This window comes from Pantherophis guttatus, chromosome 6, assembly GCF_059756535.1.
Source record: "Pantherophis guttatus breed Tessera chromosome 6, ASM5975653v1, whole genome shotgun sequence".
In the NCBI taxonomy this organism is placed as follows: Eukaryota; Metazoa; Chordata; class Lepidosauria; order Squamata; family Colubridae; genus Pantherophis; species Pantherophis guttatus.
The window spans coordinates 56,672,222-56,733,169 of record NC_142068.1 but is presented as its reverse complement, the minus strand read 5'-3'; the positions used below and the strand labels follow the sequence as shown (position 1 = coordinate 56,733,169).

The window sequence follows — 60,948 nt, the reverse complement described above, 5'->3', positions numbered from 1 at the left end:
AATCCCAAGCAGAGTGCCTTACAATAGTCTACACAGGTAGTAATAAGGGCATGTTACTGTTGTCACAACCTCCTGCTCAGGAAATGCTGCAACAGGCAGAAACTGGAGTTGGGCAAAAGCCCCTCTGGCCATGGCTTTCACCTGGTGAAATCATGGGTCCAGGCATTTTACAGGATTGGGAATAAATATAGCTCACGTTTGGGAGGGGGTATTTTTCCACCCCAAATGACCAAATAACTCCTCCTAGCATCTTCATTTCAATGTTGAGAAGCAGAGGAGACAAGACCAACCCCTATTGCACCCCACAAGTCAGGGACAACCAAGCCAGCTTTTCTTCTAAACATAAATTGGAACCACCCACTAAGAAATATAATAGAATTTCTTTATTGGCCAAGTGTGATTGGACACACAAGGAATTTGTCTTGGTGCATATGCTCTCAGTGTACATAAAAGAAAAGATACATTCGTCAAGAATCATAAGGTACAACGCTTAGTGATAGTCAAGTATTGTTTTGATCGCAAAACAATACTTTGAACCCCCAACCCTCCAGTCTAAAGATACTATGGTTGATTGTATCAAAAGCCATCAAGAAATTTAGAAATTTTTGTCATAGTGGCCTGGTTCTCCAAATATACTAGACAATCACTCATATTTTGTAAACAATAATTATGTTTGCATACAGCACCTGTGGCTAAACAAGGATCAATGTAATGTCCAGCCTTTGTGACTTTCATAGACGAGTATAGCTTTCAATTTGGGTTTTCCTAGTTCTGAGTCAGCATTTCATGGTCTAGTAGTTAGTAAGACTAGTCTATTGAATAGGAACCACAGCCCTCTTCCCTGACCATGCTGGTAAATGGTAGGATAGACACTAGCCTAGGCAGGTTAAGTCGTCTGTCCTTAACACGAAACAACTTTTAGGAAGAAGCTGGTCCCAAGGCATGCGTAGACGCATTTCTGAATAATCATTCTGAAGCCAAGTTCACTAAGTAGAAAGTAACAAGCAAACACCCTCTCAAAATGAAGATAAAATTCAGAGCTGCACCATTCCTTTCTTCTTCTTCATTCTTCGCCTTGTGAGTTAGCCTTCGCTCCCGCCGACAGCCTGAACTTTCCGCACATGCGCACACTTAACTCGGGGGTGGGGATCACAGAGGCGCCGTCTAATCGGTTCTCTTCCGGGTACTTTCCTGCGTGAGCGTCACGTGACGCCTTCCCTTTCCGGCCTCGCTTGCTGTCTGACTGGGCGCTCCTTAGGGCTCGTTGCCGCGTGAGGAGAAGCCGTCGCCATCATGCCGGTCTACTTCCAGCGGCCCGAGAACGCCCTGAAGCGGGCGAACGGTGAGTGCGAAGCTCTGAAGGATCGCTTCTATGAAGGCAGAGGCCTCCTCCGTTTCTTTTTCGTCTTCGCCTCGCCTCCGGCCGGGCTTAATGACGGGGATTGAGGCCTAAACTGCCACCAGACCCATGGCCACTCCCCCGCTTCCTTGCTTGGGGAGCGCGAAATGCCAGCCATCAGTAGAAGCGAACGAAGCCATCTATCCCACGAATCATTTTAACATAAATTAAGCCTTTTTGTCCTTCAGGCGTCGTTGCCACATGCCCTTTTAGCCGAAATTTGCATTGGGAGCGTGGCCATGAGGACAAGAGAACATTTTTCTTCTTCTACATAAGTCGCCATAAAAGCCAAGCATGAACTACGGCTGTCTCTGAGGACCGCCGCGTTGTGCTGGTCACATTTTACTCTGGTCGATTCCCCCCCCCCCCTTTCTTCGTCATGGACTGCAAGTTTCAACGGACGACCTATGTGCTTTCCCCCGGATATATTCACAGATCACTGTGTAGCCCCTAAAACTTGTTCCTATTTTCTAGAAACCGATTTATATTAGAGAACACATTGAACACTTTTTTCCAGGTTTAGTCTTTCCGTGATTAAAGGTAAAAAGTTATAAACACAGAAGGTGCAAGTCGTCTTGTCTTCTCCTTATCTCTCATATCTCAAGTCCAAAAAAATAATAACTGCTTAATATATGTAATTAAAATAAAACTCGTTAAGAGTTGCTATAAGGAAATGCTGACACATTGGGACTTAAGAACAATTCTTGGTTTCCAGTAGAAAAGCCAGTAGGGTGACCACCTGGAAATCACAAGGCTAGTTCAAAGGGACAATTACTTAATATATTCTTATTTATTTATTTATTTATTGCACTGTTGCAAAACGTTCATATATTTTACTGTCTTTAAAATAGAATTCATGTACATCATATTTCCCCAAACCTCTTCTGAGTCTTTTGTATGGCAACCTGAAAATTCCAGTAAACATATGGTGTTAATATATAGGGATATAAAAACTCCTTTTAATGTATATTTTTAATTGGGATATAAGCACTTTTACAAATTAAAGAACTATTTGTAAAAATTGTTTATCAAAATAAGTATCCATTGTAATTTGATGGAATTATAGTCATTGGCCAAAATCTATTTGTACATCTGTTACAAACCAAAATTCAGTTAGATTTTGAATTTCAGTTGAAACAATTGGTAAAAAATAATGCAATAAATATATTTGAGTGGTTCTATTTCATATTGCTCAGTCCTGTTACCTACATTTTTCATTTTATTCATTTGTAAAAGATACATAATTTAGATATAACATGTTGCAGCAGTTTAGTATTAAAAAGTTCTTGACCATATTTCCTGTTTATCTTCAACACACCATACCGTACAATGTGAAATATGTTGATGACAAGCCATAGTTGAAAAATGGTGAATAGGATTTTACACATATATGCATACAGTGTATAGGTATGGATAAATTTTGGCATTTGGATCTAAATCAAGGGCAGCTTATTTTTATTTTTATTCTGCCATTATTCTTTTTATCAATAACCCAAGGCAGCAAATCTGTCTAATTCTCCTTCCTCCTATATTCTCCACAACAACAACCCTGTGAGGTGAGTTGGACCGAGAGTAACTGGCCAAAAATCATATGCAAACTAACTAGAACAACCAATAAGTTGTTTGCCAAATATTTAATCATAGTCTGGAATTTCTGAACAGCTGTTGAAAAATTTATAGGCTTGGAAAAATTGGAACTATGTATTGTTCATTTCTATCAATATACTAATGGTATAATAGCATATAAACAGTCTAACAACATGTAAATTACACTATTTTGCACAAAAGAGTTAAAGAACAATATTTGTTTAAATATTACTTTAGGTCATTTTTATAAAGAATTCAGTGTGCCTTATTCATGAGGAAATTCACCCTGTTTAATACAATTTAATCATAGTACAAGTGCAAAAGGGTAAATCAATTCTACAATTCTTGATTCATTACACATTGTTCTTACTGAACATAACACTGCAACTTTATACAGATTACGCTCAGTACTAGAGGGTGAAGCCTAATTAATATAACATTCTAAATTATAACCATTTGTTTGGATTCTACTCTGAATTAATTCCTGTAATAGAAACATAAAAACAGAGGGAGGATTTGGACTGGGCATTGTGAATTATCTGTATCCAGCCATTCTGTAAACCTTAGTTTTTACATATTTAGTACACTGTGGAATTTACCCAATTTAGTGTGGTCTGATCAAAATATGGTTTAATAGACATGATTTAGTATGCTATGAAAACTCTTCCAAAAAGTCAGGCTTATGAATTGCAAATAATAAAATCTTAGAAATAGGAAGAAGGGTAACACAATCTTTGTACTTAACTAATGTAATTAGACAGTACTGAAATTCTAAAGATTAGGAAATATACCTGGACATTAAGTTTAACTATAACAGTAGTCTATATGGCCTATACATAATCTTTATTTTCTGAGGATTATTTTATAGGATTGTTCCATTATTCCTGTTAAATTTTATGAAACGAAGAAAAACTGCCTGTGTATGCATCTAAGCTAGTTTTCCCAATTAATATGCTGTGTGTATGGAACTTCAGGGGTCATCTGCAGCCAACATGGCAAACATGTTTGAATGGAGCTGAATTGGAAATTATTTTTATACATTAATCAATTTCTGATGCAACACTTAAAATACCATTGAAAATTCTGATGTAACAAATCAACATTCTAGGTATTCTGCTTAAGGAAAATACAAATTCATAGCAAATTTTGCTTCCCTGTTTTTCATTCTACGTATGCAAACATAGGAAACATGTTTGCCTATACTTACTGCTATTTATCTAGTCTATAAAAAAAGCTAACGGGTAACTTTTAATTTTAATTTTCAATTCTTGTATGAAATAAAATAACTTAAGTGCATTTTCATAAACTGTAGAAGCCCATAAAAATAAGATATAATTTTATCTACTTTAAAACAATATATCAATAATAATGACAGCAAAGTATATATTCTGACATTGACTAAAAGTTTTTTTTGTTTTCTAATTTATAAACACAGTACCTATTTCTACATTTGGTAGTCTGCCAACAGCAGTCAATTTCAAATTCAAAAATGCTTTTCTTTTAATTAACACAGTACAAAAAACACAAAAAGAGTACCCAAAATTATAAAATTGGAGGAAGCTAAAGGAACATGCAAGACATATATGAAGAATAGCACACACCGGAAGAGTCTGGGACTCACTTCCTCCCGCATGCCAACTCTTCCATTCGGTCGGGGGTGGGGGGAAGGAAGTACTATAATATGCACCCCCACTCCCAAACCTCGCAGAGCATATCAGAAGGATATAATGGTCTATCCCAGGGTTCTTTAAAAATATTGCTTTCAGGATCTCTCCCACTTATAAAATTTATGGAGGACCCAAAAGAGCTTTTATTTGTATGTATTATATTTATCATTATTTACCATATTACAATTAAAATTGATGGATTCATAGTATATTTATTGAATTATTTAAAACAATATTAAGCTCATTTGATAATATCAAAATATTTTTATTAAAAATCTTATTTTTTATTAAAAAGTAATAAAAGTAACTTTTAAATTTTTGAAAGTGTCTTTAATATCTGGCAAATAATTCTGATTTTGCAGACTATTGAGAGAGTCTTGGGAACCCTCCTGTGTCCTCAGACCATTAGGAAATGCTGGACTTTAGTAAGAAACATCACTGAGACCTCTAATAGGAACTATAGAGGTAGATTTCCCCTCATCTCAATCCCCAAAAGTAATCACCCAGAGTGATTAGAAGGGATTACTGTGTGACAGAAATGAAAGGAAATAAGGAATAATGTTTAGCAACATATTCTTTTGTTTCTTCCTCAAATTATATTGATTGATTTTCAAACCAAAAAAACAAGAAGGGCTGTTTAAAATTGATCATAGTGGGAATGAAAATTCAGGCATCATTGTGTAGCAGAGATTCAGCTTGCTTGCATTCAGATTCTATCCTTCAAAATAGGACCTGCACTAAAGGTTAATGTAACCAAAGCACACTCAGAATCAGCTTCTTGAAATCTCTTTGAAACTTGGAATTTGTAGTTAATCTCCAACCTGTTTATCCAGTCATGAACATTATTTCACCTGTCAACCTACGGATATCTATAAATAGTTTGGAGCGTCTAAATTTTTCTGAAAATGTTAGAATAATTTATATCTTGAATTTTGAAAGTTGTTTATTCTGCCTTCCTTCCTTCCTCCCTCCCTCCCTTCCTTCCTTCCTAATTAAAATTATATACAATTAATTAACAATATTTAATTAACACAATAAAGCAGTATTTAAACTTAAAGAAAAAATAGAAATCAGAAGTATAGAAAAAATATGGAAAAATCCCAAACAAAGAGAAAAAAAAGGAAAATATATTTTACATATATTATTTTAATAACCAGGATAATTATATAATTATGCTGGTTACTTACAACTGATTCTTATTTTTTATAAACATTAACAGCTTGGTGCTGTTTATAAAGCTTAATTTAATCATATATAACAGTTCATTCCTTTATAGCTTAAATTTTTAAAAATAGACAAGTAGTCTTCAATGGAATTGAGCATTAACCATTGTTTATTTTTCTAGAATTTCTTGAGGTTGGGAAGAAACAACCTGCTCTTGATGTTCTGTATGATGTTATGAAAAGTAAAAAACACCGAACATGGCAAAAGATCCACGAACCAATTATGCTAAAATACTTAGAATTGTGTGTGGACCTCCGGAAGAGCCACCTGGCAAAGGAAGGATTATATCAATACAAGAATATATGTCAGCAGGTAAAACTTCTAAAGTTTAATTATACTAATAATTGGAAAGTAAATATCAGCATTTTAATAACAAATAAATGTAGAGGTTCTGGAACATACATATTTAGTATCTTATTACATGATCCAATCATTTGAAGAATAACTTGTTAGGATTCATCTAGGTAGATATATTTCATATTATAATTGATTTCTGTTATTAAGAAGCTTCTTTGGAACCTGAACAACAGAATAAGGCTTTCATTGTCTTATTACTATATGAAGTTAATATATTTTATTGAAATTTGAATTTCCTACATAGATTTTATCCCTGATTAAGAAAAGCTACTTTAGCTCTTCTGATTTTGATACAGGTAAATATTAAGTCCTTGGAGGATGTAGTACGAGCTTATTTAAAACTAGCAGAAGAAAAAACTGAAGCTGCTAAAGAAGAATCTCAACAGATGGTCCTAGATATAGAAGATCTTGATAATATTCAGACTCCAGAAAGGTAAAAGTGATGCTTACTTTTGATTACATTAATTTGGTTCATATTAAATATATTTATTTTTAAATAATCCTACTTACTTGTTATCTGGTTCCCCTCACATGAATGCCTTTACCAAACTGAATCTTTTCTGGATTAATCTGTGTGTCAGATTATATTTTAGCATTTTAGTTTGGAGTCATGGCAATTTTACATCTGTCCTCCCCAAAATTTGCTTTATAAGTCCTTCATAGATGTGTTTCTGCACTGTAATTTTTCTTGATTATCACCTGATCTGTTGTAACAAGCAAGAATAATGTGATAAAATATCCAATTATACAATATAAAATACTCTTTGTTTCTTAGTGTTCTCTTAAGTGCTGTAAGTGGGGAAGATACCCAAGATCGTACTGATCGGTTACTTTTGACTCCGTGGGTTAAGTTTCTGTGGGAATCATACAGGCAGTGTTTGGATCTTCTCAGAAATAATTCCAGGGTGGAGAGACTGTATCATGATATTGCCCAACAAGGTAACATTTAAACTCTGCAGTATCTTTGTATAATATATATGTGATTATTTGTCAACTTCTGATAGAATGACTTTTTCTTTTAAACAATGAATTATAATCTTTTCCTGAAAAATATTTTAACAGTGCAATTTAAAAGAAAAATCTAGCTTTTCATGAAGAGAATAAGTGGAAGAAATAACTCTCCAGTTTATTGCTGCCAGTAATATTTTTATCATGTTCATAAGTGTTAAAATATCAATTTGGAATAATTTAATCTTGCAGCTTTCAAGTTCTGTTTGCAATATACTCGTAAGGCTGAATTTCGTAAACTCTGTGACAACTTAAGAATGCATTTGGGTCAAATTCAGCGTCATCACAATCAAAGTACAGCAATCAACCTCAATAATCCAGAAAGTCAGTCAATGCATTTGGAAACTAGACTTGTACAATTGGACAGTGCTATCAGCATGGAGTTGTGGCAGGTACATATTTAATACAATATCAAAGCATTGTCATATTTCTTCATTTTCTGTCTTCATTTAATTTTAAATTACATTTTATGCTTTGAGCCATTTTAGTCAGCTATTGAAATTGCTTTACTATCCATGCCTATTCTACTTAATGATTAGAATTGATCTGAGACAAATTCAGCTGCCCAACTAATATATATATATTCAGAATTAGCATGTGCATCTTCTCCAAAAGTAGATCCTGGAAATAGATTTGAGCCATTTTCAATACAAGGGTTGTTCAAATTGTCCAGGACGTAAATCAAGAAGACATGGCTTCTAAGGCAAAGGAAAAAGGCTGTGAAAGGAATGGAAGGAGAAAGGACAGTGGAGAAATTATAGAGAAAAGGGAAGGAGGACTCAGAAGATGACTGGGGAAGAGATCACAGTGATGGGAACTATAATACTAAGAAAACAGTAGGCAGGTTCCCAAGTTACTGAAACAGAATCATTGTAGAAGTTAGGAGCTGCCCAGAAAACTTCAACCTAGTGATAGAGTAACTTCTGTAAGGGATAAAAAGGACCCTATACAATAGGCAAGAGAAGATTGTTGTAAATTATTTGGAGGGTTGAGAGACAGAGTTTAGAAGCATTAGGATTTTTAAAACCAATTTTTATCCTCTCAAAACCAAGAGCAATTGGTGCCTCAGGATATAGCTTTTACAAATAACTCAAGGTGGCAGACATCCAACACATCCTCCTCCTATTTTTCCAAAAACAACAACCCTGTGAGGTGAATTGGGTTGAGAGAGAGTGATTGGCCCAAGATCAGCCAACTGACCTTTTGTGGCTGAGATGGAAGTAGAACTCATGGTCTCCCTGTTTTCAGCCTGGTACTTAACTGCTAGACCAGATTGGCTCTATTAAATTGAATACTGTGTGAGAGTGTGCAATATATTTCTCAATTTGAGGTTGATGAATCACTGGTTAAGGCAATGATAGGGGATGAATTAGGTGCAAATTTGAGTGCTAAAAATAAGTGGATGTACAATTTATTTATAATGGAGATTTTCCAAATAAATGTGCTTAGATTCAAGTACTAGTAATAAACACATGTATATTAAATCAGTCGATTAGATTTCAGTGTGTGATATTCCTTAAATTTTTTCCTTGTGGTAATTTGACATATAGTTCTTCTTCTTCTTTTTTTAGGAAGCTTTTAAAGCTGTGGAAGATATACATGGGCTATTTTCCTTATCCAAAAAGCCACCAAAGCCCCAGCTGATGGCAAATTATTACCACAAAGTTTCTACCGTATTTTGGAAATCAGGAAATGCACTCTTTCATGCATCTACACTTCATCGTCTTTATCATCTTTCAAGAGAAATGCGAAAAAATCTCACACAAGAGGAGATGCAGAGGTGGGAAAAATCCATGGCTTGGAGCAATTTTGTTTTTGGAATCATTAATAGCAGTTTTGAACTTCCATTTAGCTATATCCAATATTATTTCAGTGGACTTTATAAAACAACAATGGAATTTTTCCTGCTGTGTTCCTTGCATATACCTAACGTTGCTCAGGAAGGTGTGAAAAGATAAAAGGGTGTATGGCTGGAGGAGAGAATAAATAGATTGTTGACATAATGAGTGCACTGTTTTAGGTAAAGAAATATAGAGGTAGGAGAGTAGAAGACACTTTCTTAACTCTTTAAATGTAAAGAATAGGGATTCTATCCCAAATTATCTTATTTCCTTCTCTTTGTCTGCAGGATGTCAACAAGAGTGCTTTTGGCTACTCTGTCAATTCCAATAACTCCTGAACGAACTGACATAGCTCGGCTTTTGGACATGGATGGCATAATTGTTGAAAAGCAACGCCGATTGGCAACATTGTTAGGACTTCAGTCTCCACCTACTCGAATTTCTCTTATTAATGATATGGTAAGTACGTTCCTTAAACACATTTATGTTGCTAGTTTATGTTATTCAGGCTTTATTTGCAGTAAGTGACATTTTAGCCCTTTACTTATAAATTAGAATATGCTTAATATCGATACCGGTGTATTGTAATCTTTAGTATTAAAATGTGCCTATATGTGTATGAAACCGGATCTGAGAATAGTCATTGGTGTTAACAATTGTTTCTAATTCATGTTTCATAGGTGAGATTTAATGTAGTTCAGTATGTTGTCCCAGAGATAAAAGAGCTTTATAACTGGCTTGAGGTAGATTTTCATCCACTGAAGTTATGTGGCCGCGTATGCAAGGTAAGATTTTGAGACAGGTGCTAATGCAAATGGTTTATAGTAAATGATTTTTTTTTATTAAGTTGAACTGTGCAAAAAAAAGTGCTAGATCTTGATTATTGTGTGATTTTTTTTCTTATTGTTTATCTTATACAGCTTCCCATCTCACAACAGTGAACCTGGGCTAAGTCCTATATTGATCTGCTTGATAGGAGATTTTCTTTTAAAAAGCCTGTAAATGAAACAGTCTTTATTGTTGCCAATTCTTCAATATGTTTTCATTCTAAGAAACTACCTTTTTTAAAATTATACATAGCATTCAGAAGTGTTTATTAATTAACGAAATTTTAGATGAATTTGCATTTACACAATTGGTACTGAATCAAATAGCAAATCTTTAATTCTTCACTATTGATAGAGGTGATACTGGAAAAACTATTGCAAGATTTTATGTTTCATTACTATTCATGGAAATAGCAGTTATTTTTTGTTCAGCAGTATACTACTGAAATCTAGAATTCCTTCACAATTGCAGAATACAGTATATTTTTTTTTCTTAAGATTTATTAAGTAATAGATGATGATATAAGTGATGGTGAACCTTTTCAGGACCAAGTGCCCAAAATGGAACGCGCGTGCACGCCGCAGCCCCGGAAATTCAAAGACCAGCTGGCTGGGGTGCATGCGTGTTCTGGTCACCTGGTCTTCTGGTTTCCAGTGTGCTCATGTGCACCGGCCAGCTGGTCTTCGCGCATGCTGGAGCACCAGAAACCCAAAAACCAGTGACCGGCATACACATGTGCACCGGCCAGCTGGTCTTTGAGTTTCCCAGGCTCCGGCACACATGAAATCAGCTGGCCGGTGTGCATGCACTCGCCGGAAACCAGAAGTGCAGGTGGCGACAGCACAGTGCTCTGCGTGCCACCTCTGGAACTTATTTATTTTATTTTATTTTATTTTATTTTATTTTATTATTTTATTTTATTTTATTTTATTTTATTTTATTTTATTTTATTTTATTTATTTTATTTTATTTTATTTTATTTTATTTTATTATTTTATTTTATTTTATTTTATTATTTTATTTTATTTTATTTTATTTTATTTTATTTTATTTTATTTTATTTTATTTTATTTTATTTTATTTTATTTTATTTTATTTTATTTTATTTTATTTTATTTTATTTTATTTTATTTTATTTTATTTTATTTTATTTTATTTATTTTATTTTATTTTATTTTATTTTATTTTATTTTATTTTATTTCTATACCGCCCTTCTCCCGAAGGACTCAGGGCGGTGTACAGCCTAATTAAAAACACAAAGACAGACAAAATTTAAAAACAATTAAAATTATTAAATAATAGGCCCAATTTATAAAACCCCGAATTTAAAATCCCATTTAAAACCAATTAAAATCTTTACATTGATAGCCCAGCCTGGCGGAACAACATGGTTTTGAGGGCACAGCGAAACACACGGAGATCAGAGATTTTACGAATTTCTGGGGGCAGATCATTCCAAAGGGCAGGGGCTCCCACAGAGAAGGCCCTCCCCCTGGGTGTCTCCAGCTGACATAATTTGGCCGATGGCACCCTGAGGAGACCCTCTCTGTGGGAGCGAACTGGCCGGTGGGAGGCTACTGGTGGCAGAAGACGGTCTCGAAGGTATCCAGGTCCAATGCCATGGAGCGCTTTAAAGGTGGTAACCAACACCTTGAATTGCACCCGGAAGACCACTGGGAGCCAGTGCAGCTCGCGCAGGAGGGGTGTCACGTGGGCACAACGAGTTGCGTCTATAACCACCCGCGCGGCCGCATTCTGGACCAGTTGGAGCCTCCGAGTGCTTTTCAAGGGGAGCCCCATGTAGAGAGCATTGCAGTAGTCCAGTCGGGAGGTGACAAGGGCGTGAGTGACTGCGCAAGGGCACAGTCCAGAAAGGGTCGCAACTGGCGGATCAGGCGAACCTGATAAAAAGCCCCCCTGGCCACGGCCGTCATATGTTGTTCTAAAGACAGCCGTGCGTCCAGGAGGATGCCCAGATTGCGGGCCCTCTCTGTGGGGGGTAAAGACTCACCCCCAATAGTCAGCGATGGCACCAGCTGACTATATCGCGACGCCGGGAACCACAGTCACTCAGTCTTGGAGGGGTTGAGTCTGAGCCTGTTTCTCCCCATCCAGACCCGCACGGCTTCCAGGCAGCGAGACATCACATCAAGGGCATCGTTGGGGTGGTCTGGGGTGGAGATGTACAGCTGAGTATGGTGCCATTGGTTCACCATCACGGATATATATAGTCATTGATAATAATAGTTAAACACATTTAAACTTGATACATATTTGTTGAAATAGTGAAATTACTATTAGCACTGAACTAGTTAATATTTGTGACTTTTAAGTGCTTTTTTTCCTAGCAAATGTTATGCACATTTTTCAGTGATTGTCTCAGTTTGCATTAATTTTCATTTCTAGGCATGTTCCTATGTATTACTGAGACAGCAGTTGTAGCATATCAGGTGAGAAGCAAGTGCATCATATGTGTATCATTTGCCCTCTCCCTTCCTCCCTCTCCCTCCCTCTCCCTCTGTGTGTGTGTGTGTGTGTGAGAGAGAGAGAGAGAGAGGGAATGATACATATATTTGCACGAACGATAACCTGGCCAAGATTTTTCACTTTTGTTGTAATATGAGAGCATTAGTGGAAAGAAATAGTGTGAGCTAGTGAGAAAAACCTAACTATCTAAATCAACCCTACTACCATTTACTGATGCACCGGTTCTGTGCAGGTTTTAAACTGGGTAAGAGATCAATCTGAGAAAGAGCCAGAATTGCAATTATATATTCCTCATCTGCAAAACAACACCATCCTTAGACTACTTCAGCAGGTATGGTTGTAAAACAATACTTTTAAAATATTGAATTGTAATTGTAAATGTTTTTCACTATGCATCTTTAATATATCTATATTATTAATTTATGTATCTGAATGCGTTAAAGGTCTTTTGATTCTAAAGCACATATCATTGACCTGCTTCCTTTGCATTGGTAAGCAGTGTTATTTCTGGTGTGCTAAAGGGAGATTGTGAAGGCTAATTAGCAGCTTTGCTTCATTTAGAATTGCTGCCAGTCTCCTTCGTACATGGTTGCTGCTCAAAATAGTGTATTTTTTAAAAAAATAAATGGCAGTTGTTAATATAAAGTATTATTTATATTTGAATAATTGTTGTTGATCTTGAAGTTCTTAAAGTTGATTGAGTTCTTTAAAAATTTTGAGTGTTAGGAAACTGATATGATTTATTGGAAAGAGATGAATATTTCTGTATTTTTGCAGGTGGCTCAAATTTATCAAAGCATTGAATTTTCTCGCCTGACTACTTTGGTTCCTTTCGTGGATGCTTTCCAACTAGAACGTGCCATTGTTGATGCAGCCAGACACTGTGATTTACAAGTGAGTGATCTGGACAAGAGTCCGATATTTGTACATATTTGTTGTTCTTTAAATCTGAGTTTTTCATTATTAAAAACAGAAAGTAGCAGGTATTACATCTTATTGTCAGCCCTCCCAGGTAAACCAGACAGGAAACATAAGTGGATGAGCTAATTCTATTTTATTGTAAGGATACATTAACAGAATCTTGCAAATCTGTAAATATAGATTTCCTCTCACCACTTTCAGCTACCTGATCAATTAGGGTGGGTATTTCTTAAATTTCTTCCTCTGATCTTAAGCAACTGAGGGCTACCACGTTTACCTGATAATTTCCTAGATAGCATCTCTCCCCCTCATTCATCAAGGTCATTCTCACAAACCTTTATACTTATGAAACCCAAACAAGCAGCTTCGGTATGTTTTGCTTAAATGAAAGACGGTATAAAGTAAAAGCCCATTACTCTGAATTACCTTCTGCATACTAAAGTAGTGAATAATCCAAACGAGTATGTTCCCAAACTACTGATATTTAGAAGTATAAATGAACATAATCGCAATATCTTACTGAATAAGCTTTCTTTTTAACTACTTATTTCTGGCAGCATATTTAGAAAGTGGAGCTTTAATGTTTAAGCTGTAATTCTGTGTTTGTTTATGGTGTACTCATTCAATGGAACTTAGTATATTATTGAATGCACATGCATAGCATCCTGTTAGTTGGCTAAATAGACATTAATCTTGCCAAAAAATGTGTGTGTTGGAGAAGGTAGATTGTTTCATTTTAGCTGTCTGTTGACATGCAGGTATGTATCATTTAAAAGCAGAATACAGTTTTATTTTAAAATTAGGTTTTCCATGTGCAGGCTTGGATGACAAAAAATAGAACAGAACTTAGTGTTTAAATAATATGTCAATGTATTAACTGTTTTTGAAATGAATTCTTAGCATTCTAAGTATTTAAGAGCAGTAGTATAGCAATTGCAATAGCACTTAGACTTATATACAGCTTCACAATGCTTTTACAGCCCCCTCTAAGCAGTTTACAGTTTTTTATTTACTAATTTTTACTGACTTTACTTTTTAAAGGTTCGCATTGATCATACCACCCGAACATTAAGTTTTGGGTCCGATTTAAACTATTGCACCCGAGAAGATGCTCCTCTTGGACCTCAGCTGCAGAGCATGCCTTCTGAGCAGATTAGGAACCAGCTGACGGCCATGTCATCTGCACTTGCAAAGGCTCTAGAATTTATTAAGCCACCTCATCTATTGGTAAATCATAGCTTTTGGTCTGCTTTTTAAAAATATTGTGTACTTTGGGGAAGCTTTGGTGTGCTCAGTTATGATCAGAGTGCTGCTTCTTTTCCTTCTAATTCACATTTCTTGTTTCTCTAGTAAAATGGGGTCCTTCCCATGATTCTAGTCCCAAAGGGGAAAACTCACACATGGGAAATAAAAAGGAGATGAAATGAATTATTTTACAATTTTTAGATGCTAAAATAGCATCTATAGCATCTCAGCTTAATTATGATAAGATAATCTCTATTGTCATTTTTTTTACTGTGGTCACACTGGCACACATTAAAAATGAAATTCTGTTGCCTGCTGTGAAAAAAAATCTCTCTGTGTATAGACACACATACACACATGCACACACACACATGTATAGACACACACACATACACACATATTAATCACTGTCCATTTTGAATACATAGCGGAAAGAGGAAACTTGAGAGTTCACAAGGTTGATACTATATTGAACAAAACTGTGAATCACAGTTCTGCTTCGGATACCACGAAACCTCCTCCCAGAAGCTATCAAGGAAAACAGGTTATGGAGAGGATCTGTAGCATCTCTGACAATACTGTGGACCCTGATCAAGCAGCGCTTATATGCTATGCGCCGGATAGAACGGAGTGAACTGCCAATCTTTTGGTCAATAAAACTGCCAATTGAGTCAATAAAAGTTATATTTCAAAAGAGGGTGGTGGGTGCCTTAGTGAACCTGAGGACAGACTTCATTGTACTTTCAGAATCCAGGACTGTCATAATAGGCCAACATAAAGATCAAAGGGTCAGTGAAAGTTCTTATTCTTGCGCTTTAGGTTATAATTGCAGTAGGGACCTGGATTGCCATTGCTAAGCAATGCGGTTATAATATAATGTCATGTGACTACATCGTGTAGCAACAACAGTCCCAAGCAGACCTGGTTGCCATTGTAACCCCAAAATATGTGTGGGAAAACTGAATTACATCACTTGTAAGTCAGTGATAAAGAGTGACAAAGAGTGAAGCTACTATCTCAGGCATAATACAGGCAAGCTTTTCTATTTGCTATTCTACTTCAGGCAACAAAATACTTGGGGCCTTCTTGAATGGGGAGAGGGTGAGGGAGGAATATAGAAGAGTAATGATCTAGAGCAAGAGTGTCAAACTGGTGGTCCGTGGGCGGGATGCATCGCATGTAGGCCACGCCTACTCCAGCTCCGTGAATGGGGAAAAGGTGGTGAAACATCACGTGATATGAGTTTAACACCTGTGATCTAAAGCAACTACAGATAGTCCTACAGGTAGTCCTTGACTTGCAATCATTTGTTTAGTGACAGTTCAAAGTTAGCACAGCACTGAAAAAGTGACTTAACCATTTTTCAAACTTAAAACCATTGCAACATCCAGAGTTCTTCAAAATTTAATTGGTGGACTTAACTCTAAAAGAATCCAGAAATACACAATTAATTCTTATTGGTATGCTAATCAATGTGTACAGTAAAATATATCATGAGTGACTAATATTTATTTGCATATTTTAATGAATTTCCTAAAAGCTTTCAGTTAGGTTTTTGCTTTGATGGGCATATTTGGAATTGTGAGAAATTTTCTCAGGACTTTTGTAAATGGTTGCAATGGTTGGCCCACAGCTGTTTAGAGTTCCATTTTACTGGAATTCTGTCATCCATCCTCTTTCTACAGGATACTCTTTACCATTTCTGTTTAACTTTGTTGTTTTTCTAATAGTTGGGCATATTTTCAGACAAAGTTGTTTCCTATGACTAAAGCCTTTAATTAGAGAAAATACGGGAGACGGCATTCTAATTGAAATTTCTAGTAAGCAGCAAGATTTTATTAGAGAAAGTGATTTTAAAAATATTTTTATAACATGATATGGATATATTATGGTTTTTCCATTTCCAAATGATTGACAATTTGTGATTTCAGTTATTTATTGGAAATCAGATCCTTGAATGATATTGCTCTAGATATCTCTGTACATTAAGATTAATCAGCAGCTGTAATGACAACATGAAGATGGCACTAGTAATTTTTTTTATTTATTATATCTCTGCCTTTTTACTTACGAAAACCATGACTTATCAGAATGAATAGAAAAATATAAAATATTATTTTTAAATTAATCCAATTAAAATTAGTGAATAGCTAACACTGAGTAAAAGAGATGCATTTTTGCCATTTTATGAAGGTGGGAGTTACACATACCTTCCTAGAGAGAGCATTCCATAGTTTAGCAGCGACATAGGAAACAGCCTTTTCCCATGTGTTAGAAAGCTCAGATTATAGCAATAAAATCTTCAAAATCGCTTTTTCTGCTGATTTAAATAAATAGTATTCTGAATTTTGGTAATGTATATTATCTTTTGTAGCATTTGAATCTCAAAAAATAATCTTGTTACGTTGTTAACCTTTATTCAGCTAGAAAAGGAAGAACAACATCAACAGGCAGTTACAGCTTACTTAAAAAATTCAAAGAAGGAACATCAGCGTATCCTTGCTCGCAGGCAAACTATTGAAGAAAGAAAGGAACGTCTTGAGAGTTTGAACATTCAGCGTGAAAAAGAAGAGCTGGAGCAGCGTGAAGCTGAACTCCAAAAAGTTCGCAAAGCTGAAGAAGAGAGACTGCGCCAGGAGGCAAAAGAGCGTGAAAAAGAGCGTATTCTGCAGGAACATGAGCAAATTAAAAAGAAAACTGTTCGTGAACGTTTGGAGCAGATTAAGAAGACAGAGCTGGGAGCCAAGGCATTCAAAGATATTGATATTGAGGTGAGGGTTATTTCTGTGTGGTAATGAGTTATTTTTTAATTTATGGCCTGGCCTCCTGTTAAAGGCAATTTTTCTGAACAATGCACTGCCATGCTGCCTGAAATCTTTTCAGTTAAGAATAAAAGGATTGTAACTCAAAGCAAGTTTTCTGTTGCCACTATACTAAAATAAAGAAGATGATCTAGCGACTTCAGAGTTTCAGATTTCAGATTTGTGCTATTCTAGCATTTATTCCTGATTCTTCCTAAAGTGGGTATTCCCAGCTAAACATTCACCGGCTTGTCTTCCATCTTGTCTGGATTAGGCTTCTAACTTTAATGTATTTTCCCCAATTTGACTTAAAGTACTACATTCTATGATACTAAAATAATTGATAAGTATACTAAATGTTTAAGGAAAAACAAAGTAAATGTATTATGGGAAATACAGTGTATTTAAACTGAAGAAATGTGTTCATACCCTTTTGAAATCTTTAATATTTTAATATTTATTATTTGTAGGATCTTGAAGAATTGGATCCAGACTTCATTATGGCAAAACAGGTTGAACAGCTTGAAAAAGAAAAGAAGGAATTGCAAGAACGTCTGAAGAATCAGGAGAAAAAGGTAAATGAAAATCCAGTGTGGAGTAGGCAAAAAACAACAGCACTTACAACTGAACCGAAAACATTTTTGTTTTCTCAAGTTTTAAGAGAATTAATCAACTTTTTTAAAAAATCTAGATTGACTATTTTGAAAGAGCAAAACGTTTAGAAGAAATTCCACTGATTAAGACTGCCTATGAAGAACAAAGAATCAGAGATATGGATCTTTGGGAACAGCAAGAAGAAGAAAGGGTAAGATTTTGGAGAGCTTGCTTATTTGAGAAGCAATTCTTGGTAATATTATTTTTCTAGTAAACTTTCAATTCCAATTAATTTGCTTGCCCACTAGCAACATTTCATGTACAAAATCATTATTGTTACTTTTAGTATTGAAAAATTCCAGTCTCTTTTGAATTTTGTCACCACAGAATACATATCTTCCAACAGAATAAATTATGTAAGCTATAAGTAAATTTACTTAATTGCTGTAAAGTTTCTCCAATTGTATAATGGCTAAAATTATGTACTTAATGCAAAACCATAAGTACATATACAGTAGTCCTTGACTTAGGATCTCAATTGGGACTGGAACTTCTGTCCCTAAGTGATGTAGTTACGTTTGCTGATTTTATGACCTTTTTACTGCATTCATTCATTAAATCCAGCTCCCCCCTTTGACTTTGCTTATTAGAAGCCCCCTAGGAAAGTCACAAATTGCAATCATGAGACCCAGGATTCTGCAACCGTTGTAAATACATGCTGGTTGCGAAGCGCCTGTATTTTGATCATGTGATCCTGGAGTGACTGCAATGGTCATAAAGTGGACTGGTTCTAAATCACATTTTTTCAGTGCCATCATAACTTTGAATGATTGTTAAAGAAATAGTCATAAATCAAGGACTACATGTAACAGGCCCCTCAATCTTCAGCGTGAAACTTAAGTCTGCTAAATTTTAGGCATTGGAATGTGAACATCATATACAACAGTATATTGATTTGATTTGATTTGACTTTGAATGTGTTGCAGATCACCACCATGCAACAGGAACGTGAAAAGGCTCTTGAGCATAAGAATAGAATGTCACGGATGATAGAAGACAGTGATTTGTTTATAACTAGGCTCAAGACTGCAAGGAGATCAGTTTATGAGGTACATTTAATTTTTTGCTAAATATAATCCTACATATGGTATCTTTTAATACAGTCATATATTAGAATGGGCAGGCAATATCTTAAAAAATCAGCACCATGTTTGACATTTGTGGCATTAGCCAAAATTGGCTAGGGTTGCCTTCAACATTCCCTGTTTGTATTTTTTATTTGAGTGTTTATCTGTATGTCTGATAAAATTCAGGAGAATGTGCAACTGTTAGAAAAAAATGCCCAGAGTTACCTTGAAGTAAGATAGGTGAGCAATAAATAAATAATAAACAAATAAATGAAACTGAGTTCTAGCATCAGAACAATTCTGTCTTGACTGGATTAAGAATATGTTAAAATGATGGTTTTGACAGACTTTCAAAATTCTCTTATAGTATTACATTCTATGTAGTACTATAATTTCTTTTTCTTGACCTTGTTTGCCTTTAAAGGTTAAAAGAAAGGTTCCTCAATTCGCTTTCCCATCCTGCAGATTTGACTCTGCTCCTTGGAATGGGGCAATGGCTTGGAAAGCTACATTCAGTTCTTGAGTTGTACCACTTATATTTGAAATCTATTTTATATACTATCAAGCAACAAAAAAAGACAGGAATATTATTTATGAAATCAGCATGAGTTTACTTTCTGTGGACAGTTCATAGTATTTACATTTTGTTGTCTGTTACTCTACATCTTCATATTATTACAAGAACGTAAACAGTACTTGTTTTCTTGTATGGCTTTGTATAATTAGCTCTCCAAGTGGATAGAATCCCAGTGTGTTTTTATCAACATCTGCAAAGCTAGAATGTAATTTGGCATATATCCATATTTGATCTTCTGTGTGTCTTGGAACTACTATTTCTGTAGTTCCAGTTTAAGTATTATTGTTTCAGGAAAAACTTAAACAATTTGAAGAAAGATTAGCAGAGGAAAGATGTAATCGTTTAGAGGAACGTAAGAGAGAGCGCAAAGAAGAAAGACGCATTACTTACTATCGTGAGAAAGAGGAGGAAGAACAAAGGTTGCAAGAGGAAAAGATGCTTAAAGGTAAATGCTGAAAGGTTCTTCCTAAAGTAACACTCTTATCTATCCTCATCTTTCTATTTATACCGATCTTATATTTATTAATAGTACCATATTTTTCGAAGTATAAGACACACATTTTTTCCTCCTAAAAGAGGCTGAAAATTTAGGTGCATTTTATACTCCGAATGTAACCGCACCCACCCACGGGCCCCCACCCTTCGGCCTCCGTGCGTCCTCTTCCTGGCTGCAGACAATGCCACCGACAGTGGCTTGTGTTTTTGGGTTCTGCACATTGCGTTTTCAGCCTCCAAACGGTCCGTTTGAGAGCCCTTCAAGGCTGCGGGGATCGCCAAAGCACATCGCTGCCCGAAAACGCGATGCATTTGGAGGCTGAAAACGCGACGTGAGGTGCCCAAAATGGCTACCTGGAACAGCTGCTGCCTTCTCTTATCCCTTCTGTGCTTCCCCTGCTTTTCTAATTGCTATTCCCTCCAACGATCAGCTGTGCTTCAGAAGCTGTTTTTTAGCCCCAACCAGCCCCAACCTCAAAACCAGCAACCGAACTAATGTGCCGAAGCTGACCAGGCTAAGGACTAGCCAGATGAATACCTGGTAGGCAGATCCCCCCCCCCAAATTTTCCTTCCCAAAAACTAAGGTGTGTCTTATACTCTGAAAAATGCAGTAATTTTGCATAATTTTTTGGATAGATGTGTGTCATGGCAGTTACTAAAAGTAGGCATTTGTTCAGTGTATCTGGCAAATCAAAATAGAGGTAGTGTTTGATTCACTATCATTTGTTTAGTGCCTGTTCAAAGTTATAATGGTGCTAAAAAAAGCAACTTACAACCGGTCCTCATACTTATGACCCTTGCAGCGTTCCTGTAGCCACATAATGCGGATCTGGATGGGGAGAAACAAGCTCAGACTCAACCCCTCCAAGACCGAGTGGCTGTGGCTTCCGGCATCCCGGTATAGTCAGCTGGTACCATCATTGACAATAGGGGATGAGATCTTGCTCCCCACAGAGAGGGCCCGCAACTTGGGTGTCCTCCTGGATTCACGGTTATCTTTAGAAGATCATTTGACGGCCGTGGCCAGGGGTGCCTTTTATCAGGTTTGCCTGATCCGCCAGTTGCGTCCCTTTCTGGATCGGGACGCCTTGTGCACAGTCACTCATGCCCTAGTTACCTCCCGTATGGACTACTTAACGCTCTCTACATGGGGCTCCCCTTGAAAAGCACCCGGAGGCTCCAACTGGTCCAGAACGTAGCTGCGCGGGTGATTATGGGCGCAGCTCGTTACGCCCATGTAACACCTCTCCTACGCGAGCTGCACTGGCTCCCGGTGGTCTTCCGGGTGCGATTCAAGGTGTTAGTTATCACCTTTAAAGCGCTCCATGGCTTAGGACCTGGGTACCTACGAGACCGTCTTTTGCCACCAATAGCCTCCCACCGACCAGTTCGTTCTCACAGGGAGGGACTACTCAGGGTACCGTCAGTCAAATTATGTCGACTGGCGACTCCCAGGGGGAGGGCCTTCTCTGTGGGGGCTCCAACCCTTTGGAATGAACTGCCCCCGGAGATACGGAATATCCCTGATCTCCGTGCTTTCCGCCGTACCCTCAAGACCCTGATGTTCCAACAGGCGGGGCTAAACATAAGAACATGTGAATGATTTTTTAAATGTTATCTAATTCTGGGTTTTATTTAATTGACCAAACTAAGTAATAATTTTAATTAGCAATTTTATGATGTTTGTGTGTCTATATTTTTCTTGACTGTACACCGCCTTGGGAGAAAGGCGGTATAGAAATATAATAAATAAATAAATAAATAATAAATAATTGTCATAAGGGTGTTTGGCAACCATTGTAACAATCGTCACTGTGTCTGTGATCATGAGATTGTCATCTGTAAGTCAGATAAGCTTAACTCCATGCCTGCTATTTCTAATCATAGTTAGTCTGTTTGTAAGTGAGTTCCAACCTACATACAAATTTGAGTTAAAGACAGCTAGAAATCGAACTTGTTCTTTATCTGGGGACTATCTCTATTTTGCTCAAATGTACTTACTGAATTGCTTATATTGGGAAATATGTATATAAAATTGCTACAGTAGGAGAGGTTCCATTAAAATATTTATTAGTAAGCCACACATCCTTAACTATTATTTATAAAATTGAATTTATTAAAGCTAACTTTCAAACTGTGTAAGTGTGAAGTAATGTTCAAATCAGTATATTTGAAGATGAAATAGCCATTTTTAATCCAAAATGGGAAGTTGCTTTATTATTTTTTTATGATTGTGTGGACAGAACAAGAAGAGAAAGAACGTGTTGAACGTGAAAAACGTGAACTAGAAATGCGTGAATATCAGGAACGTGTTAAAAAACTAGAAGAGGTGGAAAGAAAGAAACGTCAAAGGGAATTAGAAATTGAAGAGCGGGAGCGTCGTCGTGAAGAGGAGAGGCGGAATCTTGACGATCCACTTTCGCGAAAGGTAAATAATTCTGATGAACTGGATTTTTCTGGAAAGCATATATTTATATACTACATATTTCCAGTTCAAATATTTTGATTAGAAATCATTTTAAGATACAGCTTCTGTGCCATTTAAACCTTAGCTTACTTTACAAATGTATTGATACAATATAAATTTATGCAAGGATTATTCAAGATAATATCCGATATTGTTCTGTTGTTGATTTAAACAAAGATGTTATTTGGTACATTGATACCTTGACTTTGTGTCAAGGTTCCAACGGACAATTCCAGGCAAATCAGAACTCCTAGGCCACTTGTTTCCTCAAAGAACTTTTTTATTGGATACATCATATTGGCAACCAACTCTGAAACTCCCGCAGTTTTAGCATAATTAAACCAGCAATAACCCCTTTCCCAAGTGTCACTGGTCACATTGGCCAATTAGGTTAATTGGCGGATTCCTCAGGCACTCTTCTCCTCCTCCTCCCATCACCAGGGAGATGACCTTGGTTCTCACGAGAAAGATTTATATTGTGTCTAATAAGGCATTCCAACCTCCTTCCTCCCGTAGCAAGGATGAACTAGAAAAATGGCTTCTGCCAGGTTTAGTTTGGCGGTGACACTTTGCTTATCAGAAGTTGGGAAGATTGCAAATGGCAATCGTGACTGAGGTGCTGTGACTGTCATAAATGTGTGATGGTAGCCAAGAGTCGGAGTGGTGATTACACGATCCAAAGGCACTGTGATTGTCATTAGGATCTGTTACAAGTTAATTTTTTTAGTGTGTTGTTAGTTAATTAATTAGTTAACTGTAATAAAATGTTGGCAAGGTAATAAAATCTCCCAGGTGTAAGAATTGGTGGACATTTATATAACATTTTAAACATTATTTATTCTACTGTAACAGAGAGTCGGAAGTCAATTCTTCTTTTTGTCCCCCCCCCATCTTTCCTCACTTCACTTTCCCCTTTCCCCTTCCCCCTTAAGGTTCTTCTACCATGTTTCCCAAAAATAAGACCCTGTCTTATATTTTTTTGAACCCTGAAATAAGTTGACCTTATTGCCATGCGCTCAAAAGCCCGATTGGGCTTATTATCAGGGGATGTCTTATTTTGGGGGAAACAGGGTATTTACTTTTGTATTTTATAATACTCTATAACTTAATAAAAAAAGAAATAAACACATTTTAAAAATTGGAAAAAATAGTTTGGAGAGTCAGATGGGTCTAAGCTAAATAAAAAGAAAAAGATTGCATTGAAAAGTTGGAAAAGATGCATCAATTTTTAAAAAGCAAGTTCTGAGTAAATGGGCTGATTTGGATTTTCAAGAAAATGTCTTCAATAGTATCACATGGAGCCCATTCACAAAATAGCTTCTGCTCTTAAAATTATTTTTAATAATACATCATTTCTTCCTTGTTCTTTTTCATTTTCTAATCTGAATCTTTGTTTCATTTGAAATGCCTTATTACAGAAATGATGGTTTCTCTTATCTACATTTTGTACCATTTCAGAAATGAATTTCAAATATCATACATGTTACTGAGAGATGAATGTACTCTGCCATGGGAAACTACTATTCTCTGTTCCCTCTTTTCATTTCTCTTTTGTTAAGTAGTAAGTAATAATTGAGATTCCACATTAAGTGAACCACTGTTATCGTTCAACATACATGTTCATGTATGTTTATCCAATGGTCTTTCAAAAAAACTGGAACAATTGTAGAACAACTGAATAACCAGTTCAGCTGTCTGGAATGAGTTACAGGTTGCTCTTTGGAGTCTTCTTCATAGGAAAGAAAAAAAAAACTTTTCTAAAAAGAGGGGATGATAGAGAATGCCTCCCTCCACTTTTGTCTTGAAACGCACCCACTCTTTGCTTCCTTATGTGGGCTTCATCCCTCGGGGATGAAGTACTTGATAGAAAATTGATTGTCTACTCTGGCCATAGCATGTTCTTTAAACTTGCAAACTGGTTGGAAGCAGATTGTGTTTCTGAAACCATTCATAGGCTCTGTGCTTTTTTAAAAAATTGTGATAATTGATATTAAAATATGAAGTATTCCTAATCATGTTGATACTATCCTAAGGTTGCTTTTTATTGTGTTTAAATGTAGGAATCACGCTGGGGTGATCGAGAAAGTGATAATACTTGGAGAAGAACTACTGATCAGGAATCAGAATGGAGACGTCCCCCAGAAAGGTAGCTTATAGAATAATACTTAAGCAAGCTATAATAGATTAATATTTCTTTTCTTATTCTGATAACCTGTGCAAGAGTATACATTGTCATCCAAAGAACATTAACTGGATATGGAACAATTTTAGTGGCCATTAATACCATGTTACCAGGATTCATTAGACGTTGCAGAACATTCTTGCAAACCTTAATAATCTTAGTGAAGATTCTCTTTCTGTACAGTTAATAAGACCAGGGAACTATTAATATATTCAATAACCAACTGAGTTGTGTGTATAACTATTTCAAGCAAATTGGCATATCTGACAAAGACTTGTCCTATCCTTCTAGGTTGGAATCATTTTGCTAAATAAATGGCTATATTGGCATCCCTTTCTCCATAGATTCTGTCTGCCCTTTTATATTTATACAGACTTTGCATTATACATATTTCAGAGACAAATACTCAAAATTACAACTTGTTCCAACAAATATCCTTATTTTCTGTTCAGATCTACACTTTTGACACTGTTCTATGTCTTTGCTTTAATATCTGTAGGCCATGGGTGTCAAATTCGGTCACGTAACGTATCGTGACTTTTTTTCCTTTGCGGACCCGGGGCGGACATGGCCTGCATGTGACGCATCCGGCCCGTGGGCCACCAGTTTGACAGGCCCGCTGTAGTCTATTCTTCCAATATTAATGATTTCAATTTTTGTAATTCATTTTTGCATTCATTCATTCGAAATATTTATATAGCCACCCATTAGTGGTTGGTATGAATTCTGTGCTAGCTAAAAGTTTAGGTACTAGAATGTTTGCTTCTAAGTGTTAAATAGTTTCAAACTAGAATAAAACCAATGCAAAATGATAACATTACTTGGAATCTGAGACAAATAAAATTACTAGTACTATAGTTCAGTGGAAATCCAGTAAACATTAGCATATCAATGTGCATAATAGAATATCTGTTTCCATATATGAATATTCTGGAACATTTGATTTAGAATGCTCTGGGTGATTCCTTTTTCTTTTGTTAACTAGTTTATACACACTTTAAAACTGAGTGGCTCACATATGATATTTTGGTAAGTTCACACTACTCATGTAGTGTGTAAGATCATGTTGTATAGATAGTCCTGACAGTTAGAACAATTAATCTGACTTGCTCCAGAAGTTGTGGGTGTTCCAGCACTGAAGGTTTTTAAGAAGAGATTGGACAGCCATTTGTCTGAAATGGTAAGGTTTCTTGCTTGAACAGGGGGTTCGGTCCCTTCCAACTCTGTTATTCTATTATTCCTTTATTTATGACCAAAATTGGGCTCAGAATTTTGCTTGTAAGTTAGGGCTGTTAAGTAGGTCATCTCATTTTACAGCCATTTTTACAATGATTATGAAGTGAGTTACCACAGTTGTTAAGTGAACCATGAGGTTGTTAAGTGAATCTAGCATATCCAATGTGCGGTTTTTGCAGTTTTCTGCCAGAAAATGGCAGAAAAGTAGTAAATCATGGTCATTGACTGGGATGCTGCAACCAGTTGTAAATGCGAGCCAGTTGCCAAGCACCCTAAATGTGGTCACATGACTGCAGGTGGTGATGACGTATTTTACAATGGTCAGAAGTGCTTTATAGGCTGTAAAGGACTGTTTCTGAGATTTTCATAACTTCAATCAATTGTTAAGGTATTGGTTATTAAATTAAATCACCTGTATATTTTTCTTATGCAGAAAGCACTTTTATTTAAGTGCTGAATACGACTCATGGTATCTAATTGAGAAGTTCCTGTAAACTGCAGATAGTAGTTTTGTTAATATTCCATTTCATGATATTGAGATTGAACAAATAACTTCTTTCTATTGGAAAACCAGAAAAACATGTGAGCCATAACTTTTATTGTCTCAGAAGTTTAGTATTATGATTTCTAGAATACATTTTGCTATTTATACTCATCCATGGAAATTTGTGACTTCCTAATGTATGAATGTATGTATTAACATAGAGTTGCTCACAAAATTTTCGAGATGAGAAATCATGTGTAATTTATAGTTGTGTAGCTGTAATTTGCAAGAGTAACCCAATTATTTGGTTTTGTAAATCTGAAAATAAAATTCTGGCTTTGTTTTATTAGAGAGTGGCGGCGTGGGGAAGTACGTGATGATGAAAAATCTATACAAAAAGACGATGTGACTAAGTCTACTACTCCACAAGAAGACGGAGAGACTACCCAGGAAGCACCAGAAGATAAAATACTGAAACAGGATAAAGAGGAAGAAAAGGATCCTAGCAAAGGCCTGGATGATGACCGAACGAGTTGGCGTTCAACTGGCGATGACAGGGCCCCCAGGCATGGCTTGGATGATGACAGGGCCCCCAGGCGTGGTTTAGACGATGACAGGGCCCCCAGGCGTGGCTTGGATGACGACAGGGGTCCCAGGCGTGGCTTGGATGACGACAGGGGCCCTAGGCGTGGCTTGGATGACGACAGGGGCCCTAGGCGTGGCTTGGATGACGACAGGGGCCCTAGGCGTGGCTTGGATGACGACAGGGCCCCCAGGCGTGGCTTGGATGACGACAGGGGCCCCAGGCGTGGCTTGGATGATGACAGGGGACCCAGGCGTGGCTTGGATGATGACAGAGGACCTAGGCGTGGCTTGGAAGACGACAGACCAAGTTGGCGTAACATGGATGATGACAGGGGACCCAGGCGTGGACTGGATGACGACAGAGGACCCAGGCGTGGGCTGGATGATGACCGAGGGCCCAGGCGTGGGCTGGATGATGACCGAGGGCCCAGGCGTGGGCTGGATGATGACCGACCTAGTTGGCGCAGCACAGATGAAGACCGAGGACCCAGGCGCGGGCTGGATGATGACCGAGGGCCCAGGCGCGGGCTGGATGATGACCGAGGGCCCAGGCGCGGGCTGGATGATGATAGAATTTCAAGGAGTGATGAGGATAGACGACCTTGGCGTAACACAGATGATGATCGAGGATCCAGAAGACTGGATGATGACAGAGGTCCCAGACGCGGAGATGATTCCAGGCCTGGACCTTGGAGACCATTTGGTAAACCAGGTAAATGGTCAGCTGGGGGTCACCAGCTGACATTGTCTGGCCAACGGCACCCTGATGAGGCCCTCTCTGTGCGAGTGAACTGGCCGGTGGGAGGCTATTGGCGGCAGAAGGCGGTCTCGTAAATACCCCTGCCCTAAGCCATGGAGCGCTTTAAAGGTGGTCACCAACACCTTCAAGCGCACCCGGAAGACCACAGAAAGCCAGTGCAGCTCGCGCAAGAGAGGTGTCACATGGGAGCGCCCCGTCGCTCCCATAATCCCCCGCGCGGCCGCATTCTGGACCAACTGGAGCCTCCGGGTGCACCCCAAGGGGAGCCCCATGTAGAGAGCATTGCAGTAGTCCAGGCGGGAAGTGCCTGAGTGACCGTGTGTAGGGAGTCCCGATCTAGAAAGGGACGCAACTGGCATATCAGCGGACCTGATAAAAAGCTCCCCTGGCCATGGCCGTCATATGCTCTTCTAAAGACAGCCGTGTATCCAGGAGGACGCCCAAGTTGCGAGCCCTTTCCGTGGGGGCCAATGATTCGCCCCAATAACCAGCGATGGCACCAGCTGGCTATATCGGGACGCCGGAAGCCACAGCCAGTCGGTCTTGGAAGGGTTGAGTCGGAGCTTGTAACTTTTCATTATAAATTAGACAACCCATGACCTGTTGGGTCTTTGTTTTAGAGATATTTCCTTACCAAAAGAGAGAAACAGAATGACCAAGAGCAAAAAAGCTGTGGGAATGGGAGCAACTTCTGATTTTCTGCTGGTTGGGCGGTTAAGGCAGGACTGGTCTACCCATCTCCAGCAGCCAAAGGAAGGGCCAGTCTACTCAGCTTCTGGAGGACTAGGGCAAGACTAGTGAACCTCTGGTCAATGGCACAACAACCCCAAAGCAATCACACATTACCAAATTTCAATCCTACCCGAGTCATGGATCCTGGATTTTGGATGGATTCTGTAAATTGGCCCATTTGAAATACCTTGATTCAGAAATTGTTGCCCTATGATGCACTATTTTGCCAAGTTAAAGGTTATATATAGTGTTAGTAGTGTACAGATGCCTGACGAATATAACATTTTGTTCTAAATGTTTTGTGTCTGATATGGATTAATTCATTGTGGTGGCTTATTTCAAGAAATGTATTAGCAATATAAAATTGAAAGATACAGATACTAAACATTGAAAAGTGAAGTACTTAAATATAAGGTGTGTCCATCTTTTAAAAAAAAAACTCCTTGCATTTTGGCACCTATCTGTAATTTGATTCCTTTTCTAATCAGTAGAAGGTTTACCATAATACACTACTTTTCAGCTGGTGGTATTCCTCTCACAGGAAGACCTAAGTAGTAGTTTAGGTATGGCACAGGGTAAGATGTGAAATCTTTATTTATTTTATTTTATTTTTATTTTATTTTGAATTTGTATACCGCCCTTCTCCCTGAGGACTCAGGGCGGTGAACAGCCAAGTAAAAACATCAAATACAAATATTAAAATACAGTTAAAATATACATATATAAATTTGGCCCCATTAATTAAAAACAATAAACAAAACACTTAAAAACACTTAAAAAATTAGGCCAGCCCGGCTTGCTGGAAAAGGAAGGTTTTAAGGGCACGGCGGAAGGCACCGAGGTCTTGGATTCTCCTTATCTCTGGAGGCTTTGTGCCATTTTATTTTTTGACTAATGAGCATGAATGATTAAATGAATGAATATATGATTAAATGGAGACACTCCAAGTTCTAATATGTAATCTGATTATTTAGCACAAATATGACATTGATAATTAATCAGCACTGACTTAAAAAAATCTTGCTATAGACATCTGCCCCATCAGGTGGCAGCACCTAGTTTATCTTGACTGATTTTTAAAAAGCTTAGTAGGATTGGACCAGATTGGTATGAGGACAAAAAACCAGTAAGAAACTTAAGATCTGTATGCTACACTAAGAAATTGACAGGATCCCAGTGGCAAATCTCTTCTGTATTGTTGTGAAGAAAATTTTAAAAATTAACTTTCCAGTATAATTAGTAGGATTTCAGTTTGACTTAGAAGTCTCTATTATAGGGATCTAAAATCACAAAAAAACTTCAGGGATCTCATCCTGGATTTCATGAAACCTGAATAGGATACTAACATGTCTAATCATTTAAGTACCATATTTATCGGAGTATAAGATGCTCTGGAGTATAAGACGCACATTAGTTTTTGGGGAGGAAAACAAGAAAAAAAAATTCTGCCTCTGCCTACCAGCATCCATGAGTATTCATCTGGCTAGCGTCCTTGCAGAAAACGGCAAACAGCCTGGTCAGCTTCAGCATGTTATCGCAGCCTGATTCAGCACGAGCAGCTGATTGGTGGTTGGATTGGCCTCCTGGAATACCGCCAATCAGCTGTTCCAGGCTGTGGTGATCGCCACAGCCCATCGCTGCCTCCGTGTGTCACGTTTTTGGCCTCCGCACATCGTGTTTTCGGCCTCTGCACACTCCGTTTTAGATATATTCCAGGCTGCGGGGATCGCCACAGCACATCGCTGCCGATTGCCGCCTCCGTGTGTCATATTTTCTGCCTCCACATGCCCCGTTTTTGGCTTCCGCGCATCACATTTTCGGTTGGTTCTAGGTGTTATGACCTATAGGCCTAAGTAGTTATTACCAGACACAATCAGTCCTAAACAAACATATTTTATTAGAACAGCTGAGAATTACTTCATTCTCATCTTAGTCCAAAATAAGTCCAAAACAAATTCTTCATAAACAGTTCTTCGGCCTTATCACCAACCTTGTCTTCTTTGGCACCCTGCCAAAGGCTTTTCTTGGCAAAAGTTCAGAAGCAAGAGACTCCGATACCAAACAGATGTAGCAAGAGACAAATGTAGCAACGTTGCTTTCCTACAAAGATCCCAAGAGCCGTTGCTGCTCTTTTAAGCCTTATTGGAGGGACCAATCATCTCCTGGCCTTACTCCTGAGTTGTCCTTTTTGCTTTAGCTGCTCTTGCCTTCTGGCAGCTCTTCGCATGTGTGCACTAGGAACAGGCTCCTCCTGTTCCTCTGCCTCTGCTATCCACCTCTGGAGGCTCCGGAGTCCGCGCATCACTCCCAGATGGCCCTGGCCCCATCTCTGCTTCCAAACCAGAGCCCTCATCCGGGCCTTCCCCTGACTCAAGGACTGGCCCATTGTCCTTCCCAGCCTCCTCACTGTCCGACTCTACTGCCAGTTCTGCAGGCTGCTGGCGGACCACAACACAAGGCTTTGGGGAGCGGCCGCCTGGAACCGGCTGAAAACACGACGTGCATACGGAGGCCGAAAACGCAACACGCGGAGGCGGTGATTGGGGGCGATGTGCTGTGGTGATCCACACAGCCTGGAACAAGTCTAAAACGGCATGTGGAGGCTGAAAACGTAACACGCGGAAGTGGCGATTAGCAGCAATGTGCTATGGCGATCCCCGCAACCTGGAATGGGTTTAGCCTCTAAAATGGAGCATATGGAAGCTAAGAACATGACACACGGAGGTCGAAAACAGCCGAAGGGTGCGGGAGGGTGGGGCTTCGGCAACATTCACTGTATAAGACACACAGACATTTCCACCCACTTTTGGGGTGGGGAGTGCGTCTTACACTCTGAAAAATACTGTATTTAAATTTTTAAAACTGATTTTGCTTTTCACACCTAAAGAAGCTGCTTTTTATGAAAAGGTCTTATTTGCATCTGTCATCATAATGTTCTGGGCAATTTGTGAATGAGATTTTCTTTTAATAGTTACGATTTAGACCAGATGACAGTGTCTGGCAGCTATTTATTATAGACAGATTTAAATTAAAATGCAAAAATTTTTTTTAAAATTTATTTGAAATGTTTCCTACTTGTTAAACCTGAAAGCCACATTGCTTTCATATATTCATTGCTTTACCTCTGATTGGAAAAAAGCAGCATAGAATACACTCCTAGAAAGAAAGTTTTCCAATTTTTCCATATGACAGATCTGTCAGCTCCCAAATATTAGTCCTACCAGTCAAGTTCTGAACAATTGTGGGATGTGGCAAAAGACATTGCAGGAATGATGGGAATTCGGCTAAAGAATGCAGGAACGGATGTTCCACATGCTATTGAAATTAGCCTCTAAAAGTTGATGTTTTGCTGCTGCCTAGGTGGATGGAGAGAACGTGAAAAGGCTCGAGAAGACAGCTGGGGACCTCCACGGGATTCCAGACCATCAGAAGATCGTGAATGGGACAGAGATAAAGACCGTGATGAAAAGGAAAAGGAACGAGAATTTGACAAAGACCGTGACTTGGATCGGGAAGATCGTTTTAGGCGTCCTAGGTTAGACTTTATTACATTTTAATAGCATGTGGTGATTTTTTTTTCTTTATGAACAGAAGATAGTTTTGATAGACAAGTGAATGTCTGGTATCTATGAGAAGAAATATATGTTAAAATATGTGAGTATATGCATTTATTAATCAACCATAAAGATATGTCTTTAATAATGTATTTTATTATGGCTTAAGTTTTAAACAAAATAGGGAAAGCATGTAGAGGATGATTTCTTAAATTCTTTCCACTCCTTTTATAAGCAGTAGGATATATATACAGTATCTGTATAGCCTACGTAACAGAATAATGTGTTGCTTTGCTGTGTGTGTGTGTGTGCGCACTTACTCTCCAGTTGCTAATTGGGATGCATGCATATATTTTGCCTCCGTGTGTTCTGTGATAATCTAATCAGGGTGATGTGTATGTGTTGCCACTGTATGTTAGTACGTGTACTTCTGCTTTCCTTTTTGCCTATTTTTGTACATTTATTATGTGTATGTGACTGGGAAGCATGAACTAGGTTTCATATCTTTCACTTTGAATTGTGTGACCAAGAGGGAGAGGGGCTTAGAATGGAGTGGTCACCAACACTTCTCCTGCCTCTTTGGATCCATTGGAGGAATTTTCTCCTAAAGTCTGCAGGCCTCATCTGACTAATTTCAAATTCAATCTTTCTTTTGTTCCTTTTCCCACCAAACCACTTTGGTTCCGTTCTGTTCTGTCTTTAGCGACTTGCTTTGCTGATTGACAGACAGATGGACAGCAAGAATGTAAAGACAAAATCTAGAGTCCCTTTAACATATTTTCTCAACATTGCACTGGGTTGGAAACACTTAAAAAAAAAATATTACAGAAACAATTTGCATGCTCACAAAAATTTAGGGACTCTTCCATTTTATAGATAGCCCTTGCTTAACAATGATAATTTCTGTCGCTAAGCGATGTGGTTGTAAAGCACAATGTTGCATGACCACATCATTTAGCAACAGCAATCCTTGCAGTCTCCATTGCTGTCCTTAAGTGAGGAGCACAAGACATTAAGCAAGGACCTCCTTACAGCTTTGTGCCAGCTTTGAACAAGCAAAGTCAATGGGGAAGCTGACAGGAAGTCACAAGTCGGGGGGGGGGAACGGGCTTGCAAGCAGGCTGGCACTGGGTAAGTGCCTACTGTGATTTGAAGGCAAATAGGCAAGGAATAGCTGCTGCCAGGCATGGAACAGCTACCATGTCATTGGGTGGGCATGTGCTACAGAGTGTAGCCTCATTGGGATAAAGAGCGGTGGGAGTAGGAGCAACTTAGCAGTAAACAGTTGTAATCTTCCCTGCCAGTTTCCCCATTGACTTTGCTCGTGTGAAGGTGAGTGGTGATCACATGACAACAGGCTGTTGCAACCATTGTAATTGTGAACTTGTTGTCCAGATCATGATCAGTCACTGCTGGGATGGCTGAGACTTTGAAGACTGCTCATAAGTACACTTCTTCAGTGCTGTTGTACCTTTGGAAGCTTGCTACATAAGTGGTCATTAATCAAGAATTACCTGTATTTAATTTTTTCCAAGAGCATTTTAAATATCCCTTATGTTTTTAAAAACCTTTTTTTGCAATGATAATTGCAATTTATATGAAAATAGTGATAAGTCATTCTCTTGCAGATAACCTGTAGTTGAAGATCCTTTCTTTAGGACTGATATAACTTTTATAATTAAAGGGATGACACTGGCTGGAGAAGAGGACCAGCTGAGGAAGCCTCTAGTTGGAGAGAGTCAGGTCGTCGTGATGAATGGGACAGAGGTGGTCGTGACTCTAGAGACGACCGTGGTGGTCGTGATCTTCGAGGTCGTGTTGAAGAGAGAGAAAGGAGAGGACCTCCACCCAGAACAGATCGGGAAGAAGGTAGACTACTTCTACCCAATTCTGTTATTGTTATATAAATCCTATCAGAGAAACAGGGAATGCATTTCCATTACAAAAATGCAGGTGGTGTATATTTATCTATATATATAAAAGGGAAAACCACTCACACTCTAATCACGAAATCTCCAGAACCGTAAAGTCTACAAACTTGAAATTTGGCACGTATGTTCCTCTTGGCTTCTAGGTGCTCACTAAGAAAGGATTTTTCAAAATGACCATCAGATCATTAGTATTTCTTATATTATTATTAACACATACTGATGCTAATTGTTAGATGTTCTACTTCCCCTTCCAGCTTGAAAATAATTGGAAAGAATGGAATAGCAAGGATAGGCTTCTCTGGGGCAAGGCTGAAGGAGAGAAGGGGATAGGATAGGGGAGAATTCTGTGGGGCAAGGCTGAGGGAGAGAAGGCGAGGACAATCATAACTACTCATTAATTTTCAAGCTTTAAGTGTCAATTTATCAAGTCCCATCACATAGTTTCATAGCGAAGCATGGGTATCCAATTAGTTTTTATATATTTAATAAATGTATATGGACAACCATCTCATGTATTTCTCATATGCATCCTTTTCTAGGAGGTTAATGGTTAAAAACAATTAAATGTAATAAAAACAAGTTTAGAAACATCAGAAATAACATAAAACAGCATAGCAGCTGATTTAACACTACCAAGACCAAGAAATGGGCTCACGTATACTAACAGAGCCCCGGGCTTAATGACAAAGCCAAATTTTCCATGCCTTGCAAAAGTCCAGCAGGCTCAGGATAAATCTAATCTCTGAGGTAATGATCCAGAGAGCAGGTGTCATTACAGAAAAGACTTTCTTCCGAGGCCCTGCCAGATGGCACTCTCTTATAGATAGGATCCGGAGCATGCTTCTCCTGCTGGATCTCACAGTACTGATAGACACCACTGGGAGAGATGGTCCCAGAGGTAGTCCAGCCCCAAGCCATAAAGTGCTTTAAAGGTAACTACCAGCAGCTTGAATTACATCTGGAAGCAAATTGGTAGCCAATGTAGCTTGCGGAACAGACATACCACATGCGCTGACTGACTGGTACGTGCAACTATCCGATCACCACTTTTTGCATCAGCTGACATTTCCAAACACTTTTTGAGAGCAGCCATGTTTGGACATACTGCAGTAAACCAAGCAGGAGGTAACCATGGCATGAGAGACTCTGAAACAGAACATACATCACCTTGAACTAACAAATAATGTCACCAGTGACTTCATGTAGATGTTAAAACAGGAGAGGGGACATCACTGAACCCTGTGGCACTCCACATAATAAGGGCCTTGGGCTGAACATCTCCTTTCCTATCAAACACCAACTGGAACTGGAACTGGTCCTGGAAGAAGGAGGAAAATCCGAATCCCCAAAGCCATTCCAGAATGGTACTATAATCAGTGATACCAAAAACGTCTGAGAAGTCAAGAAGAACAAGGATTGATGCATGATTCCCATCCCATCCTCACCAGAGATCATCCTAAAGTGCATTCAGTGCTGTCTTGGTTCCATACCTTGGCCTGAATCCTGACTGAAGAGACCAGATGATCCTCTTCTTTCAGACTTCTTTGAAGCTGCTGCACAACCACCACCTTCACAACTTCTCTGGAAAGGAAAGATTGGAAACTGGATGAAAATTATTGGATATAGTGATGGCTTCTCAAGAAGGGGGTGAATCATTACCCCCTTAAGAGATTGTGGAATTATCCCCTCTCAAAGAAGAATTAAGTACGATCAAGGCCCAGCCACATGTCACCTCTGAGGAGGCCTTAACCAACAAGGAGGGACATGGATCTAATACAGATGTGGCTGAGTTAACAGCTGACAGAACACTGGCATTTTTCTTAAACCAATAGGATCAAACTCCCAAATAACCAAATCTTGCCTTAGTCATCTTTACAACACCTGCTATAAACAGACTGCAATATAGCATGAATCTGAACAATTTTATCTGTCAGACATCATTGTTGGAAATATTGGCACTGTTAAAGACAATACTTTATGCTTTTTAAAAGTAAAGCAGAAATATTAAGAAATCACTTTATCAGCAATAGCACTTAGACTTATATACCACTTCACAGTGCTTTACAGCACTCTTTGGGCAGTTTACAGAGTCAGCATCTAACTCCCAACAATCTGGGTCCTCATTTTACTGGCCGCTGAAGGATGGAAGGCTGAGTCAACCTTGAGCCGGTGAAGATCGAACCCCTGGCAGTCAGCAGAATTAGCCTGCAGTACTGCATTCTAACCACTATGCCACCATGGCTCTTTCATTATCCCTTTTATTATGGAGTACAAAATCTAGTACTGGCTGTTTTGCAAAAATTGAGTATTCCATATTATATGAGTGGCCAGGAAAATAAAGCAGGAGTTTGCCAGTATAGTTCAAAGAAGGAGATATGGAAGGGGAGATGACAGGAAAGCATTCTGAGGGATTGGGTGCCCAGTTGTTGAGATTTAAAAAGTTATCTGTCCATGTGGTGGTAACATGATGCTCTGAACTGACTTTCTTAACTTCAATGTATGTATTACTTTGTACGGAGAACTGGAAAAAACTCAACTACTCATATGACACAAAAATGGGACAAAATAATGAAAATTTTAGAAAACAAAAAAATTCAAAATGATCTTGATGGGTTACTGAAATAGTCTGAAATGACAAATATAGACATTATCATAAATACTTAAATGTGAATTCATGCACAGAATCTTTATGGTGAATTGAACCATATGATCTCAATTGTCCTTCCCTACTCTACAATGCCATGATTATTTTCTTCAAGTTTGTACTTTCATAATGCCAGCTTTTGTAATACGTATGTATAATTTTGAATTTGCAGTGTATTCTGAAACATTGCTGGTAGTACAGTGTTTATAGTCTTAAATTGTAGAATGTATTAATTCAACATGATTACTTCTTATTCCTTAATTTTGTTCTGTGGTTATGCTTCAGTACTTTTTCTTCCTGTAATAGAAACATTACATTGTAAATTCCTCCAAGATATGTTTTATTTCTAATCAGATTAAACTATTTCTTCTGGATTTTGATTCATTACATAGCCTAGTGAATGAAGTAAAGCTGAAATATTGCTTTTTATTTTACAGTGAGCTCATGGAGGCGTGGTGATGATAGAAAGGAAGAACGTGAAGAACGTGAAACAGTTAGAAAACCACCACCTCCTGCTGCTCCTACTCCTGGTCCTTCTGTTTCCAAAGAACGCGAAAAAGAGGGTGAGAAAGAGAAAGCTTGGAGAACAGAAAAAGAACGAGAAGCCCTTCGTCGCATTAAAAATGAAACTGATGAAGAGGGTTGGACCACTGTACGACGTTAAGTTCAAAACCTGAATTGTTTTAATTGGTGTTTTGCATTGATTTGATAACAGATTATAATATTGGTGCTTTAAGAGTCTGAATTTGAATTCTTTAACAAAGTTTTCTAGAAATGAAAGCATGAAACCCTTACTTGTATGCAAACTGATCATGCACAGAACTTACAACTAATAGTTGGAAATTAAATACTGGTTATCTAAAATTTCAATTGTATGTCACAGATCACTTGGTGGTAAGAATAAAAAAATAAATTCTATAGGTATCTTTGAGTGGCATGTACATCTCAGTCAAAAACAAAACTAATTTTTATGTTAACTAACCTTATACCTTAAAATGGATATGGCCTGCAAAGCATATGTTTAAAGCAATGTTTCTGGTTCCATAAATAAATGACTTTGTAAGGCTGTACAGTCTAAAATTGGTATTTGATGGCAGAGGTTATTGCTGGTAGTATTATTGGATTCAGTATGTTTTAATTTGATTTATATAGAATAAATGTCATGGGTCTTTAGCTATGCTGGGAATTTTTCTTTTGTTTATTTTCAGTAGATTCTACTTGAATGCACAGTTTTATCAAGCCATTTGCAGTCTACTTTTACAATGAGTGCCACAGTAGTATTGAAACAACAGGCTTTTAAAATTGAAAGTATTTGAGTAATCTTTTTGCTGAGCATTTTTGTTCCTTGCTTTGTATAGACACTGCTCTTTCTGGTATTGGTAATCTCTGCCTTTTGAAACATTTATATAGTGTCATTTCATATACATGATCTGTGGAGGAATCAGTCACTCCTCCTTTCCTTCTGAATTTCTTGTCTTCAGGGTAAGTGCTTTACCTTTAAACCAAGTGCTTTGTAGTAAGAGTGGGTTGACTTCAATTTGGGGCTGAAATAGCAATGTTAGTGATTGTTTTTAATTGAAGCCAACACAGAACTTGCTGCTATGTGTTAACTTCAATGATAAATAAACTTAAAAATCTAACCTAGAATTTTGTTGTGACTTTTTAATTGATGTTTCAGATTTTCATAAACCTTTCTTCTAACATATTTGAGAAAATAGCCTGATTGAACTTAACATATCTATTCTTTTTCCAGCAGTCTTTTACCCAGTGAATAAGTATCTTTTTAAATAGTTGTCTGTTGGAAAGAAAGTGCTAATAAATTCAAATACAAATAAAAAAATCAGTAAAAATGAATGGAAATATATTTTTCATATTCTCAATGTTATTTTAATTAAAATAAATGTGGACTTCTTAGTTGTCCTCTTAATTTATATATCAAAGTATTATGGTTTGAGACAGGAATGCCACTTTGCATTGTTAAATATAAATTTAGGGATGTTATGTAGTTATGATAGGCATCAAGAAAGGTTTTTTTTCTATTTCCAGTGTTTCTCCTGCATTTGTAAAAAAAAAAAAAACTTGGGTGAAAGACTCAGTAATGAAAACTGTTCACTGAAAAATAAACATCTATCATTCAAATTATATAATTAACAGCATTTGTCAGAAAAAATCAGTATCTTAGATCTTGAATATAACATTGCAAACCTACAATATAAAACAGATTGCACAGCATCCCTTTGATTCTTAGCATTTAGAGTGTGCATACATTATTAAAAATCATGCTATGCTATTAAAAACAGCTAAAATAGAAGAACTGTAAAATTTTTCTTAATTGATTTTTTGAGATCAGGTTTTACATTTCATTGGGGAAAATGTTAATGTTTTGCATTTCCTGATTTTATTTAGTTTTCATAGAAACTGGAAGATTGTAAGAGGTTGAGGAGAAAGATATATGCTTACCACATTTTACAGTTAAAATCTTATCTCTTTCTGATTCAGTTCCTGTCATGATGAATAATTACTTAAGTAAAGCAGTTAACTTTCCCTTTATGGGGAAGCTACCATCACTTGTGCAGAACAAATTAACCTCAAAATAAGTATGAAAAAAAGACTGCATACAGTTGAGACCTTCCAATTTTGTCTGAAACTGGTTTGATAACAACTTTAAAACACTGAAAAAAGGATGGTGATTTTTTTTACAACTTACATTCAATACTATTATCAGGATTAATATCTGTCAAGTTTGCTAATAGCAATATATTTTATCCCAGGAGTTTGAGAAATTCACTTGGAATCATACTCCAAGAATCAGGGAAAAATCTAATCAATTTAATAAAGATCATTTTTTAAAAATATCCCTTGTTTCTGCTTGTGTAGCTCCAGTGTGGACTAGTTTAGGATGAGAAGACCTAGACAACCAGCATAGATCCTCAAGTGAGGATCACAGAGATCAGTTAAATGCTTGATTAGATATAACTTGGGAAAGCGCTAACTTGTTAACTAACTGCTACCTTTATTTTTGAGCATATTTCACTTTTCTTGGAAATGCAGAAACAATCTGGATAAGCAATGGGTTTTTAAGATAAACAGGTTTTTTGAACAAAAAGTGGTTTTGCACAAATATGGAAAAAATGCAGTAGTGGTATAACACAGTAGAGTACAGTGAAAGGTAATTTTGGCTGAACATGACCTGATTGAGGTAAAAATGATTGAAACAATCAGTACACTCAGTTATTATATGCTGTCTTAAAATTTTTAATCTTGCAGAAGCAATACAAATGAAGTGTTGTTTTTTTTACTTTAAAGTTGACAGCAAGTACTGCTGGCAAATTTTATCCGTCAATCAAGTTAGTCATAGAAAGATCCTAAATTATCCTGATATGGTTGTCTGCTAATGATCTATATCATTCTTATTTAGCAGAATTTCTGTGCTACCCAATAATAAAATTCTGGATGCCTTATATCAGAGTTCCCCAACCTTTGCAGACCAGGGAAGAAGGGGGAAAGGAATGGTTACTGGCAAGCTTGCATGTGCAACCCAATTGCAAACATCTTGCAGCCCACTAGTGGGACGCACTGTGTGTGTGTGTGTGTACGAGGGGAGGGGAGGGAGGGAGAATCACAAAAACATTTAAAAAGTGATTTGGTAATAGGCTCAATCATTATTTCAAAAATCTAATAACTAATGACAGATCAGTCCTTTTTGAGTAATCATATTGTATAAATGGACAGTATACATTTAAGTACCTTTGAAAAATGTTCCTGCTCTTAAAAAAACAATACTCCTTTGTGAAAGTAAAGTTAAAATATTTAGGTTGCAGAAAGCAGTCTCAATACAGAAATAATTAGCCTGTGATCAACGAATATGTACAGGTAGTCCTTGACTTAACCAGTTGTTTAGTGATGGTATTAAGTTATAGTGGCATTGAAAAAAGTGTCTTATGACCATTTCCCATATTTTCAATGTTGCTTTATGTGATCAGAATTTGGATGCTTGGCAACTGGCATGTATTTATGATGGTTGCAGCAGCCTGGGGTCATGTGATCATCTTTTGTGACCTTTTGACTAGCAAAGTCAATGGGGAAGCCAGATTCCCTTAATCGTATTACTAATTTTACTGCAATGACTCATTTAACAACTGTCTTGGTTAGCAACAGAAATTCGTGGTCGTAAGTTGTAGAATTACTAATGGAGTGAGAACCTTTATATAAATCCAAAAAATGATTAGAATGAAATATGAAACAACGTAGTGCTCTGTAGTGACAAAAATGCATTTATTCTCCTCTAGTACTTGTTTCTTCCTTTTGAGCTTCCCTACCATGAGTAAAAAAATAGTTGCTGTAAAGCTTCCATCTCACTCCAGTCTATGAGTCGTTACTGTTTCTTATTTGTAACAAGATGGTAAACTTCGTTGGTGATTAAGAATTTTCCCAAGTGCATAGAAATTAGATTATTCATAAGTATACATCTTTTACGGTTTAGATTATGTAAACAATTTTAGCATGAGGTGACCTTTTATTATTCTGGTTGTTTTAACTACAAACAATGAAAGCAAAACTATTTTTCAGAAATAATTTTTGTAAACAAATTCTGAAAACAAAATTTTATCTGTCCTGGCAATTTTATGTCAATTTTTAATAGTTTCTATTACATCCAAATTTATAATAGGACACTAAGAATGTTCTTTTAAATTATTCAGAAAAGTTGATATACATGTTAATACACAGTATATATATATATAACATTTTTCTGAGACTTATTCAGGAAATGATAAGGAAATATATTTATTCCCACATAACTTTACCTTCATATGTGTTTGATTGTGCATCTGGCAAATTCAACATTTTGAACTGGGTTTTGGATTGTTTAAAATAATTAAACACTTCATTCAACCATAGAGTCCTTGTGTTACAAAAATGAGCTTCCATTCCACCTGCTCAGTAGATAAACAAAATAACATTGATGTTTCTCTCTAAACTAACTTATCTTAATTTTCAGTATTCCTATTAATTTCACTAAAATTACTTTCAAGGAATTTTGCTTAGAATATACAGTAAGATGCTAAATCTTCATTCTGGGATAATGTTTGAGTTACTAAATTTACGGTATGTACAGATGTCAGTAGTTTGTTAAAGAAAAGAAGCATTGTCAGTTGCAACTTGATTAAAATTGCTTACTTTACAGATAGAAATATGCGTGTTGTTACATTACATAAATTGGATACATCTAAATCAATTTTTCTAACTTTAATATATTGCATAAACCTAATAACATGTGTTCTAATAGCTGATTACCTAGAAGTATATCTTAAAGTTAACTATTATAGAAGGCTTAAATTTTTGATTTATTTAAAACCAAATTTTTGAAGTAAATATAAGTAATCTTTCCCTAAACAGCCTCTGATTTATTAACTATGTCCCCAAATTTGGCTGCAGTCTATCAGTGCTTCCAACAAAACCAAGTATGAAGATTAATTGCAATTTTTGTCAAATTCTTTCTGCCTGTACTTTGCCCTAAGGCAATTTGATTAATTTACTTCATTTGTATAACTCAGGACTACAGATTCCCAATAATTTCTTTTACTAATGCTATAATAACTTTAAGGGAATAAGGCCTATTAAATATACATTAAATAGAATTTAAGAAGATTGTGTAGGACCTGACAATATGTTCCTAAACAAGTTTTCATTTCCAGTGTTCTAAATATTTAAACTTTTTTCTTAAAAGTACTCCACGTCTTTCAGTATTTTATTATTGAAGGGCAAATATTCACAGCAAGCCTGTAACAGGAATCTTACTGAGGAGCCTACAGGTGCCTTCATTGACATAGAGTGAAAATTCATTCTAAAAACACGTAAAAACTTAAATCATATGTGGGAAGCAAGAAAGGCTGCAAAAATTTGAAACACATTTAAAACAAGGTTACACCGTCCATCTTCATTTTCCAAGGAAATACACAAAACCTTCTCCATCCTTGAAGTTTGATTGTATGCCATCTGTCATCCATCTCTATAAATAATGCAGCTGAACTCTAAAGATGCTCATTCACTTAAAAGATTCCCAGTTTTATAACATGCAACTGTATTCACACAACTTGCCAAGCCGTTATTAAATGAGCCAGATTGGCTGATTTACACATGCTAAATCACAAATTATATTTAACCTTAGATTTTTCTGAGAGCCTATTTCCCCATCTGCTTTATTTTAAAGAAGCATTATTTTAATAAACTTCCCAATTGGGTGCTTTCATATATGGTCTATAATTCCCAGGATTTTCTATTCACACATCTAGAGGGCAATGAAGTGTAATCTTTTAGTTGTTGAATTCCTGCTTTAAAGTAATTGAAGCTCTCTACTCTGAAATAGTTGGCAAAAGACTTCCAGAGGAAGAATAGTGGACTGAAAATGGCTCAGTGAAAACCAAAGCCAACAAGTGTGAAGAATAAAGGAGAAGTCTAGAGATCATCCAGAAGTGCTCTAGAATCTAGAAACTCTAGATTCTAGAGCATGAAGGAGCAGCAGTTGCTCCTTCATGTGGTCTCTGGTGGGATTTGAGAACTGGGAGACAAGGGAATAGCTACAAATTATTACTCAAATTGCAGTCAATGCTTTTAAAAGGATATTAAGTTTGCATACTTTCCTAATCACATTTGGAATTTGCTTATTATTTTCAGCAATCAACCTTTGAAAGTGAAAATGCTGAAAAAAGAGTGATTTTAGCCACAAGCTTATAAACTTATTTTTTAAAAAAAAATATTCAAAAATGTCCTGTTAACTTTAAGATTTTAGAATTATAAAGAATACTTCCCATAGGAAGATGCTTTTGTTTTGAATAAGATTTTAAAAATTGGACTCTAGAAGGAACTAAAGATTAAAGGAGAAAAACACAAACTTGAAAATACGATGCCAGATATTCTAAACACTGGAAATATTGAATATTTTCAAAAAATTGAATTAGAAATTGATATTAATAACATCTGCCTCTATGGATAGACTGTGTCTAAAAGATGTTACAGAAGAGGAACAAGTTTTACCTGACAAGACAAACTGAGTTGAAAGTATTTACAAAAGACAGGCTGTAATAATGATATGGAAAAACATGCTTCAATTGCCATAGAAAAGAAACTTGTTTTAATAATTAAAAGGGACATACAAACAATAAACCAAAGAGTGACCTGGATATTTTTTCTATTTTGGATTTATAAAACAGTCTTTTTTAAAGTTTTGAAGAATTTCATTCAAAAAAGAAAATCAAGTTCTGTGATATTTGATATTTGGATGAAAGATTAAGATTGTAAAAGTAAAATGATGGAATATAAACTTGGTTAATTTGATTATTACTGTAATTTAAGAAGACGTAAGAAGTTACTAAAGTTGCTAAACTTGTGATAAATTTTGAGACTCATTTCATATATCTTTTTCTTTATTACTTTATTATTTCTTTGTGCTTTTCCTATTTTTCCCTTTGTACCTTTTACTCCTATTTTTCTATCTTTTTGTATTTTTACTATTATCTTTAACAAATATTACTTGAAAAAAATGTAATGGTTAGCAAAGAAAACAGATCAGCCTTTATTTGGTACTCTAGTGACATTCTCTGTAGTTTGGAACTCCTATAAAGATTGCAGGTAGCACTTTCTACAAACTTGCTAAAAATATTTTTGGAGTGTAATCACCTACTGTGTTCTCTGTGTGTGATTATATATGTGTAAAGTAAGCAATATATAATTTGTTTAAATAACAAGTGCTGTTAGTTTTACAGTGCTAGTTTCAATCTTATTAACAGCATGTATCTTGTTAAAAATGGCATGCTACTCATATTATATGTGGAAAATATAATTGGTAGACATTAACTCTATACCTGCTGTAGAAAAAAATCTCTTAGATCATGTTGAAACTAACTCTAGCTTTCATGCTGGAAACCAGTATCAAACAGTACTTATTATACGGAAGGAGAAAATAAAAGTATAAATGTTTGGAGCAATAAATCAGAACCAGCTTTTTATTGCTACATGTTCCATTTGTGGATTTATATCTTGAAAATACATACAGTAGTTCCTTTTTGCTATTACTTCCATTGCACTGGAAGAGAGAGAACTCATTTGCCTTTGTTTTCAAATTATACAGGGATGTTTTTTCTGATCCCTTGTTTCTTATGGTATACTTCGAGAACAGATTTTTGTATTGACTTAAATTAGGCTGCCATTCCGATACTACCCTACTTACATTGTAGGATAAAAAGAATCTATATGGCATGCGGTTCATAAAAGCTTATTTACCTTTTAATAAAAATTGTTACAAAAGGCACTACCATCATCTGGCATTAAAAAGGCATACTGGTAACTTATCAGATTTGATTTTTTGTTGCTATCCACGTTACAAATGTGTGTGTGTGTGTATGTATATATAAATGTATGTATGTATATGTGTATATATATATAAATATATATATATATATATAAGCATACATAAAGTGCAGCCTTTTTTTTAAAGTACTCAAAATATTGCTTGAAGACAATGAAGACAGCAAAGGAAGCAAATGCCAATTCAACACATTTAATAAATGACCTTTCCAACCTTGCTTTATAACCATTGTAGGACCAGCCAAACAGCTCTTTAAAAATTATTTGATTCATACATATTACTTAAAGTTATATTACGCTGCCTCATTTAAAGACAGTATTTTGTTTATTCAAAAGTGCTCCTTTTCCAGCCAAGAATATTAAACAAAGCTACAGCAAACGGAGCATATATGCCTAAGAGATATCCTTAGTCCCATTTAAAAATCAGGTAAGTTTCACAATAAACAAATACAGTACCTGTCTAAACGGTATGTTATAATTCTTAAGAGTTAATTTCAGAGGCCAGGCTCCCTGGCTACTACATATACAAACTAGAAACTATACTCAAGTTATTTGATACATAATCAAGAACATCTCTCTGTACATTCTACGTCTTCATATTTAAATATATTAAGAAACATCATTTGATTACAATTGTTGTTTAAAAAAAAAACCAAAAAAGGAAATGCCTTTTTCTTTATATCCCTGTAGAGGGCACACGCGCGCAAGAGAACAGAAAATAATAAAATGAAAATGAAATCGTCGTGGATATTATTTTTTTTGTTTTCTTTCCTTGATCCAATGTTTTTGATCCGCAGTCCCGGTCTCCACACAAACACTGACGCGGCCAAGGCTCGACAACCGCCCCCTAGCGGAGCTTCTTGCCCAGGATATGCCGGGCGTTTTTAAGCGGTTGTTTGGGGGCGCTGCCGTGCATTTTAGACAAGGGGCAATACTTGATGGTGTGCGCGTTGTCCCCGCTGGCTCCACAGAGAGGGCAAGTGTATCGCCTCAGTACCGGGCACAAGACTCTGCCGTCGGGTCCCTTAAGGATGTGCGTGGTGTAGAGAGCCACGGCTTCTTTATTATTCCGGCAGAAAACGCACACTTGCAATTCCGGCTTCAGCAACCTGGAGGCGCTTTTCGGAGGAGCTGGCAACCGGCCGTCGACCACCAGGCGGCCGCCCCAAGCGTGAGGCGAGCGATCTCTTTCCAGATGGTCAGGGGAGCAATTGAACACCACCGAAGCCGGGCTGGCTCTGCCGGAGAAGGGGCTAAAATCTGCGAAACGCTCCTCCAGCAGGTTTTCGCTCGGGCTAAGGTGATGATGGTGATGGCGATGATGGTGCCCGCACAAGTCAAAATCGTGCAAATCCAGGGAGTTCTGGAAATAAGGGGCTCCCACTTCGTCGTCCTCGTCGTCTTCCTCCTCTTCCTCGTCCTCCTCCTCTTCCTCCTCCTCCTCCTCCTCCTCGCCTTCCTCGGTCGCCGGGACCTGCTGCACGGTGGCCGCCACAACCACCGAGGAGGATCCGGTCCGAAAGCCCTTTTCCTGCTGGCTCACCGCTTTGGTGATCAGCGTGGCCAAACCCAGGTAATCGTTCCAAGAGTTGAACGCGTTCCCGTGAGCGCTGTGGCTCTTCGCCGCGTACCTGCCGCCTCCTTGCAAAAACTCCACCGGCTGGTGGTGGTGGTAGTGGTGGTGGTGGTGGTGCTTCTCCAGCTTGCTCGGGTGGAAAGCCTCCATCAGGAGAAGAAGGAAAAAGACCCCGGACCGCTCGCGCGTCCCCTCCAAACAACAACAACAACAAAAAAAAACCACCACCACCAAAAACCCCTCCCGCTTTCCGCAGGCGAACGGCGGCACCAGCCCCGCGAAGAAGAGTCGACGAGCAAGCGAGCCGCTCACCAAAACAGCAGCTGAAAACTCCTCCTCCTCTTCTGCGAAGCTTTTAAGCGCTTGCAGCTGCTGAAATAGGGAGGGGAGGGGGAGAGCCGGCGGGACAGAGGAGGCGCAATCCTTGAGGCTGCGCTCTCATTGGCCAGCAGCCAAAGCTGCCCCACCTTCCCTTGCCTGTCATTGGCTGAGGTGCTCGGGTACCCTCTGTTTCATCTCTTCCCAACGGGGCGTGTAGGCGTTAAGGGTTGCCCCCCTTGCTCGCTGCTTTAGCTCGGAGCAGGTAGGTGAGCCGCGGAGGTCTTGAGAGACCCACCAATGGAGGGTCTCTTTCTTTTTCCCGTAGTAATATTAGAACGAACCCTGGAATCCTTTTTTCACGGTGAAAACTCATTCAGTAATTTTCAAAACTAAGTTTTTTTTTTTTTTTTTTTTATTTCTTTGCTGCGCTGGTAAGACTCCAGGTGTGGTTGAATTAGAACAAACCAACATGGTAAAATCGAAGTTGGCTTCAGTTGTGGGAGTTTAACCGAAGTCTGCTCTAACCTTTTCCAAAGGAGAGGAGGAAATATTGCAATGTTGGGCATGTGTACAAAAGATGCACCCAGTCAAGACTCTTCTTTTTCAGTGTCCTCTATAGGCAACACACAGCTCCTTGCTTCCTTGTCTGTGTGTGTTTGGCAAGCAGATGGAGGTGGAATCACTGGTTTGTACAGAAGACCTGTGTGGTTTTGCAGGGATTGTGCCCATGCACTTGGAAATACTGTTTACAGAACTTTATTTCTTATCACATTGTCATCTTACCCCATATGCCAAGCCACAAAAACAGGGTTATGCTTTTATTGTCTCTGTTTTGCCTTCTAATCAGTCTCCGTCCTCCAATATCATACATTGAAGTTGTGAAGACCAGAAAGATGCTGGCCATCTGTTCTGGAGAACTGGGTAAACTCAGAATTGATTGACTGCGTCCATGTATCTTTTCTTCGCTGGCAGCACCTCACTGTCTCTGAAGGTACAACCAGATGGCCACATCAAAGTGTTTTCCTCCAATTTGTGAACTAGCAGGATAACATGGCAGTAGAATTACTGATGCCCATGTTATACTTATTGGTCAACAAATAGGCAACATACTGTTGGCAGAGTTGGATTTCCTTCCTGATTTAAATGAGTTCTATGCAGGACTCATTGTCTAGTGATTTCTCAAAAGCTTGTTCAATGTTTTGGGAAACCAGCTGCAAATTCTTCCAAAATAGTCCTAAATCCCAGGTATATAAGATGCTTGCACGACACTTGAGAAACACTATAAAATATCCCAGTCAGGCATAATACAGGGAAAAAATGTTTCTGTGGAAGCCACTGAGGTTTAGTCTATCACACAGAGTAGTTACATAGATAGTAAACTACAGTAGCCTAAAATGACTAATATAACCAGGCAGATCCCATCAATAAAATGTGCTATCACAACCATGGCAAACTTTGTATCAGGAGCAGAGAGAAAACACTGTTGTAGACAGCTGAAGATAATGAGCTGATTCAGCTGTGGTCTGATCTGAGAAGGAGGCATCATGAGAACACATGACAACAATTATGGATGTTCATGCTGTGATTAGGGGGTGTGGTTGACCCCCAGCAGGGTTCATTTATTATACTAAGCCAGGACTTCAAACTGCAGATCAGGCTTCACCGAAACAGACATAAGTCAGCATGGTAGTAAGGCTTGTCATTTTGAGTATTTTAAATCCCAGGGACTATTTCATTGCATTCATGCATAAATTCATTGGAGTATGAAAATTACTGTCCCAAGACATTTGCTCCTTTGCAAACTCAGTGATTGTGGTTTATAAGCCATGATTTATAGCAGGAGTAAGTGACCATTTTTGGCCTCCAAGGACCTGGCTTGTATTGTGCTTGTGTCACTAGGGAACATTGCCTTTTGATACTAGGATAAAGGGGAGATGCATTGTCAAGAATCTGCTTTACCTCATTTTTTTAATTTAAATGCTGGTGAATTTTCTGCCAGAATTTGGGATGAATTGGGGTTTCTTTAGGAAGCAGTATGAAAGTCTTCACAATATTAAATTGTATTAAAGTATATTTAAAATTACATTTCAAATCTTGGGTTCTGCAAACCCAAAAGGGTAGCTACCTTGGTAACATCCTACTAATCTATGATTCTGGCTCGAGAGATGTATTTTTAGATTTAGCATGTGATGTAAACCCAGAGAGACAGTTTGGTCTAATGGTGAAGACACCAGAAAGCAGGAGATTGTGAGTTCTAGTCCCATTTTAGGCATGAAAATTGATTGGGGGACTTTGAACTAAACCACTCTCTCTCATCCGACGACATCAGACTCGGGCAACAAGCCAATCAACCAATTCTTTTTGTAACCAATGGTTCAAAACCTAGAGTGAGCTGAAAAAAGCAGACCCTGGAACTGGGGGAAAACTCTAGTTATATAAACATAACCTCTATAGGTTTGAGGCCTAGCAAACAGCCTACCGGTAACTGAAAATGGGAGATGAAACTGAAATAAATCTCAGATATCTTGTAACTTTTGTATAAATGGATTTTTGCAACTGTAGGTTTTGAGAGTCTGATATCAAAATTGAACTAAAAATTTCTGTGGCTTGTGTGGTAACAGTAAAGGAGGCAAATTCCAAACCTACAGAGAGATACCTCTTCCTTCTCTTTCCTGCCCTTCGATGATTGTCTCTGCCCAAGCGTTTTTCTGGAATGCAGTCAAAAGATTCATATACAGGTAGTCCTTGACTTATGACCACATTTGAGCCCCAAACTTCTGTTGTTAAGCAAGACAGTTGTTAAATAAGTTTTGCCCCATTTTACGACTTTTCTTGGAGCAGTTATTAAAATCAGTGCAGTAGTAACATGGTTGTTTGGCAAATCTGGCTTTCCTATTGACTTTGCTTGTCACAGGGTCGCAAAAGATGATCACATGACCCCGGGACTCTGCAACTGTCATAAAGACATGCCAGTTCCCACACTTCTGAATTTTGATCATGTGACCACTGGGATGCTGCAGTAGTTGTGAAAAGTGGTCATAAGTCACTTTCTTCAGTGCCATTGTAACTTCAAACAGTCACTAACTAAAGGGTTGTAAGTTGAGAACTACCTGTACACTTGACATGTATTTAGGACAGTTGCAGTGCCCCAGGTTCATATGATCACCATTTGTAACCTTCCCGGTTGACTTCTGACGAGCAAAATCAATGGGAGGAGCCAGATTCATTTAACAACTACAGTCATTCGCTTTACAACTGTGGCAAACAGCTTGTAAATTGGGGCGCATTCACTTAACAACTGTCTTGCTTAACTTTGGGGCTCAATTGTGGTTGTGAGTCGAGGACTAGCTGTATTGCACTATCATGTAAATTGTTTAATCACAATAATTAGAATAACTATAATTATTCTAATTATAGTCAAGGATCACCTGTCCTTGAACCTCGGTATATAATCCCATCAAACTAATTATAGTTTGATGGGATTATATACCGAGGTTCAAGGACAGGTGATCCTTGATTTACGATCACAATTGAGCCCAAAATTTCTTTTGCTAAGTGAAACATTTGTTAAGTGAGTTTTGCCCCATTTTGCAACCTTTCTTACCACATTGTTAAGTGAATCATTGAAATTGTTAAATTAATAACATGGTGATTAATAGAATCTGGATTCCCCATTGAGTTTGCTTGTCAGAAGGTCGTAGAAAGTGATCATGTGATCATGTGACCCTGGGACACTGCAACCATCATAAATATGAATCAGATGCCAAGTGTCTGAATTTTGATCACATAATCATGGAGAGGCTGCAATGGTTGTAAGTGTGAAAAACTGTCATAAGTCACTTTTTTCAGTGCCATTGTAACTTTGAACAGTTACTAAATGAACTGTTGTACTACCTGTACCACACTAAGCCAAAATAAGCTACATTATGATTCTGCCTACAGAACACACTGAGACAGAAAATTGCCAACCTCATTTCAGTCTACAATGTTGGATGAACCTATATTAGTTCAATGTGCTCTGAAAACCCAAAAAGCTGAAGTAAATTAAATTTAAAGCTACCAAGGAGTCTGTTGCAGAAAACCATTTGAGCCCTAGATGGCATCAAAAAGAAATGGAAAATCGCTCTTGGTTGACACTTAGTAGTTGTTTTTTTACAGCTCATTTTACCGATTTTTACAGCCCATTAATTTTTTTTTACTTTGTATAAAAGAAAAAAATAAACAAAAAAAGAAATCCATGCCTAAAAAGAAAAATATGAAGGGAAAGTAGAAAGAGGTATACAACTTATAACAAAACTCACCATTTTCAAATGCGCTATTGAACAATAGAGATTAACATTTTGCTTTGCTCAGTGCTTTATAAAGACAGGATTCTTTTATGTATCCCAATTTATCATTTTTTCTTACTGCATAACTGCATTTTAAACTTGATTATATTGTTCCAAGCTATATAAATAAATATAGTTCATTATAAGAGCCATGGTGACACAGTGGTTAGAATGCTGTACTGCAGGTTACTTCTGCTGACTGCCACTCCCAGCAGTTCGATTCTCACCGGCTCAAGGTTTACTCAGTCTTCCATCCTTCAGAGGTCAGCAAAATGAGGAGCCGGATTGTTGGAGGCAATATGCTGACTCTGTAAACCACGTGGAGAGGGCTGTAAAGCACTGTAAAGCAATATATAAGTCGAAGTGCTATTGCTATTAGATTTGCATCCCAATTTAATATATAGATACTAACTCAAAATAAGATCATAGTAGGGAAAGCTCACATTTCATATACTTCTGTCTACTTTTCTAGTATAGAGAATTTGATAATCAATCTTTCTTGGGCATTCTCTGGAATATCCAATCAACATGAAAAACTTTTGCGAATTAGCTTCTACTTAGGTTGATAAGAAAGATACTAAATATATGGTAACCCTACCAAATGTAGTGTAATAAATGAATCCAAACCAGTGTGTCCTTTCTAGTATAAAGTATGTGTTTTAAAGGAATTGCTTGCAAGATGTCTGCACTCAGATGGGGAAAAAAATCACTTAACAGCCCTTGAAGTTTGAAATCTTGGAAGTGTGTTCACTATGACAACACTGCAAAAATTAAAGATAATCACTAAAGTTGGCTTTATAACCTTATTGGCATGTTATTTTAAAACTTCTAATAGCTGATTAGTGTTAAAAATCCAATTATAAAATTACAACTTTAAATATAAATAAAATCTCACCACTGAAGCAATGTCTTTAAATATCGAACTACTTTATATATTCTAAGCAGGGCAAAAGGTTTCATTTAATGTGGGATTTAGCCAGTGGTGGGTTCTAACCGGTGTTACCACTGGTTCGCTTCATGCACGCACTTTTTGCTTCACGCAAGCGCATTGAATTACCTAAACAGCTGAAGCAGGGCAATCCACTGTGCCGCACCTTTCAGCTGAGCTAAAAACGAAGAATTAAAGGTAGGAATAGCGCAGGGGCGGGAGCGCCCAGCTGACGGTAGGAGCGAACCGGTTTGCTCTCACATCAACATTTCCATTACCGGCTCTCCCGAATTGGGGAGAACCGGTAGCAACCCACCACTGGATTTAGCTGAATTTAACCAGGGGGTTCTTATAAGCAAAGGTATATAGCAATAGCAATAGCATTTAGACTTACATATCACCCCATGGTGCTTTACAGCACTCTCTGGGTGGTTTACAATGTCAACCCATTGTCCCCAACAATCTGGGTCCTTGTTTTACCAACCTTGGAAGGATGGAAGACTGAGTCAACCTTAATTCCCCTCAGGATTGAACTCCAGGTTGTTTGCAGATTTTGCCTGCAATTTTGCATTTTAACCACTGCACCCCCAGGGCTCCTACATGGTTGTTAACAGGAGTGAGGAAAGAAGCACAGGTCCAGATCCACAATAATTCATCATTTCATATTGGATAGTTCTCACTTTCTTCACAGTTCAGCAAAACCCTTCCCATCCTGTAATCGAGGAACAGCTATTTTGAAACCATTGGTGAGAGCAGGAATAACAATACTCCAGAAAGGACGGGGACACAGATATTTGGAAGATCCTATTAGGATCCAGTAGCTCAGCACTATTAATAAGAGCTTTGCTAGGCTGAAGCTCTCAGGAGATACTATAAAGGTGAGGAAGAATGCCATATGCTGTTCATTTAAGCCTTGCTATAAATCAAGGTTTTTTTCTTCCTTTAATCCCATCCCTTTGCCTATCCATCCATGAAAGTCATACTTTCTTTTTTTCCAAATGAAGGCAGTGAGAAAAGTATTTGCATCTTTATTTGCAGATAAGACTATGATTAATTCTAGTCCTAGGACAGCCAGTCGTGTAATATTCTTTTCAGAGTCACTCTCAACATGGCATTCAAAGATCAATTTTAGCTGTCAACCCAGAAAAAGTTGTCTGATAAACAAGTTGTTTCAATCAGCTGTATAATAAATCTGGTTTAAAGTGTATATTCCTAATATCTTAGAGGCATCTTCTACAATTTCTTGCAATGTCCTCTCCACTAAGGTATTCAGATTTGTATGCATTGTGATCATATTTTTCAAGATATGCTTTCTGTATTTTATGAATTCCTTGAGAATTCCTCATTTGTCATGGCCGTATACAACTTTGATAAAGTAACAATAGGACTGAAAAAAAATCATCTCTAACAAAACAAGAACATGGTATGGTAGGAGGTGCGTTATCTGGAGACTTGACATCAGAAACCCTGAAAAACATAATTATTGCATTTTATTAACTGTTCTCACTATATAAAACTGTCTTCTAAATCAACTGGCCCGCTCGTCTTGTAGAGGCAAATGGTCTCCATTTCCATTTTTCAGTTGTGCGTGTGTTTTACTGTTGCCAGGACAACCTTGATTTCTAGCTGTGATACAAGTGGCCTTTATAATTAAATACAGATTACCCTGCATTATTGGCCTTAATCAACTGGAATATCAAACCATGTAAAAAAAAAAGAGAAGCCTTTCTAAGCCAGAGGAAATAAAGGCAAAAGACTTTTGCAGTGAAATTAGGAAACAGAACAGTAATTCAGCTTTTCTTCAACTAGGGTTGTTTTGGCTGGAAATTCTGGAAGTTCTAGTCCAACACATCTGGAGGGAAAGGCTGTACTAACTCTTATTACCTGAGAAGCGTCAGTTCAGTGGATGTCAAATGCAGTCTTAATTGATGGGTTGGTTCAATTAACAAGCTACTTTTTTTAGTTCTGGCCTCTCATCAGTTAAAGGTAGTCCTCAACTTACAACCACAGTTGAGCCCAAAATTTATGTTGCTAAGCAAGACAGCTATTTAGTTCTGTCCCATTTTATGACCTTTTTTGACAGAGTTAAGTGAATCACAGCACTTGTTAAGTTAGTAACATGGCTGTTAAGTGAATCTGGCTTCCCCATTTTTTTTTTATTTGATTTATATGCCCATTGACTTTGCTTGTCAGAAGGTCGTGATCATAGTGAACCCGGGACACTGCAATCGTTATAAATAGGAACCAGTTGGCAAGTGTTTGAATTTTGATCATGTGACCATGGGGATTCTGGAATGGTTCTTTAAGTGTGAAAAACAGTCATAAGTGTGAAAAACAGTCATAAGTCACTTTTTTCAGGGCTGCTGTAACTTTGAACAATCACTAAACAAATGCTTGTAAGTTGAGGACTACATATATTGCACTATACCAGGGATGTCAAACTTACATCACAGCGGTGTCACGTGACGTATCAGGACTTTCCCCCCCTTTCTAAACCAGGCAGGGTCAGTGCGTGACGCATCCAGCCCATGGGCCAGGAGTTTGACAGCCCTGCATTATACTGTAGATCAGTGGTTTCCTCAGTGAAGGCTGGGGAATTCTGGGAGTTGAAGTCCACACATCTTAAAGTTGCCAATTTTGAAAAACATTGCTATGTATGATTTAGTTCCGGTTTAGTTGTCCCTGAACCCAGGTGTTATGGATGTAAATCTTACTTTCTGGCTTAGCATGTACTGCAGATACCCAGCCAATTTTTGCTTTCTAGTTGAGTGGGATGGGTGAATGCAGTTGATGAGTTGGCAAATTTTGTGATAGGACTACACAAGAACAATTGTAAACTGGAATAAGATAATGGAGCGTAGCTTTCTTATTGCCCGCTCTATTCATCTACGTATTTTTTTTCCTGCCACTATGGAGAACTTTTAATTTGTGATGTTACCTTTCTGCAAAACGTAACAGTATCTTCTTCCTTGTCTTCTAAAATATAATCCTGGTAAGAAAAGGCCTGATTTTGATGGAGCTAAGCCAAAGGTCTCTTTCTGAAACTGGGAATCTACTTTCCCATTGTATATAACAAATTATCTTGGTGTGTGCGTATGTCTAAATTTATGCTTCCAAATTTAGAGAGGTAGAGATGTTTCTTTTTTCAGTATTCCAAAGGTTAAGGGTGATAATCTCTTGCAAATTGCACCTTTGTCAATGTAAACAGAAGCTGCTCCAAGTGCTTTCTGTTCTTTTGTGAACAGGGATGGATCACAACCGCATTTTTTTCTCTCCCTGTTCTCCATTTACACGGGTATTGATTTACAGTCCTTTTGGTGAAGCGAATGAACTTAGACAACAGAAGTTGGAAAAGAAAGACTTGTTAGTGGCTTCTTGTCAATAAAGAGAGAGTGCAAAGAATACAAAAGCAGCATCCAGCCATTACCAAAATGGCTGACACGTTTTTGAAATATAGATAAGGGAGTGCTGATGTACGAAGGCAATATGGATAGAAGTATTTAAAAAATATTATTTTGCTGCAATCTCTTGGGTGTTCTTGCTCTGTAAGAAACTCTCGGATAGTGAATGACACGGGAACAAAATACTCAGAGGGTAGTAGTTTCGGCAGCTGGATTTGGGGAGCTGTTTGGAGATGGTGGTGTTGCAACAAAATAAAATGAAGGAAAGGAGGGAAAGTGAATGTAAGTTTCGATCCTCAGTAACTTTTGGCATTGTTGAGAACGCTCAGTTGGTCCACTTAAAGGAGAAGGTGGAAAATTCTAAATCTCTTTCTTGTCCTGTTACTTGTTAATAACATGTTAATATGATTGCGGCAATGTGTTTCTTTTCCTGCAGGCCCATATAGAATAGGGTGATTTGAGCTTGGATGGAGTCCAAAGGCCGCTTTCAACAATTTGCTGCACCTTCTCAACAGTCACTGGGGCTTTGCTCTCACCTGACTTTCAGCTTCAGGAAAGAGAAAACATTTGCTAAAAACAAAGGTAAAATTATCCTTCCTATTGTAAGAGTCAGGTTGAAGAAGAAATAGCAATAGCACTTAGACTTATATATCGCTTCCCAGACCTCTCTAAGCAGTTTACAGACTCAGCATAATGTCCCTAACAATCTGGGTCTCATTTTACTGACCTCGGAAAGATGGAAGGCTGAGTCAACCTTGAGCTGGTAAGACTCGAACTGCCAAAGTGCAGGCAGTCAGTAGAAGTAGCTGCAGTACTGCATTCTAACCACCATGCCACCACAGCTCCTAAAGACACATTATGATTGGTGCCTAAGCATTTGCTTTTTCGTGGCTTCATTTTTCTCTGCCCTAGAGGAACTTCAGGGTATGGATTAAAAAAAAAGACATGATAGTAGCCATGATGATATGATTAAATTCCACTTGTTTTATTTTTTTAAATAAAATTTATATGCTACCCATCTTGACTATATATACGCATCACAGTCATTACTTTGATTGCTCTGTTGTTTTTTAACCGCATAGTGTGGACATCTCTGCTCTGCTCATAACCTGCAAGCTAGGCAAGGCAGCAGTTTTATTTAGTAGTGTCTGGACTTCTTGAACTAGAATTTCCCCACATTCAGTGTACCGTGTATTATGTTCCTTGATCCTTGTTCTGGCTCTTTAAATCTTGTCCTTTTGTCTGTTGGCTAACAAGGCCCCTTTGGGGTATTTTACGGATTCTGTGCTGTGATTTTAGAAATTCTTATCTCAGTTCCCCAGACTTCTTCCAGGATATCTTAGCTTTGATCTTGCACATTGGTTTTGGATACGTAAAGATCAAGAGTGTTCTTAATCTAGTTGGCAAATTTAATCTAATTAAATTTTGTATTAATCTGGAAATGACTTTTAAATCATGGGGAGATAGTATGGATCATAAAGAGATATAATGAGGTGAAGATAAGAACATAATAAGAGCTAATTTTGAGTAACACCAAACACCTTTCTAGTTTAAAATCTTACTTTTGGTAGTGGCAAATTGAATGCCTGGGAAAGACCCACAAGCAAATCGGGAGGGGACTTTTGTTGCTCCCCAGAAACTTTTGTAACAATGCCTCTTATTCTAGAGTCAGAATCCATCTTCTACTAATAGCCTTTGGTACTTTTATCCTATATGAAATCTATGTAGACACTTTATAGTATCTAAAGTGCTATTACTTGTGACTGCAATCAGATTTCATTTTTTATATGTCCATAATCTAAAAACAATTACTGAGGACAGATACATTCATTTGAATAAGTACAAAAACATACATCCCAGTTTTTAAAATAACAGAGATATAAAAATGAAAGTAATTGCTTCTTGTAATTTAATCTAAATATTCTGATTGTTTATGCTGCGCAAATGAGAAAATGAATGCAAACACATTCAATATGTACAGATATTTTCCTTAAGGAAGAAAATGCTTAAGCTATTTAAAACAGCTGTGCAAACTTTTTAGGTCTTGTGCTATTTGATATCTCAGTAATGTAATCCCAATAATAAATTTTGGGTGCAGTTAAAGTATGATAAATAGGCCACAATCACTCCAGTCTTGCTGTTTCTTGCTTTGACTGTCTTGTTCTTGGGCAAAACAAAGTTGGGTTCCAGAATGTTGAAGAAGCATAACCATCTTCATCACTAACAACTCTTCTGTCATAATGGATTAATGCCAGTGAGACATCCCATGTACCTTTTCCACAGCAAGTAATTGGAACCAATAACTTTCTCTGGTGTAGGGTTCAAAATGAATCAAGATGATGGTAATGTGATCAAAGCCTTTTGTATGTGTGTCAACATTGCATGTACATATAGAGGCATAGCTTGGAATGCACTGCCATACCACCATCTTGATTGTCGATTTTGTGGATACCGCTGAACTCCATCCTGATCCATCACAGTTCTACAGGTATAGACATCATATAGATGAGTTGAAGACATAAAGGAGGTGAGTTACGAATATTTGCTGAATCTCTTTTAGCTCGGGGGTATTTTGCTTTAGTTACAACTGAATTTCTGGAAACACTCTTAAAACTGTGTATATTCATATAACAAAGTCAAATTCTGGTTAGGTCTAGTAGGATGTTCCAAACTGGACCGTGAGTTAAACTGTACCAATCTGCCATATGGTTTATTTGCTTATTTAAACTATAATACTATATAATATCTCAACCTGAACTGAGCTGGCGATCACAATTTTTAATTCTTTCTAATACAGAGGATAAAAGACAAAGTCCAAAGAGGAAGCATAATCTGACCTTTTCCTGCAAAGATGGATGGAATATTCGCTAAAACTGTTTTTAATTTAGCAGATAAATGATTATCTACTGATAATCACTTTTCCTGAACTAATAGGTTAGTGGCTCCCACAAGGCTCAGACTAAATTTATTTAGCATGTCATGAACACACTCTAAAAATAATGTAATAATTATTGTGTCTTGCTTTGCTTGGGTAGAAGAGACTTATAGCCATCCCTAAAATGGCTATAAAATATCAGTCAAAAACAATGGAGAGAACACAGCACTGACCAAGTCGCTTTAAGTAATCTCACATTGGTTATAGATATTATGATGGCATCCCTGTCATAGCCACCATAACATATATAAGTGAAACATTTCCTTCATTTTAAATAGTGGACTAAAAGAAGAACTGACTTCCTGCATGCTTCATCTCTTTTGTCTAGCATCCCATGTCCTCTTCCCATGTATTTCCAGAACAGATTTGGACAGCATGTGAGGTTTTTAGGAGGAGTGGGATTTCATTCCTCACCAATCATGATTGTTCTGTGCCAGCAAGAGTGAAATTCAGCTGGTTTGATACAGATTCTGCAAATGAATTGTTAAAAAAGGTAAAGGGAAGGGAATTAGAAAAACTGGACTGAAGAGGCACCCACTAGTCCAGTTCTCACTTGGTTGTAGTTCCTTCAAAAGCACTTGATATTAGGTAAAAAGATAAAGGTTTCCCTTTGTCCAGTCATGTCAGACGCTAAGGGGCAGTGCTCATTTCCATTTTTTGGCTGAGTGCTCCAGCATTTGTCTGAAGACACTTCCATTGTCATGTGGCTACCATGACTATATGCCCAGACACATGGAATGGAGTTAGCTTCCCAGCTATTTATCTACTCGCATTTGCATGCTTTCGAACTACTAGGTGGTAAGAGCTGGGCAAATAACAGGAGCTCACCCCATTGCACAGTGCTCAAACCTGGGCTGTCAGTTTTCCAGCTGACAAGCTCAGCATCTTTAACCACTGAGCCATCGCGCTCCTCTCAAGGCCCTTTGAGTAATCATAAATTCTTGAAGACAGGACTTAAGGTGGCATTCACATGTGAATCAAATGGAGGTTATCTGCTGCTCCCTTGTTCTGCTGCTGTACTCCATAGATTAGATTCATACTGGAATAGGTCTTCTGATGAGATAACCAGAAGAGAGGTGTGGGGAGAGAATCAGAAGGGTGTATCTTTGGGGAAGTAGAACGGGCAGGTCTGGCTTGCAGATATTATATAAAAGAGAGGAAAGGTGGGGGAGACACCTGCTGTCTAGACATTGTGAGAAAAGTAGTGTAGTTACATTTACATGAGCCATGGAAGGTAATGATATGTTTCTTGAAAATTTTGTTTCAGATTTGAGTTCAGTTAAAGTTGATCTCTTACTAAACAAAGTTCACCTTTTGGGCTATTGCTTCCTCATCAATGAATCGCACAGTGGGAAGAAACTGGGCACCCTCTGCCCTTGAGAATGGAATGGAATGGAATAGAGCAGAGCTGGAAGGGACCTTGGAGGTCTTCTATTCCAGCCCCCTGCTCAAGCAGGAGAACCTATACCATCTCAGACAAGTGACTCCAGTCGCTTCTTAAAAACCTTCGGTGATGAAGAGGCATCTGCTTTTAGCTTGCAGTTCTCATTAGGTTTTCCTGTTAGTATATCCCATGGCATCTTATAGGTCCCTTCTAAAGAGATATATATCGGATTATCACTTGATCCACTTGTTGCCTAATTCAGATAACATCCTTTAGGGAAGTCCAGCCCCACTGAATACAGTTCATTGAACATAAACCCCCGCCCCCTTCAGAAGGCAGTGTATCATTCACTTCAAAGAGTTTAGCAAGACAGCCCTTGCCTTGTTCAAGGATTAGCCTATTAATTCTGCTGAATAGGCATCTGGATCTCTGCCCTCAAAAGTCCTGCCCTGACATTCTTAAATATACCACTGTAGCAAATAATTTCATAAGGAATTTCTCTACTGATATGCACCTTTAGCAGTCCTGTGTTCTTTTGACATTATAGTGCTGTACGACCACCCTCAAAACTTCAATTTCAATGGTCCTATTTTCAAATAGGACCATTGTTTATCATCAAAACAGCTTCATTTTGTTCCATTTGGAATATAATGTCATATACCTTTTAAAGTTGGATTGAAAATGAAAAACGTTCTTAGTTTCATATTAATTGCCATATGAAATTTACATAATATTGAAAAGGTTGCTTGCAAGTAAAATAATGTTATATTAGAAATTCAGAAATGCAATCATTTAAAAAGTATTATTGCTAGCATTTATTATATAGTTCATAGGACTTTTTTTAAAAAAATGAAAGACACCACATAGGTTTTGAAAAGGTAATAGAATTTCATCTTATCAGTTGGAGCTGCCGTGCTATAAAATGATTGCAACCCAACAGTCAATGCTTGTCATGAAAATATTTTCTTTTAAAAGA

The 60,948-nt window shown here is 37.6% G+C and overlaps 2 protein-coding genes and 1 non-coding gene across 4 annotated transcripts; 2 read left to right on the top strand and 1 right to left on the bottom strand.

Annotated features, from left to right (window-relative positions):
- The first annotated feature begins 1,181 nt into the window (after positions 1-1,181).
- Positions 1,182-38,382, top strand: EIF3A (eukaryotic translation initiation factor 3 subunit A). Of its 2 annotated transcripts, none has more exons than XM_087872945.1 (22): positions 1,182-1,342; positions 5,999-6,189; positions 6,531-6,667; positions 7,010-7,173; positions 7,435-7,634; positions 8,814-9,022; positions 9,371-9,542; positions 9,764-9,868; positions 12,632-12,730; positions 13,177-13,293; positions 14,362-14,547; positions 16,989-17,336; positions 17,837-17,941; positions 18,058-18,171; positions 18,947-19,069; positions 19,956-20,109; positions 22,404-22,588; positions 24,688-24,773; positions 26,880-27,817; positions 31,967-32,141; positions 33,845-34,029; positions 37,173-38,382. In XM_087872945.1, exons 1-22 carry the CDS (start codon positions 1,294-1,296, stop codon positions 37,397-37,399), a joined length of 4,269 nt encoding a protein of 1,422 aa, XP_087729071.1. In that variant the 5' UTR covers positions 1,182-1,293; the 3' UTR covers positions 37,400-38,382. The 2 variants fall into 2 exon arrangements, with proteins under 2 accessions (XP_087729071.1, XP_087729070.1); XM_087872944.1 differs by having other exon boundaries at positions 26,880-27,826.
- Positions 12,857-12,988, top strand: LOC117678850 (small nucleolar RNA SNORA19). Its single transcript, XR_004595159.1, has one exon. It is a non-coding gene; the product is annotated as a small nucleolar RNA SNORA19 (small nucleolar RNA).
- A 6,894-nt stretch (positions 38,383-45,276) lies between the features above and the next one.
- Positions 45,277-47,093, bottom strand: NANOS1 (nanos C2HC-type zinc finger 1). Its single transcript, XM_034440253.2, has one exon. It carries the CDS (start codon positions 46,823-46,825, stop codon positions 45,947-45,949), a length of 879 nt encoding a protein of 292 aa, XP_034296144.1. The 5' UTR covers positions 46,826-47,093; the 3' UTR covers positions 45,277-45,946.
- Positions 47,094-60,948: the final 13,855 nt, after the last annotated feature.

Coding starts and splice junctions, on each gene's coding strand:
- EIF3A (XM_087872944.1), top strand. CDS start 1,294: ATGCCGGTCTACTTCCAGCGGCCCGAGAACGCCCTGAAGCGGGCGAAC. Junction 13,294..14,361: donor CCAGACACTGTGATTTACAA/GTGAGTGATCTG, acceptor TACTTTTTAAAG/GTTCGCATTGATCATACCAC. Junction 20,110..22,403: donor AGAGGAAAAGATGCTTAAAG/GTAAATGCTGAA, acceptor TTGTGTGGACAG/AACAAGAAGAGAAAGAACGT.
- NANOS1 (XM_034440253.2), bottom strand. CDS start 46,825: ATGGAGGCTTTCCACCCGAGCAAGCTGGAGAAGCACCACCACCACCAC.